The following is a 72089-nucleotide window of genomic DNA, read 5'->3' on the forward strand; positions in this document are numbered from 1 at the left end:
TCTCTCTGATTCTGTTCTACGGTAACACGCCCTTTTCCCTTTTAATGTGGATAAATGAAAGGGACGAGGATCACAACGATTCAAATAAATGTTTCTCGAGTTTTTGTCTCGTTCGTTTTTTTTTTTTTTATTAATTTTTTAGTCAAACGCGAAAGTTGTGTATAGAAAAAAAAATAGAAGGAATTAAATTTAAAAATCTTTCTCCTCGCTTTTTTCGGTCTCCTTGTTTTTGTTGCGATTTTTGTTTTTGAATTTGATTATAATAACATCATTATTTACGTTAGAGGATACTATTATTTATTATATTTATTATTATAGTGAATTATTATTTATATAATTTATTATATTATATTATTTATTATATTTATTATTATAGTGAATAAATAACTGGAACGGACAGAATGACATTCGTGACATAAAAAAGAGAGAAACGCGCGCGCGTTTACGAATTCAATTTAATCGAAATGCATTTTTCGCAATGAATTCGGAGAAAATCATCGCAATTGCACAATCATCTGTTATGTTAAAAACGGTTGGACAGTTTTAAACAGTTACAATTAAAGTCAAAAAGCTAAGCGTAACGCGGTCCTCGAAATTCATGATTATGCAAAAATATATTACGTCAATGAGAAGTTTTTAAATGGGGAAACCAAAGGAAAAAAAAAAAAAAAAAAAAAACAAGAAAGATCGAGGCGACACGATTAAGAAATCGCACATATTTTTTACATCGAGATTATTACCAAACAGGAATATGCATTCTTTCGCTCGATTTTCGAATTTGAATACGAAATGAAGTAGATATTTAGATAAATTATTGAATATCTATTTGTCTCGTTAAAAATATATATACGATCGAATCTTGAATGATCGATTATTTATTATTGCAAATCTTGTAATAACATCATTTTTAATAGAATTCATCTAAACTTTCTATCTTTTTTTATCATTTATCATTTTGACGAATTATCATTGAACGAATTTTTTATATGGACGACACTCGCGATGAAACTATCATCGGGTAACGTGAAAGAAGAAGAGAAAAAAAGAAAAAGGAAAACAGCGAAACTTTAGATAAAAAAAAAAAAATTAAAATTCTACGAAGAAAAATTCGATAAATTTTAGTAGAAAATATCGAGAAAAAAGAAAAAGATAAAAAAGAGAGAGAGAGGAAGACAGAGAGAGAAAGAGAGAGAAAGAGAGAAAGAGAGAGAGAGAGAAAGATAGTTCTTGTTCGCGAAACCATTTCGGTGGGAGAGAAAAGTGGTCGCCATGGTTGGGCGTAGTCGATCAACCACTCGAGCTTTCTCATTGGCTGGGGAGTTCCGTTAAGCTCGAAGCGTACTCGCTCGAACATTTCTCGCGCATCCTCGTTCGAAGGTTCACTCGTCGAAGATCGTATCGTGATTCAAACCCGTTGGTGGGGGGGAAAGAATCGATGCAACGAGCTCAACCCTTTACCTCGAAGAAAAACGATCCTATCAGAATAAAAAGATCGGCAAATACTTAAATACTTGCTCCAAGAAATCCAAAAGAAATATCATTCGTATGATTCTCGTTTGATTATATTCAAAAGTAATCGAATAAATAATTTGATATTACATTTGTTTTATTTCTTTTTCAAAATTCTTCTACGTAAATTCGATGTATCATTTAAAACGATGAAATTTCGAGAAAACTCGAACGCGATTATACGAAAAATCAAAATGGCGGATAGTAATCGCGATTACTCACATCAAATATCGATTGATAAATAAAATGAAAATTAAAAAATCACGCGAAAGGTTATACGATATATATAAAAGTATATAATTGACGAATGATTATTGTAGCGATATCTCGAAGGAATATTTTTCAACATCGGTGTCGACTATGCGAATCGAGTTGTTGATCGAAAGTGCGGTCTTTAACGAACGTCAGTGTTTCCAATATGGCGGCGTATTGTTGAAATAAGCACAATGACCGTGTTTAACGATACGTTAAGCCGATCCTACGATTGTTTTTCTTGTAAAATTATGACCAAGTGATAAGAAGAGAGAGAGCACGTGCTTTAGACCTGTACTTTATAAGCGTTGACTATTTTGTATTCGCAAAAAATGAATAGAAAGACAAAGAGAGAGAAAAAAAGTGAAAAAGAAAGAAAGAGGAAGAGAAACAGGAGAAGAACTCGGTAGACAGGGAATAAGAAAAAGAAAGAAAAGAAGAGAAAAAAAAAAACACTGTTTTGATTAGTCAGTGTCAAAGCAAACTAAGCCCTAAAACTTAGGAATTTTTCTTTTTCTTTTCCCTCTTCGTCTTTACCTTGAAGTCGCTCTCCCTGTTAGTTTTTACTACCGTTTTATGGCCGTTGCCTTTTTACAGTGGGGCGAGACAGAAGCGATTACCACGCGGTCATATTTCATGAAAGATTTTTTTCTATACATTCATGAACTTATAATACGTAATACACATACAATATATATATTTAATCTCTTAAATGAGGAGTTAAAAGGTTTAACTACCATTTATGCATATACATAAAGATAAAAAAAAAAAAATATATATATATATATATATATATAATCTTTTTCCTCTTTTCTTTATCTCTCCTTTGTTCTATATCAATTAAGATCACGATCGGAGCAAAATATGATAAGTAAAAAATGCGAGGCTTGCAAATAAAAAACGGTGTTTCGATAAAGCACGCTCGACGTTAGCACACGCTAATACGTGAAGTATAATGCGGAGTCGAAGGAAAGAGGAGAACATTATAACAGTCGTGGCTTGGAAGGGAGTCATAAATTATGGCGCACGCCAACGTTCAAGCTTTCGTCTTAAACCCGACAGCTTTATGCTTCGCTGCCTACGAGGAATAAATGTTTAGGTTAAAGTGATCGACTGTCGAACAATATTGCCTTTCATATGAACGATATCGATCTGGAAGCGTCGATTTATTGGAAATACGAAGTCCCTTAAATAGAATCTCTCTTAAAAGGGGACAAAATTAATACAAGGACTTTTTCATTCTTTATAATTATCTTTATTTATTTATTCATCGAGATTAGAAGAACTTTGATTACTCACTCGTTACTCAGACTCACTGAAATTAGAATCAACTTTATTTTATTCAATATTTTTTTATTTATCGTTAATTAGTTGAAAAGAACTGAGAAAAACAACAAATAATCTAGTCTTTTTTTACAATCGCAAAATACCCAAGCACAAAAAGTTGATGGTTGTGTTATTTAAAATAAACTGTGAGCCCTAACTGATTAACACCTTTTTATTCACTTTATTTTTTATGAATATCTTCTTCAGAAGGAATATGCAACTGTCGCGATATAATAATGATAAAATATAATAGAGGTTAATGTGCGAAGTTTACTATTAAACAGTTACCTTATATAAAAGTAATACTTTACTATCTAAACGTTTTCAAATTATCAGTCGTATCTAAAAAACGTTCGTATGTTTTACGTAAAGATTCCTTAATGATTAAATTATAATTTGTCTTAAAAATATATTGTACACGCTTAAACTTTCGCAAAAGCCACTATAGTGGCAGGCCGGCTAAGCATATCGGTAATAATAGTGCTCTACCTTTATCTTATTTACCGTCAGTAATGGTAGTTTTCTACTTTTAAGATATCAACCGTCGGTGTATATGAAATGGATAAATGGAAACAAGGGAAGGGGAGTTAAGGAATATGATATTAATTAGGGATTTAAAAGAAACTAATTACAATTATAATGTTTATGGTAAGCGGTCTTTGGCTAGTTTTTACTTGCAATGGAATGTTTAGCATATAAAATATGTTAAACATTATACTGAAAGTAAAATACCATTGTCCAGGTCTAACCACGAGGAGGTAACCGCTTCCGAAGACCCGGGATGTTCATCCTGAAGATGTCCCCATCCGAATTAAATGAAAACCAAAGAAAATGAAAACCCCGACTACGTTTTTAATGAGCCCCACTCTTAGGCCCCACCCTAAGAGTTTTATTCGGAAAATCCTTACAATTACTATCGAGAATTAAGAGAAAAGTTTTAATACCATATAAAAAATGATAAACGAGGAGTGAAACATGAATAGATTCGAAATAACATGGAACCTATGAACAAATAAAACACAAGTAAAATACATTAAAATACATTAAAAATACATGAAAAATAATTATCACACGCGTGCGATGCTAAAGGGAGAAGAATAAATAGATAAAAATCCTCCTCCTATTAAACCTGAAACAAAAAAAAAACAATGGGATAGGGAAGAATAAGAAAAGTTACCCTGAAAACGAACCTGAAAAAGAAAAAAAAAATTATTTTAGATTTGCAAAGATACAATGAATGATCATCCATGGTACCTGTAAAAACGTGAAAGTGCATTGATAATGATTTTTCTCACGAGTGCGATGCAATATTAAAGTATAATAAGCATATTAAAATACTACCGTTTACCATAACTCAGTCCACTTCTGATCCCTCTTTCGCCTCTTCTTGAAAAGAATTTTGCCTCATCTTCTTAATTCATCCTGCCAATAAAATATTAAGAAAAGGACCGTTTGGTGTGAGTGGAATTTTAGGTAAGGACATGATTCTATCCTTGGGAGTAAGATAGAATCAAGGCTCGCGTGGGCAGGGTCGCATCCCTGAAGTAGACCTTTCTTCGAAAGAAAGAATCTACCCGCTACCCATTTAAAAAAATACTGGAAACGAACCTGAAACAGAAAACAGAAAGATTAGTATAGATTTGCGAAGATCCAATGAATGCATCGAAAGCATATTCCTTTTCTAGATCAAAATCCAATACTTACAAATGCATTGGAATTAATCATATCCTGAAACAAAATAAAATGAAAATTAATTTAATATATAATATAATAATTGATTCAATATTAATACCTAAAAAAATAAAAGACATTAAAAAACATTATAAGATAATTAGTTTCTACGAATGAAATGAAGAATGAAAAGTGGGGAAACTGTGTGTAATAGGAAATTAGAAAATGATATGATATTGGAGCGGGAATTCGGGAATGGTATTGTACTCTATCATGATTTTAAATATGTTCTATCTTTTAATGAAATATCATTTATAAATCAAATTTTCTTAATACTCGATTTATTTTAAGGAAAAATTATGTTTGGTCTTTGGTGGGTGGCATGGCAAATCCAACGATGGTCACCTGTAACAAAAAGAAAACTATTTTAATTATTACCATTCTTAATAACCATTATAAATTATTGACGAGCAAAACAAAAAAATAAAACAATAAAAATATCAAATGACCAACGAGCTATTCTCAAAAATTCAACCATGCTGTTGAATTTGAAAATAACTCATTAAGTCTGTAGTTGCCCTCTTGAGCCACAATTAAGTGGGGGCCTCTTCGGCTTTTAGCCTCTTCTTTCTTCAAGCCTACTGTCGGACATTCCTACGTGCGAGCACGAAAAGAATCTTTGACCAAAAACGTCAATCGTTCCAAAAAGTATTCGCATAATTTGGCATATTACAACGATTAATGATATAGAATTAGAATCGTCCCTGATTCTATATATAAAAAAAACCTAACCGACCCTAACAACCCTGAAAAAGAAAAATGTGATTAGTAAAACATCCTGAGCTTTTTACATTGAAAATAATTATTACCTTTTGGTCGAGAGATATCTCATCGCCGAAAGGAATATTATTAACTATGTAAAGTATCGATTCTATTCTAATACCAAACCGTTATAATATGCCAAATTATGGTCGTACAATTTAGAAACGACTTCAAGACATTTTCACCCAATTATCTCAACTGCTTATAACACTAATATAAATGAAATACATTTCACATTACAATATATATATGAAATAATTCCATTTATTTTCTTTCATCATACATCTTATGCAAATAATTCCGATGTTCGTTAGGGGGTGACTCTATTTATTAATTATTACAAAATGCATTCGCGTTTCCCGTTAGCTATCCTAGCTCGTGGACAATCAACGAACTTAAAAGTTCATCGACTGTGCACATATTACACGAGCACATTTAATCGAATGTCCGAGCAGTTAATTATGCTAATCGATGACCTAATAACACTTCGCACTTTTACTATCGAGTAATATAATCGAATTGAAATAAAAATAATACTAAAAATGCAATGCATTTCTTTGCAATATTTTTATTTAATTTATTCTTTATATTAAATTATATGAAACATTTCAAAGATTAAATCGCGATAGTGCGAAGTGCTAGTTATAATACTTAAAACTAAGTATCAATTCATCAAAGGTTTTGCGGATTTGATTTCGACTCTATCTCGTTCGAGACAGAATCGAAATAGAAATGAATTTCTTAAATGGTTGCAAATCCCTTTGAATCATGATACATAATGCATATTACAGAATTGTCACAAAAAAGATTTACAAGTCAAGCAAGATAGAATAAAAAGATAGAATTTTGTGACAATTCCGTATAAAACCCGGAGGTGGGGACTCGCACTGAAAAGTGCAAGTATGCCACGTGCCATTCCGGGGTCCTACCTACTTATAATTAAAGTTTCACATTCTCTCAAAAAAATACACATGCATACCCACCCACACACTCCACGGTTCTCACACATACCACCAGGGTGCAAAAGCCTAAACTAGAGAGCATGCCCCGGGGCACCTCCGACACCCTAGTTCAAACGCGTTTTCTAAATTTATGGGAGTACGTACCAATTGCTGTAATCGTCTGTCAAGGCTAGTGATTATTGCATAAATGACTAATGCAAAAATACAAGTATAAACTAGTATATATTGCATACTAGTTATATACGAGTATATCATAGTTTCCACAAATAAATGCGGTAACTCTACTATGCAAAACGATTGTTAAAAAAAAAATTTCGTATCGTACGCGTGACTCTACAAGTTATTTTTATTCAATAACTTTAAAAAATAATAAGCGCGGTATTACGTATCGCGAAACGATGTACAATGCACATTCCTAACCGCACACACATGTGCAATGTACACCGTGCAATCACTAGCACAATGACAGACGCCAAATGGGGGGGAAAAACTTAAAACTAAACCCATACTAACCGTTTCTCACCCATACGTGTAACACCTGGGCACACGCATAAATGAGAACGCAGAAAGTATAGGGGGAGAAACGGGGATTAGTATATTAGTTGCTGAAAATCCTAATCTAAATTTGATTAATATAAAAATGTTCTCTCATATAATCTAAGCGGGCTATGACTCTACAAGTCATTTATAATGACTTTTAAAAAGATTTTAAGAATTTAAAAAAAATAATAAAAATCTCGGACGACTCTTTCGTTAAATGGCTGTTCTAATGAAAGAACTGGGCTTTGAGCCACCATATAACAGCCAGAGTCTATCCGTCGCGAATGGGTTTGTCTTCTTGCTCATTTTTTATTATATCGAAAAATAAAATCGCGATTAAATAAACTAAGTACGAAGCAATGCATGTAAGACATTTATTACATGCTTTATTGGACGAAATCGAGTAAATTAATACTCGATTTCACCACTACTAAACGCGAACGAAACACGTAATAAAAAAGAAAAGTGCATTAATTAATTGCACTGTTAATTAAATGAATTTAACCGATGAGACAAGAAGACCTATCCTGAACTAATAATATAACATACAATAAAATATACAATTTTCATGAGCAATTTCAAAAAAGGACTAATCCTTTTTTGGAATCACATGTGCTCGTCAATAATTTTTTGGAATAATTACAACCAGTAACTCGTGCCGATTGGGACCTTTCATCCTCGGCATGATTGAGCACCGGAGGGACTTTAAATTTTAACTCACGACTGCTAAATGTTATATTACATATATGTGGCATTTTAAAATAAAATGACGCATGTATGCAATATGAACAATTAGCATTAGAAGTTCTGCGGTGGCTCCAAAACACTCCTACTTCGTAGCAAATGGTCCAGCTGCATCCCTCGTCCATCAGATCCATCGGAGAATTCCTCGATGCACTTTTCCCGCACTCCCGTGACTCTAATATCGCGGTAAACGAATATAAGAAACTATAAAAGAGTTTCTTATCGCGAAACCGAAATTTTTCTTAAACGGCGAAAACACTGATCTACATACGCGATACGATTTGAATTTAATTTACGCCCGGTCACTGACTCTACTTCGCGATTAAAATGTTACTTTAATTATTCGTACAAACACTGATTCTACAATCTAATTCAAAGACTGCATTGCACGCAGTCAATGCAAAGAAAAATTTCACTCCCGATAGGCGGTCACTTCACTGATGCACTTCACTGACTCTACTTCGCGAACAGTCTGTACGACTGTTTTCAAATTAAAAAACTATAATTTTATACGACAAACTCTAATGCAATTAACTGCATTGCTCGCAGTTAATTTAATATATAAATCTCAAAAATAACGTGAACGCGAACGCGAACACGAACGCGAAACGCGACCGAATTTATTATTAACGAGCGACGTGCTTCTAATCCGTGATTTAATTATATTAAAACGATCAAACACTCCCGTTACATTGCTTCGCGCACGAATTGCAATGACGTTCTCTGAAACAGAAAATGAAAAAGAACGATTAATATCGTCGTCGTAATCAAAAACTATTGAAAATTTATCATAGAAAATGTTTCATAGAAAAATATACTTACTTCTAATCTTCATTGATGAATGCACGATAGGTCTCCTATCCTTAGGGTGACGATGACCGAATGCACTGACTCTACTTCGCGATAAAAATTTTATTTTAATTATTCGAACAAACATGACTCTATTTCACGATCAAAATTTTATTTTAATTATCGTACAAACATGACTTACTTCGCGATAAAAATTTTATTTTAATTATTCGTACAAACACTGACTCTACTTCGCGATAAAAATTGTATTTTAATTATTCGTACAAACACTGACTCTACTTTGCGATAAAAATTTTATTTTAATTATTCGAACAAACACTGATCTACTTCGCGATAAAAATTGTATTTTTTAATTACTCGCACAAACACTGACTCTAATTTTTTGCAACTGCATTGCGCGCAGTTCAAAAATCAAACACCAACACTTGCTTACCTTTCTGAAAAAAAGAAAATAAGAAAACTATTAGTATCATTGTTACCATTTAAAAATTACAAGTAATTATTAAAGAAATGTTTAATAGAAAAATGAATTTACCTTCTATCTTGATTGATGAATGCCCGATGGGTCTCCTACCCTTAAGATGACGATGCCGTAGACGGTTCCAACGAAAATCAGAAACTTACGTGTTTCTTATCGCGGCCACGACACTGATTCTAATTTTTACAACTGCATTGCACGCAGTTCAAATATCAAACACTAACACAAACACTTAGCCTTCTGTAAAAAGAAAAAGAAAAATAAAACGATTAGAATCATTGTTATCGTTTAAAAATTACAAGTAATTATTAAAGAAATATTTAATAGAAAAATTAATTTACCTTTTATCTTCAGTGATGAATGCCCGATGGGTCTCCTACCCTTAGGATGACGATGGCACACGTATAAACCGAATAAAAGAAACTTTCGGAGTTTTTTTACCCGAAAAATTTCCGATTTTTGTTTAACGATGCAAACACTCGAGTACCTCATTGCCTACGCGCTCGATTGCAATGATGTTCTGAAACAGAAAATGAAAAAGAACGATTAATATCTTCGTCGTAATCGAAAACTATTGAAAATTTATCATAGAAAATGTTTCATAGAAAAATTATACTTACTTTTAATCTTCAGTGATGAATGCCCGATGGGTCTCCTACCCTTAGGATGACGATGGGTGGATGGTAACGAAAATAAAAAACTAAAAAGGTTTTTTATCGCGAACGCGAACGCGACCGAGACGTGCTTTTCCGACCGCACTGCACGTCAAGAACGTCTGAAAGAATGCACAAGATTAGTGTTCCTATAAAATAAATCGAGTATTTTAATGTGGGATATAATATGAAGGTAGTATTAAAGGGATAGCAATGTAATAAATTGTAATATGATAATTATTAGGAAAATGAAAGAAACTAATTATCATTACAATGTTTATGGTAAGCGGTCTTTAGCTGGATTTTACTTGCAATGGAATGTTTAGCATGTAAAACATGTTAAACATTATACTGAAAGTAAAATACCATTGCCCGGGTCTAACCACGAGGAGGTAACCGCTTCCGAAGACCCAAAAATTAATTAAAAAACAATATAAGTAAATTTTATGTTTATGTATTGGCTCAGTAACGAAATTAAGTTTAAAAAATTCATCTAAAGAAACATCAAATAAAAATATATTAAAATTATTTCTATTGAAAGTACGTTAATATGTATGTAATGTTTAAACCAGTAGATATGTAGTTAAAAAATCTGAAACATAAAGAGAGTGCATTAAAATATTTAAATAATTGTTAATTAATCGATAGAAGTGTCTATTGTTGTTAAAAAGTTCGTAATATATGTTCGGAGCTTTGTCCTCTTCGAAATTCCCCTTCAGACTGGGCCTTGTCCTCTATGTAAATTACTTTTATTGAAAGTTGTTTATATGACTTTTACGAACGTCGCGCATGTGTATAAAAGAAAATCAATAAAATTAATCAATAAAATTTAACATTATAACGCTCTTATTTTAATATTCTTTTATTTTTTGTATAATTGTTTAAACTAATGTACATTTGTTGTTACGTTCTTGCGCAGTGATAACTTCGAGAGTAAAATTTTTATCGAATTAAATATAAGATCAAAATTAATTAATATTTAAAATAGAATAATAGATATGTAATATTTTAAAGTTGGATAATTGAAATATCAAATTTTAAAGAATATATTACGAATTCGTAAGCAACATTATCAATGATGTATAAAGTAATATCTTATTAACGATTATTTAGAAAGAGAGAGCATACTATCTATCCATTGCAGCTATGATTTAAAAAAGAACCCTGCAAACAAAAAATGTTATTCTAGGACTGCAAAGATGCAATGAATGAATCGAATGTAATCTCTTTTATAGATTACAATTTAAATTTCAATAATTTTGGACTACTCCCTGGTATCTGCAAATACATAAAAGTTATTAAAAACATCATAAAGTAATTAGTTTTGGTATATGAAATGAATAAAATGAAACAAAGGGAAGGAATAGGGATATGATATTAATTAGGGATTCAAAAGAAACTAATTACAATTATAATGTATATGGTAAGCGGTCTTTGGCTAGATTTTACTTGCAATGGAATGTATAACATATAAAATATGTTAAACATTATACTGAAAGTAAAATACCATTGCCCAGGTCTAACCACGAGGAGGTAACCGCTTCTGAAGACCCGGGATGTGCATCCTGAAGATGTCCCCATCCGAATTAAATTGAAACCAAAGAAAATGAAATGAAAATGATCACCCCGTGAATGATTTTAATGGGCCCCACTCTTATGCCCCACCCTAAGAGTTTTATTCGGAAAATCTTTACAATTACTATCGATAATGAAGAGAAAAATGGGAAACCAAATAAAAAAATGATAAAAGAGGAGTAAAACATGAATGGAATCGAAGTAACATGGAACCTGTGAATAAAATACATTAAATATAAATGTTACACGCGTGTAATGTGCTTAGTGGAGAAGAATAAATAGAATAAAATTATACATGTAATTATTAATTAAATTATACATTTAATTATACTAATAATTATCTTACACTATCCTTTATTATAACTAAGTCTTCGTGCTGTCCTGGTGTGGTCCTCGTGCTGTCCTGGTGTGGTCCTCGTGCTGTCCTGGTCTGGTCATCCTCCTATGTAACCTGCAACAAAAAAGCAAAGGGATCGGGAAGAAGTTGAAAAGTAGGCTTTTTAAAGTGAAACATTTTACGTTTTTTTTTTAAGTGGTATCCCACCGGTTGGACTAATCCACTGACTCTAATCTATATTACGAGGAACTTACGCTGCACGTACAGTTTGTCCACCAACACTATATTTACTGCAAGCTTGAGGAACTGAATCCCTGGGTCCGTTTTACTAATAGCGCTGGTAGACATCCCTTCTAATGCATTTTCAGTTCCTATGCTACGTGCACATCTATGCTTGCAAAATCGCGAGTTAAAAAAAGCAAAGTAAAATTAAAAAAAATAAAAAAAAAAGGATAGGGAGTTTCACTTTAAAAAGCTAAGGGTAGGACATGATTCTATCCTTGGGAGAAAGATAGAATCAAGGCTCGCGTGGGCAGGGTCGCATCCCTGAAGTAAATTTCTTCTTAACAAATGGCGCCCTTTGCGAAGAAGAAATCCACCCGCTACCCATTGAATTGTTTCCAAAAAAATAATAAAATTTTATTAAACGTTTGATATTAAATTTTATGTAACAATGATTGAAAAACAATCTAAGTAATTGGTATAGTTTATAATTATGTTACAATCCAAGAACGCAATCAAGCTGAAGAAACAGTCATCTAAAGTTATAAAAATAAATTCATATTAAATTTATTTTCTATTCAAAATACGTTAATAGAAGAGTATATAACATTTAAAATAATGTATGTATATGTTTAAGCAATTACATATAATAGCAGAGAACAATACTTTGTTCTATACACCATAAATAATTGTTAATTAATAGATAAAAATGTCTATTGTAATCTAAAAATGAAGATGTACTTTCATCTGTACCTTCCTCGTCAAAATCTTCTGTTAGACTGATACATTGTCACATAAAAAAAGTTCTTTTTATTGAATGTTGTTTACATGGCTTTCCGAAAGTTTCTTATGTATGTAACGAGAAAATTAATTGTAATAAATAGAAATTAAAATTATAACGTTCTCATTTTAATATTCTTTTAATTTTTATGTAATTGTTTAAACTAATGTACATTTTTTTAAACTTTCCTGTGCAGTGGTGACTTTGGTGGGGGAAATTTTCATCGAAAAGAATATTAAATTAATATTGTTTAATATTCAAAAATATGTTAATAAGTATGTAATGCCTATACTATTACATATATGTGTTTAAACAATCTTAATTATAATAAAAATTCATTAAAATATTAAAATAATTGTTGATTAATCGATGCAAGCGTCTATTGTTGTCTAAAATCTCGGAGTATATGTTCTGTGATCCCTTCTCCTCAAAATCCACCGTTGATCTGAGTTATTATCCTCTGTCAAAGTTCTTTTGGTGAAAGTTGTTTACAGGACCTTCCGAACGTTAAGCATGTGTATAAAAAGAATAATAAACCTATTTAATAAAATTTAAGATTAAAACGTTATGATTTTCGTTTTTTTATCTATTTTACGTAATTATTTTAATGCTTCTGCGCAGTGATGACTTCGAGGGTAAAATTCTGATGTAACAAAAAGAGAGTGCATTAGTGCATTAAAATAATTCTTAATTAATTGATGCAAGTATCTATTGTTGCTTAAATACTCGGAGTATACGATCTTTGAACCGTCCTTCTCGAAATTCGTCGTTAGAGTGAGTCATTGTTCTCTATAAAATTTGTTTTATTAAATTTTATTTATATGACTTTCCTAACGTTGCGTATGTGTGTAACGAGAATTTTATTTGTAATAAAAAGAGAATTTAAGATTAAAACGCTCTGATTTTAGCAATTTTTCATTTTTATGTAATTGCCTAAACAAATATACATTTTTTTTTTAATGTTCCTGTGCAATGCAATGAATGAATCGAATGCAATCTGTTTTATACATCGCAACTTTAATTTTAATTATTTTGGACTATTCTCTGGTATCTGTAAATGCATAAAAGTTATTAAAAACATCATAAAGTAATTAGTTTCGGTATATGAAATGAATAAAATGAAACAAAGGGAAGGAATAGGGATATGATATTAATTAAGGATTTAAAAGAAACTAATTACAATTATAATGTTTATGGTAAGCGGTCTTTAGCTGGATTTTATTTGCAATGGAATGTTTAGCATGTAAAACATGTTAAACATTATACTGAAAGTAAAATACCATTGCCCGGGTCTAACCACGAGGAGGTAACCGCTTCCGAAGACCCAAAAATTAATTAAAAAACAATATAAGTAAATTTTATGTTTATGTATTGGCTCAGTAACGAAATTAAGTTTAAAAAATTCATCTAAAGAAACATAAAATAAAAATATATTAAAATTATTTCTATTGAAAGTACGTTAATATGTATGTAATGTTTAAACTAGTAGATATGTATTTAAAAAACCTGAAATATAAAGAGAGTGCATTAAAATATTAAAATAATTGTTAATTAATCGATAGAAATGTCTATTGTTGTTAAAAAATTCGGAATAAATGTTCTGTCAACCGTCTTCCTCGAAATTCACCTTGAGACTGGCACTTTCTCTTTTATGAAAATTCTTGTATTAAATGTTGTTTATATGACTTTCCGAACGTTGCGCATGTGTATAAAAGAAAATAATCTACTTAATCAATAAAATTTAAGATTATAACGTTCTAATTGTATTATTCTTTTATTATTTATGTAATTGTTTAAACTAATGTACATTTTTGTAACGTTTGGAAATGTTCATCGAAAAGAATATCACGTAGAAATAATTTAATATTTAAAGTATACTAATAAATAAGTAATTTTTAAACCAGTACACATGTGTTTCAATGAATTGACATAAAAAAGAGTTTATTAGAATATTAAAATAATCGTTAATAATCGATAAAAGTGTCTATTGTCGCTTAAATGTTCGTAGCATATGTATGCGCATATAATATTCGAAATAAATCAAAATTATGATTATATTATAGCAGTCTTTTAATTTTTGTCCAATTGTTTAAACAAACGTCCTATAAAAATATTTTATTATAGGAGAATATTAACATTAATAAACAATAGTAAATAGCTTGGAAAAATATTAATGAATGTATTTATCGATATATATAATAAATCTATATATATTGTGAAAGGCATTTAAATGCCACCCTCGAATAAAAATGTTGACGTTTTTATAATTTTCAATAAGAATCCATATGTTCCGGTAGTAAAAATCGTTTTCCTCCCGTCGCAAAAATGAAAGATTTGTAACAAGAGCGTATGTGACGATACAAGAGGTATCAGGAGGTAACGTTACTTACCGACCGAAAAGATCTGATGGTAACTTACCATCAATACTTACCGACCGTCTTCACCGTCGGTAAGTTGCCATCGATTTTAATATTTTTCTATCAAAATTTTTCGGTTTAAAATTTTGCTATCAATGGATATAATCAGTAAATACGTTAGTTAGATGGTTAGACGTGGTTAGACGTGGTTAGGTTACGTGCTTGCGTGGTAATCAAAAGTCGTTCATATTTTTTGTTAGTTTTTTTCCTTTTTTAATAAAGGAAGCAAATAAAAAGATGACATCTGAAAATACAAAAGAACTTGATTCTGAAAGTGATTCAGAAGAAAGTAATGATATAGATGAATTATATGGTGTTCGAGATTGTACACTTTTTTTGATTGATACATCTCCTGAAATGTTCAATACAAATGAGGAAGGAATACCACATTTTGTATCTTGTATAGAGGTATTGTGTCATCCTATAATTTCACTTATGCAATTAATAACTTATTTACATACCCTTGGCAAGAATCTATGTTTAAAACAATGTTTATCTGCTCCTTCCCTCGTATAGGACTATATTTATATTTTAAAACAAAAATTAGTTTGGAACAGACAAGATTGGATGGGTTTAGTACTTTTTGGTATAGAAAAATTGGATAAGAATTCAGAAATAGAAAACATTTCAACTTTACAGGAACTTTCTGTCATCGATATAAAAAAATTAGAAGAAGTTGAGAAAATACGTGAGTAATAGTAAAGCTCTTAACACTAAATATATCAATGCTTCGTTAACAAACTATATTCACAATTTTCTATTCAATATATATATATATATACATTTTTTCATTTTAATTATTTATATTTTATGTAGGAAATTCTACGTGGAAGGATTATGAAAGTATGAGCTCCTCTACGAGTTATCCTCTTCTAGATGTATTACGCTGCGCAATTTTAAAATTTTCTTCAGTAAACATAACAATGTCTGCGCGTAGAGTTATATTATATACATGTCATGATGTTCCACCGTTGACTAATGAGCATGAAAAACACAGTATCAGAATTGAAGTAGCTAAGTATAGTAATTTGGATATACTGCTTTATGTTGTTGCTAGAGGAAAACAGTGGAATGTTGAGCTCTTTTATAAAGATCTCGAGATGTTATCTAGAAATATTAGTAAAGAAGATTACCAAAGGATTTCTTACAAAGATTTATTGCAACAAGTAAAACGACCATCTAGACATATGGCAAAGTTGCCTTGGAGACTTGGAAAAAATGTCATAATAAATGTAGATATATCTAATCTTTGTGTGTAGGTTTGACTGATATTTTTTGTTGAGATTGTTCATTTACATTTAATCATAATAACTTTCCATTTTCAATAATATTGTATTGCTGATAATGTTGCAGTAAATCACAAAATATAAAAAGCATAGTAATGAATTCTGAAACTAATGCACCTCTGGTTGTAAATACATATCTCCGAAAAAAGGAAGATTCTGATTCCCAAAAGGTTTGTTTCATGCAGATTTAGTTGCTTTTATAAAAGATACGCAATACTTTCTAAATTTTATTTTACTTCATATTTTCAGAATGAAGAAGACGAAGACGAAATTATTATGCCCTTACTTCAAGCAGATGTGAGAAAAATGAAAAAGTTAGGCGATAAAGAAATATATTTTACATTAGATGAGGTTAAAAGTTTTGAAAATATTTATGAAATGGGAATAGATTTACTTGGCGTAGAACCTTTGTTTTGTGATCCGATGTATCATCTCCATGCACCTTATTTTGTTTCCTGTAATAAAAATTGTAGCGAAGGTAATACTATTAATAATACTTTATTTAAAGAAAAACGAATAATAATAATAATATTTCTAATTTCACTTATTAGGTGAAAAATTATTATTTGCCGCTTTATTAAATAAATGTGACCAAAGGAAGCTTAAAATAACATGTAGAGTAACTATAAGAAAGAATTCTGGATCCTATTTATACAACATGATACCAATGCCCGATGAAGGAGGATTTTATTTATACAAAATGCCATATAATGGTTCGTTTTAAATCCAAGCATAACTTATTATAAGAATTAAATAATTGTTTACTTTGCTTGTTTAGAAGAAGTAAATGATTTTACCGAAGAAATGTATGAATATGCGTATGACGATCAGGATAACAAAGTTCCAATTAATCATGAAGCGGTTGAATTGTTCGAAAAAATTATTAAAAAATCTACTCAAATTTATGATCCAGAAAAATATCCAAATCCTGCCTTACAAGTTAAATTACAAAGCATAGAAACATTAGCTTTGAATCTGGATGTACGAGATCCCCCAGAGGACCTCACACGTGAGCATTATAATAGTAATTAACTATAGATAAAAGAACAAATGTTTGAAACGTCATTTTCAGTTCCTGCAGAAGATTTGCTTCAGGAAAGGATAGGAGATTTAACGAAACAAATTAATGAAATATTTATGAAAGAGAAAGAGGAATATCAACCGCCAAAGAAAAAACATAAAAACTCTGAAAATTCTGCTAACACATCATTTCCAAATATTCAAGACGAAGATGTTCTTAAACTTATAAAAGAAAATCAGGTATTTTAAATTATTATCTACATTACAATATAATAAAACAAAATACTAATTGTAAGTTTGCTTATTTTAGTTGGATAGTCGTAACGTATCAGATCTACGAAAATGGTTGCGCCATGCTAAATTATCCACAGCTGGACGTAAATCAGACCTCATAGCACGACTTACATCACATTATACATAAGAATATAGAAAAATATTTATATTACAGCATAATCAGAAAATACGGGTTTTTATCTGTATCGATAATTTAACCAAATCATTCAATTTTTTGATGTTTGTTTTAACAAACACTTTTTCACAGAAAAACTTACAATTCAGTGCAACAATGGCATTTTATTATTTGTTATATTCTTATTGATTTATTGAAAATAATGTTTTTATTTTTTAAGTTATATTTTCATAATTATTATTCTTTTACGTTATGTTCTTATAATAAAATTACATAACAAAATTACATTTGTTGTAAAACAAATGCATACCGATGCTACTAATCCGATGCATCGGATGCATAAGATCTTATCAAACGTGAATCGCTGCAAGATGCATGCTACCATCAAAGGATATAATAGGAGATACTGAAAAGCACCAATTCAACGTATATCAATATTAATACTCTAATCCATACTATTATTATGAGAAGACCTACAAGTTTATACACGTTTATACTTCTATTTTAGATAAAAGACGAACAATGTTATAAATTTGATATTTTAATATAATTTTTGTAAGATAGAAGGTAATAAAATATATAGGATATAACATTTACATTCGTTTGCTATTAAAATGAATGAAAGCTGAAAAACAAACATCGAATATAAATAACGATTTTGTATTACGAGTACAACTATTGTATTGTAAATTTGCAATGCCAAACCATACTCTATAAAATTATAAATCGTGCATAATTTGAGAATTAATCACATAAAGATGAAAAGAGGAAGATTCGAATAAAATTCTAATACATATTATATTGTAATAGGAAATTTCGAAGATATTTAAATTTTTGCGCGTACTCGTCATTGGTCCCTTCGATTATGTTTCGCTAATAATATTTGTCCAAAGATTGCCAATCAAAAAGAAGATCGCTATTGAAACGTAGAGAAGATTACTATAAAACCGATTGGCTAGGGAAAATCAAGTTGAAGGATTGATAACGCAGGCAGGCAGACGGATTGTCACACAAAGGGAGAAAGCGAGTTAATAGTGTATTGGTAGTAGAAGGAAAAAGAGAGAAAGAGAGAAAGAAAGAGTTTCGGTTCTTACTCATTTCTTATTCTACCTAGTTCGGTTCAGTACAGTCCAGCTGTTCGTCGTTTTTGATAGTCTGACGAATGAATTGTTCGGGACAGTCGCAGTTCTTGTCGTAGCAGAGGGGGTATTAGCGCTGGCGCGGCTTCATTGCTCGCTCGGGAACGATGAAAAATTAACGCTTCGCCTATGTGCATATAATATAACGATAAGCCGAATCAAGTATTCATTCCAAAGTCTTTAAAAAAAGAACTAATTTTGAACGACCTATAACGGTATTATACCGAAGGAAGGGTGGCCTTCGGTGTGACAAAAGGCTTGGAGTGCAAGAGAGAGACAGAGACGCCGTACGCAGTACAGGAGAAGAACAACAGTCGATTTTTGTTGCGAGCGACGAGATTGTAAAAAGAAAGAAGACGAAGAGAAGAGGGGAAGGTAGACGAAGTTGAAGTCGTAGAATCGAATCGGGTGGCGTGTTCAATTTCTTTCTCCGAATCCCTACGTTTTTTTTTTTTTAATCTCATTCCCGTTCCACGATAAATTTGCATAAAACGAGAGAGAGAGAGAAGAGATCAAGAATTAATTCGTTTCGACGATTTTGGAGCGACCAACCCGTTCGTGAGGGATGTCTACCCCTGCAAGAAGAAGGCTAATGAGAGATTTCAAGAGGTACTTTTATATATATGTCATTATTTTTCTGACATTTAACTACTTTGCCTTTTTTATCCTTAGAACATTTATCTTTAGTTATTGGATTATCGAAAACTAACGAATCTTCGAACGGAATAACCTGTATACGTGTGTATTTATCTATGTATGTTCTGTTCTCGCGGGAGAGGATGAATTCGAGTAATCCGAGCATACGCAACGTGCTAACGTCATTGTGAAGACCAAGTTATTATTAGGAACTTTTCCTTGTGAAGTGCACCTTGTTTAATGCTCATCTTTTGCCAAGCGAAACTTTTATGAATAAAAAAGCCTGTTTGTTTTTCCATAATGTTTTTATACAATTTTCTTTGTCTCTTACTTTTTATTGGTTTTTCTTATATTCAAGATTTTTCTTTAAAAATTTATCTTTGTATATAAGTTGAAGGTAATTTATTTAGTTTCAATCTGATTTGTTTTATTAAAATGGAATATGTCAAGATCTTTTATACCTTTTGAACATATTGGGATAATTTAATAATTAAATTTGTAACATATTTTTGAACAATCATTTTTAATGGCTATAAATAACTAAGAATGAGAGAGGCTTTAAATGGAATGGTAGCTTTTAAATTTTGGCACAATTTTTCATCGATATATCTAATACCTTTCAAGTTGTAATTTTGTAATGTACATGTACATTTGTTATTATGTAAGTTTGCTAAAATTATGTTTATTGATTTTATTGATCTAGCGCGCAAGTAGAAGTGGCATTCATTGCGAAAGAGTAATTATTCCAGTAATGATATAATATTAAGATCTAATAGAAAATACTTAAATATGTAAGATAAAAGCAAGTAAATGATATTAATAAAATATATTTTGTTTAAACAGACTACAAGAAGATCCACCTACTGGAGTATCTGGTGCACCTACGGACAATAATATTATGATATGGAATGCGGTTATATTTGGGTAAGAATATTGCATTTGATTCGCTCTCACAACATGCGATTATTAATTTAGAGATTAGCTTTGTTCAAGTATTATAAAGAAAAATTGTATAATTTTAATTTTTAAATATCCTCTTTTGTATTATTCATTTAATCTTAATATAATTATTAATGATTGGTATTACAATTTGAATTTGATTTAGGCCACATGACACTCCATTCGAAGATGGTACATTTAAACTCACAATAGAGTTCACAGAAGAATATCCAAACAAGCCGCCTACAGTAAGATTTGTCAGCAAGATGTTTCATCCTAATGTATATGCCGATGGGGGTATTTGCCTTGATATTCTACAAAATCGTTGGAGTCCTACATATGATGTTTCTGCTATTTTAACATCTATACAGGTAGATACAAATTTATTAACAGATATCTTTCAAAATTATTTGATCATATTTTTAAGTTTATACAGAAATATATTTTGCATATTATACTATTACATAGTTTGATTCGTATTAAAAAAAAAATTAATTAAATGAACAAAATTTAATTTATTAGATGATTAACAAAACTGAATGCATCTGAATAACAGTACAAATGTTTACATGTGTACATAAAAAAAAGTATCTATGTAAAAGTATCTAATGTAAAATTATATAATATACATAAATGCAGCTTTAGATTTGATTACACTAGATGGACTGCACTATATATTATATCTCTTCTTAAATATCTGAGATAGAACAGCTTCAAAAGATACTCTGCGTGACATCACATACAAAATCATTAGGGTGGAAGTATCCTAGGATTATTAAGTGGATAATAAAAAATAATTAATTATTCCTTTTCGTTATCGGACACTCTTCATAAATCATATCAATGTTTTGATTTGAGATCAAAATTGTATATATGGACTGTCAGACTTCATTTTTTTTTTCATTTTTTCTGATTTTCCAAGCAATTATTTCTTAAAATAGCGAATTGTTCGTTTTTCTCTTAACAGCGGTTGCAATTCAACAAAGTCTAGTTCATTCGATAAAGAGAATGACATGCACTAAAAATTATTACATTCTTACACTATGCATAAGATTTCCCATTCTTCGCAAACAAATAGTACTTCACTGGTGCTAAGCTACATTAACAATTTTGTTAATAAAATAATAAGCAATGCATTATAAAGGAAACGTTTGAATTGTCTTGTAAGGAATACGACTTATGTGGTTGCAGTCGCTGTTAAGTGACCCGAACCCGAATTCACCTGCCAACTCAATGGCAGCACAACTGTACAAAGAGAATCGACGCGAGTACGAGAAACGAGTGAAGGCTTGTGTGGAGCAGAGTTTTGTGGATTAGTCACAGACGTTTTCATGATGCTGTCGCAGCATTGTTCAACAACCTACAGCCATTAGATATGGAGGAGAATGTGTGCAGCCTTACCAAGGAGCTTGCGCTGAATCTTAGCATGTTTCTTCCAAAAGCTCTATTGAATTACAACAATGTGCAACATTAGATCGAATTTTTACAATGTTGAATAATAAATTATTATAAAATTGTGTAATTTATTTATTTCGATATCTGATAAATAACATGAAAAATCAGTAATATTAAATAAGATATATATATGTGTATATATATATATATTATTATATACATATATATATTCATATATATATTCATATATGTATTCGACTTTTTGTTTCTGTGCAAAAAATTAATACCTTTAAAAAGCGCAGATTTAGTTTTATTTTTTAAATTAGATTTTAGTACTGTATACAATACGCGTAAATTCATATATATATATATATATATATATACATATCTATATATATATATATATATATATACGCGCGATCGTATACAGACGTGGACGCGCGGACACACATACACATACATACACGCATACACACTTAATAATAAATGCATAATTTCACTTTTATAGTCTTATAACTTTTTTGGAACCTTTTGTTTCTTTTTATGTTTTGTCCTGTTCTTTTCATTTCAGCTTGAACATTGAATCTTTAATAATCCCATAGTACAAATAACTATAGTATGTATTTGTACAGTTGTTCATTATTTTCATTTGTAACGTTTTGCAACATTCAACGAGATTACTATTTTTCATTTATTTGTTACAGTCATTACTGGATGAACCAAATCCAAATTCACCGGCTAATTCTTTAGCAGCACAATTGTACCAAGAGAATAAACGAGAATACGAAAAGAGAGTAGCTACAGTTGTTGAACAATCTTGGTTAAATTTTCAAGAAAGTCATACGGAAGATCCTCGCTGACATTAAGTATGCCTTTTCTGTATTTTTCAATCGTACTTGTCATTAAAAGAAATGTTTATGTTACGGTCAATGTTAGAATCCGGTCATTGTAGAAGCATACAGGAGGGTGGGGTGAAATGGTCTTAGGAGGAAGAACAGTTTTAATTCTTATATATTACAAATATATAAATATGTATATATGCAGATATATAAGAGAGAGAAAGAGCTCATACCAGGTATTGATACCTTGATAAGTAGATACTACTAAGAAGATTTAAAGATACAAAACATTTACGGTGTTATGATAAAATATTTGATAAATTTCAGTGTTATAGCGATAGTAAAGAATCATTCATTTTCATACTTTTAATTCATATTTCTCAGAGAAAGACAAGAATAGTATGAATCACAATATTATCAGTTAATTATTATAATCATCAATAATACATCACTTCACGAAGATTTATTTTACAATATTTTTATAAATAATTTCGCTAAGTATTCCAAGACGTTATAGATTAATTTCTATAAAATATTAAATTTTATTTCAGATTTAAAGTCCTGGAATGACATGGAAACTGCACTGAGAAACTTATGTGATCTATATTTATAAGTATAAATACAATATGTGTATGGTTTTTGTTCATAATAATTACACTTTAGGTGCTTTAACATAAATAACAAAACAATAAAAAAAACATATGTACAAATACTCTTTTTTGTATTATCACAACGTGGCATTAATAAGAATTATATTGCAAATGTAAAATGATTTTCTCTACACATAAAATAATTTGTTTTATAGAAAAACGAAACGTATAACTTGATAATATAGAATTTATGTTATAGATCAAGGGCATTTGTACGTATATTCCTGTTTTGTGTCTTCGATATAACAATTAAAAATTGAAATTTGTTAAGTTTCCATTTACTTTATATACTATACTTTATTATTTATTTCAATGGCTTCAAGCGCAATAATAGTTTAATTTCATTTTGATAAGTATATGTTATTGTTTTAAAATATAAATTGAAGATTTTATTTCCAATGAAATTTTGTTTAAACATTGTAATTAAATATAATGCTTGAAGTCATTGAAAAACAGATACATCTTTTCACATATTTAATTTTGGTTTTATATATACTTGACTTTTGTTTTCTTTTCTTGTGGAAAATATTTGAATCCAACTTAATAAAATTAAAAATGAATATAGTATAAATTTTAAATAGAATTATAAGAAACCTAATTTCTATAATTTATCATATGCAATTTAACAACAATGTAATCAACTTTTATATAACATAATCTTGTTTTCTCCAATAAATTCTGAAATATATTACGTTACTTGTACTTGATCTTATATTTTACATAGACTTATATATTAATTAATTAAAAACAAATATATATATATATAATTAACATAAAAATAATGAGACTACAGCTCATTCTATTTATGTTTTAATATACATAGTGTTATTATTATTATTATTACATATTTTTATTTATTCATATACAAGAAGAAGATATAACGTATTTTCGATAAATTAATATAAATACAAAGATACATGAGAAGTTTAAAATAACAAAAATTCTGAATTATATTACAATTCTCGAAAAAATCTATTGAGAACATCCCTTCCATGTCATTAAAGCTATTAAATTATAAGTTGCCATTTTTATACTACTAATATGGAGATAGTTTGCTTAGACGATTGTTTTTATGCGATATATCTTCTATATCTATGAATATATTATTAAGAAATAACTTGAAAACTTCACCAAGAATTTTTGTCTCGTCGTTTATAATCATTTAAGAATTGCTAAATTAAGTATGTGTTATATTACTTATGCAAATATTACATAGAATTATATTACGAAAATGTTCTCTATACGTTTTTTATTCAGACTGCGATTTAGATTTCGATCTTTGGATTTCAACCAATTTCAATGGTATAGTCAAATTATAAAGTATTATTATACAGAGTGAATTAACTAAGGACCAGTCACCTCAACAACTTTTACAATTTGTGGCAGTACGTTATGCTGTAGATGTTCAGAATAGCGATTGCCAATACAAGACACTGTTTAAAACATTCATCCACAGACAGTGTTACACGTTTATAAGTATGTTCTGATTTATTGATTGCAACATAAGCTTCTCGTATTCATTGTCTCGTGTTCTCTTTAATAGTTTTTACATCACGATAGACATTTTCTTTCAATCTACTTCATAAAATGATTTCAAAACGTTAAGTGAAGCTTTTGTAGAATCATCGTGAAGATTATTAGATATCTAAGGCAGATACAACAAATGATTTAGAGAAAACAATAATAATGAGTGTAGAAAATTTAGAAACCAAATTTAAAAAATATGAATATCATTATAATAAAAATAAAGGCAACAAAAGCTTTTCTCAGAGAGATAAAAAAGAATTGATTTAATTTATTCAAAAGAATTAGAAAGAAATTTGAAAAACTGCGAGAAAGAGAAAATAAAAAGTGCCAAGATGAAGAATACGATCTAAAAGGGAAATATAGAAGGTGTGAGAATACACGAGAATGCAATTAGGCAAAAAAAAATCAGACTTTCAATTATCTACGTATGAGTTATATAATTACGCAACTACAATGAAAGTGATGTTACTGTTATAACATTAGTTATATGATAAAACTTTGAAATATTTTTTCCTGTCACTAAAATTGTAAAAGTTATTCAGGTGGACGGCCTTAGTTGACTCATCCTGTATATAATAATCATTTTTATTATCAATATCAAAATTAAATGTAATTCAATAGATTTAATAAGCCTAAAGTTTCAGAATTATAAATAAACATTCCTAAAAATTAAATTGAATTCTAATTACATTAAATATTGTTTTTCACCCAATTATTTTTGATTCTTAAAACCTTCAAGCATACTTTGTCTGCTACGATTTCTCTTCTTTTTCTTTATTGTACCTTTCAAGTTCTTTCAAAAATTGTGCTTTTGGTTTCATGACGTTTGGACGATCTCCTCGACACTTTGGGCAAAACCATTTTCCTTTTGGTTTAGTACTGAGTGACACACAAGAGAAGTGGAACCACTCTATCGGACATAAATCGTTATCACAAAGTATCATTTCTCCATAGGAAATCTGGTCGCAAAGACAATACGTTGGTTCATCTGGATCTATCGCAAGATCATCTTCCAATGGTGGTGGAGTATCCTCCCTATGTTGATTATGTTGATTGCCTTGCCTAGATTTCCTTTTCTTCTTTTTACCTGTATTAGTTGTCGTAGTCTTCTTTTGATTGCCATTACTTGCATTGGTCAAAGTATTGGATCTTGTTTCAGATACTACGATCATATCCATGGTATGTCCTGATTCGACCAGTGTCTCCGTTCTTGTTCTTCTAGCTCGCTTTGGTAAACGTTCAGCATTATTTGCATTGGTCGAAGAGTTGGAATTAATATTAGCATTTGATTCACGATTGGATTCACAGTTCTCTTGTTCTTTGCCAAAATCTACAAAATATATAACATTATTATTGACTAAATATTGTGTCGAATACTTGTAGAAAAGGTTATACAAAAAGTATACGACATACCTAAATTACGATAATCTACATCAAGCTGTCTAGATTTACTGTCTATTAAATCTTGAACCTGTTGTACAATTTGTAATTTCTCATCTCCAATTTCTTGAGCAGCAATAAGTGCTTGTTGAACCCTTGCAAGTGCTTTTCTCCTCACAGTCGAGTCTATATCATTTCTTAATGTATCCTGTTGTTGGTCTACTTCTCTTAAATACGCTAATTTAGATTATAAAAAAGAAATAATTATAAATATAGACTGTAAATATTTAGTACATATAGTATATATATATATATATAGAGTAATAAAATGTTCTTTTAGAAAAAAGAAATTAAAAGAAAGATTTACTACGAAATTTGAATCAACATTGATTTAAAACTTACTTTGACAAGTAGCATCTAATTCTCGAAGACGCGAAACATGTCTCTGCAAATCGTTTGGTAGATTTTCGACACAATCCAAGTAATTTTCGATATAAGTTGCTGAATATAGGGCCTCGACGACCGCTTGATTTAACATTTTTCAGTTTTTCGTATCACTTTAAAAGAAAAAATATTATATGTATATATAGATATCTCTATGCACGTAAACAGCATCCACCAACGATGATTGCACACCACTAAAATAAAGTTTTTTTAAACGTTTCTTATATATTCTTTTTTTTATTACGTTTTTAACATTAAGTTTCAATGAATATCGTTTGGATTAATCTATTGCTGTCTACGTATGCGGCTAATTTGCGGAAAATCACATACATGCATTCTACACGCGTGCGTCACATATAAACTCCTAACTATTTCTTTTTTCTTCCTGACTGTTTTTATCTCCACCTCTTTCCTTTCTTTTCTTTTTTTTTTATATCTTTTTCTTCTTTTTTTTCCACATAAACAGACGTTTCGAAAGTCGTCACACCGGTTCTTTTTTCTTCCTCTTTATTTTCTTTTTTCTTTTTGCATGCCAATATGTTCCACCTACGTTTATAACCTGTTCACATTAAAAAACATAAAACATATCTCGTTGAATATCACTTTTTTCACCATTAATTAAACGATGCTATCTATTTTTTTGTTTTCATTATCGGATAATACTATTATTTAAAAACATAGGTTGCAACTTGTTAAGAACGATAGTTAGACGCACAATTAAGTTTGTAATCCGCATTCCGACGACTCCTACATATTCCCCTAAACACGTATATTTTGAAGCAAAGCTACATAAGTCATGCTTTAACAAACCAATGAAATAACTCGATTAACTCGAATATGATCGATCGTGAACTCGATTAAAGTTACAAAACGCCATCTTGTGTCGTCGATAATCACAATTCATGGAAAACTTGTTTCGATTTATTTTCAATGTATTGAACTAGAAACTTAGCATTATTAGATAAATATTTCCTACTGCATTACAAAGAACTACTTTTTTAGAAAGTAAACATTTTGTTTTTGTTTTTTAAGATTAACCAGTAGCACAACGTTTATTTTCATAGACGCGTTTTCATTGGTGCGTTTTAAAAGCAGAGATTACGTAAATTTACTTTTTATTATTCTTGTAATGTTAATTGTATTCATTAAAATAAAGAGACGAAGCTTGAATTTTAATTTTAATTTTTGTTAGAAAATATCTTTGAAACATCTTCGAAAAGAAATATTTTTATTAGGGACAGAGAGAGAGAAAGAGAGAGAGAAAGAGAGAGAAAGAGAGAAACTCGCATTGCACGATGCGTAACATAGCGACATCGTTACTCGACGGTTGTAGAATGAACTACGTACGAAATTTACGGAAGAGTCGATAATGTAGATACCTCAGTAGGAAAGTTAAATAGTTACCGACGGAGCTTCGAGATCGCAACATTTGACGTCACATTTAGAGACAAAAGATCAATTTTTGTAGAAAATGATTCTTTATTTACAAGCCACAAAAAGGGAATTAAGAAATTCGTCAGATATACCAATTTATATTCATTTTACTTTAATAAACGTATACGAATTATATTGTATTCTATTTAGTTTGCTACAGAGTCAAATTTTTTCTTTTGACTCAATTTAGCACCTCTTCAAAAAGAGGAAGAAAAAATATTACTTTTTAATGAATTTAATATTTTATCCAATATTGGTTTAAATGGATTTAATCGAGTAATTTCTATTTTCAGATATTACTAAATTACGAGGGCGCTAAAGAGGCAAGCTCATCCATCATTCCTTGTCGCGATGCATCATGTTCCTCAAACACTTAAATCTGTTTGAAGTAAGGCAGTCGTCGATAGGACGAATTCAAATATTTTCGCCCATCGATCGTCATTTTTCGAAATTGTTCTTTCGACGAGCATCGTTCCCACAATTTTCTTGCTAGATAAGAATTACCTTCAGCTATTTTATTTATTATTTTTCCTTGACTCTCGAGTATACAGTGCAACATCGTACTGAGCTCTTTACGCATAGTCTTCTTGTTTCTTCGTTGCAATGAGTAATCTGTCGGACAAAAAAGAGAAAGAAAAAAGAAGAAAAATAGAGAGAGAGAGAGAGAAAAAGTTGAGAACGGAAATTAAAATCTTTCGCACACGATGAATTATTATAGTTTAACAAATAATTATAATAGAAAGTTATTTCACTTAGTTTTTCAACGAGATTTTTATTTTTCATTGAAATGGATTTAAATTTATAGATTGCACGTATATCAATATTTATAGATTCAACAACGTCATTGATTATACGTAATGAATTTTTCAAATTGTCCGTTTAAATCTTTACAAAACTTGAATGTTATTTAAACAATTGTTCCGTACAGACAATTGAGAAAAGTCTTTAAGTAAATGTGCAATATCCTATATACCAAATGCGAACTTCAATTAGCAACAAGTTTGTACACTCTATCACTCTCATGCAAACTTATTTCTCATTTGCGATTCTCAAAGCATGACCCTCGACTTTTAGAGAGAGGAAAAAAGTATAAGGGAGAAAAAGAAAATAAAAGTACGAAGAGGGTGTTTTTCTTTACCCTTGCAACGGAAGGGGGTGCAAGCTGAATATCTAATACGTCTAGCTTATGTTTATCGCGTATGTACTTACGTAAGCATTAATAATACTACTCATGACGGTATTACAGTATTAACGGGATCGTTAGAGGAATCCATCAGATTGATATATCTTTGAAAAAAAAGTGCGTTATTCTGTTGCAAACGAAAACCGTAAAAGAGAAAGAGAAAGAGAAAGAGAAGGAAGAAAATGTACCCCCTCGTCGCCATCTTGTGATACTCTTGTGATACTCTTGTAAAGTGCCACAGGCAGTCGAGCAGAGAGAAACGGAAGGGTTTTACAGGAAACCTACGACGCGGCAAAAAAATAGCAGTAATTTCTGTCCCTTAGGCGCACGTGCGCCAGCCGAAAATCTCGGATATATTCCCGTTCGTCGAGCCGAGTTGAGTAGGATTTCCCTCATTGCGGGGCCTGTTTAAACAAGGGGAAGCAGAGTCATTGTACCTATAGCTTCTCTCTCTTTCTCATTCTATAGAACAAAGAGAGAGGGAGAGAGAGAGAGAGAGAGAGAGATAGAAAGAGAAATTCTTCTTCCCTTGTCTTGCAAATGCAGCTGCGTGTATTACACATACGTAATATGGAACACTGGCCACGTTTATGAAAAGGTATGAGGGTAATCGCCACGATAGAAATATAGTTCTTCCTTTTGAATAAACTCTGACTGAAAAAGGAGCAGCAAATTGCTTTCTTTTCGGGGTGTCTTCTATTCGTTTTGTAAAGCAACGTTTGGGTTCGAGGAAGTCGTCCTTGACAAAAGTTCATCTTTTTGTAAATATTTGTTATAGAGTTAGTTTTGTTAGAGATATGTGTGTTCTGAGATATATAACATATATATATAATATAATATATGTGTATGTGACACAACGCATTGATAATATCATTCAATTATGTTTTTGACACAATAACGGACACGAAACTTATATTGGCACGACATTTGGTAGCGATTCTGTTATCGTTTTTTTTTTAATTTTTTTTTTAACGAAATTTCTAATCAAGTTCCTATGCTATTTCTATTCGAGTATAATTGTAACTATTTGATAAAAGAACCCAAATGCGAAAAGTTAATACCCGATGAGTCGTTGCTTTGATTAATTTCATTTATTATTATTTTTCGCAGCAGACGGAAAAACATTTAAGAACTTTTAACGTTTCAACGATAGGAAAAAGGGGGGGGGGGAAATCCAGTAATAGTTAATAGAATTGTTAAATAGAGAGAGAGAGAGAGACTAACGGAAAAATATCGAGCTCGAGTTTGGCAACGGTTTTCCGAGGGGGAACATTTTTTATTTATAAAACCGAAAAAGACGGCAAACGTTGTCGACGTTTGCTTCGGACAGAACTGTCCGTAATGTCGACGAACGAAAAAGAAAAAAAAGAAAAAACGAAAAAAAAAATAAGAAAAAGAAAAAACGAACGAACTTCGAGGTCGAGTTTTTTTTTTCTTTATTATTATTATTATTTTTTTCCGTCGATTAGGATAGCTAAGGATAAAAGAGGAGATTGGGATCACATAATTATTTCAAATTTTATAGATAGCGTGAAAACTTATTTCTTTATTTTAAGGTTCACACAACTGGTAAATATAATCCGTGCCGTATGTGCAGTGGTACATGAAACAACGGCTTATACTTATGCTTACAAGAATGAGGATTATTACACATATGTTAAGTCGTATTGGTAGAGGTGTTTGAAAGTTTTGGTTGAGGGGGGGGCGGGGAAGGGTACAGTACTGTCGTGAATCGACTGTATAGAAATTAGATACAACAAATTAAACACGATTTTAACATGGATTATTAAAGATCGAGTCAAGAACACATAAACTATTTATCACGACATTCTCGCAACATTTGACGAGATAAATCGTGTATATTGAGATATATAGAAGCAAGGAATGATAAACGCACGAGAACGAAAAATACACACGGAAAATAAGTAATGCAATAATGAACAAAGAAAAGAAACAAAAACAAACAATTATTAATTAGTCAAAACGAGAAACAGAATAGGGATGTGTGTGCTAAAACGGTAAATGTAGTTGTAGTAGAGGTGGTGTTGGTGGTGGTAGTAATAGTAGTAGTAGTTTAGTAGTAAAATAGTAGTGGTTGGTGGAACGACCGATGACGGAATAATGCGAAAAAGAAATTAAATTCGGCTGATTCGACATGGAACTCTCGATCTCCCTGATAAACTTTCGGAGAGCCGATAAACGCGAAAGAAAAGCTGCACGTTGAGACGCAAGCATTACGTGTCACAGAATGTGTTAAATATTCAAAGATTCATAAAGCCTGATACGTTGGTATATATACATATATATGTTATTATGTGAAGGATAATATGTACGTGCGTATATATATATATATATATTTAATGAACGTGTATTTATAGTAAATACGTGCGATGGATCCAATTGTTCCTCCTCCTCCTCCTCCTCCTTCTCCTCCTCCTCTTCCTCCCTAGATGCGACACTCCAGTTCGTTAATTTTGAAAATCCCGCGATTTTTCCCTTCGTCGATAAAGGGCAACGAAACGATACTTCCGATTATTCAGCCAGGATTATATTTTACTTTATGCTCTCCTCAAAAGCAATTATGTTTTAAAAGGAAGAATAAAAACATATGAAACAACAACGATAAACATTCCGATGATAATCCTTTCGATCTTAGGAGCAGTTTGAATGGTTCTTGAGTTCTAATCCTTCGAAGATTAATCAGGATTATTTTAGACGGATGGACAGGTTGATGTTAAGTCGAAGTAAAAGTTCGATGAATTCGACGGGCTGGGGGCGGGGTATTGGCGGTGGTATTGCACGATGATTGGATTAATTTTCATGATTGGTCGACAAAATATATTGTTGTTGGTGGTCACAATTCGCGCGAAGGAAACGCGTTAACAATATATATCGACTATACTGAGAGATATAATCTCGTTGTTTTACGAGAAACACCAATGGTAATGTACGTAATTATGTAAAATACAATTGTTCAAGGAAATTTCTGCGTCTTGGGGTTGGAACAAAAGAGGAAGGAAGAGAGAAAGAGAGAGAGAGAGTTAGATAGAGAGAGATAAAGAGAGATAGAGATAGAGAGAGAGAGACTAATTTGGGTAGGATCGCGACGCGAGTAGAAACACAGAAGAGCAAACGGTGCGGGGGGCTGGGAGAGAGACGTGGTCGTGTCGTCGAGCAAAGCCGAGTCGAACGAAGAGATATCGGGGGGTCTAATGAACCTTCACGACACCACCGGCGCCATAAGCACCCGCTAGAAGAGCTTGCGTACCATACAGAGATCCTGCCCTGAGTCCAAGTCCAAGTCCAAGATTCGTAGCCAATAAGTTAGGCGCTGTCAAGGCAGAGCCAGCAACTAGAGAGGGTCGAAGTAAAGATCCACCAATAGCGAGCTACGAATCAATAATCATTATTGTTATTACTTTAATAGCTTGTCAATAGAAACCTTAATCTGTGTCGTTTAGAGATTTGATATTTGATAAATTAGTTAATCGGAATATAAATAAGATTAGTTGTCGAGTATAAAAAGTTAGGTAAAGAATAGATATTTTAATTAAGTATAGATTACTTGAGGACGTAGAGCTACCGCGGCTGGTGCTGTAGCAGCTGTAAGGACTTGACCAGGACGAGCAAGAAGTTGAGGTCCTGCTGCAACTGCCACGGCAGGTCGAGCAGCGGCTACAGCAGCGACCTGTCCAACTGGTGCAGCAACTGGTACAGCCGTTTTCGTTACGGTTACGCTAGGATCCTTCTGTACGACGGCATTGAATCCGTTGATCGGATCAGCGGCGTACGAAACAATTCGTCGAGAACCATCTGGTTCGATAAGACTGTAGCTACCTTGAACTACATCACCGCTGCGTGTTTCTTCTTGAGCCTTGTTGTCACCTGCGATGTGAGACAAGTTATACGATAACAAATTAAAATAGGATTGTAATCAAATACAAAATTGAATCTAGAAAAAGAAAAAAGAAAAGAAAAGAAAAGAAAAGAAAAGAGAATACTTACCAGTAAGTCCGTCGGCGACGCTGTAGCTAAAACTGTATTGAGGATTGGGATCGTAATTTTCTGTTCTAATAACCGCGGCTGGTGCCGCGGCAAGTCCAACTGTGGCTGCTCCCGGCAGAATGCCTCCGTGACAGGCTGCCAGGAGAGTCGTAAAAAAACCAAGAGTCTGCGAATACAAAAAATCTCAGATATAGATTAAATATGGCGTATGATATATATTATTGTAAGATTATATTAACTTTTATCTGATATAAAAATATAATATAATCTTATTATTTTGTTTTTCTTCTTTTCTTTTTTTTTTTTTTTAATTTTACTGGACGCGCGCACAAATTCGTGCAGGGGCTGCTCTCGCATTCGTCAGAATGATTTCAAGTTACGGAATGGGGAAAAAAGAAATGGATTAATCAGTAACGCTGGATTACTTTGAAATCCATGGTAATTGGAGTCTGGACGTTTGCTGGTTGCTGCCCCGAAGACTGCTTGCTAAGAAGGACCGAGCAAGCTGACTTTATACCAATCGGCATCGGTTGTCCCCGCTCTCGATATTCTATTCGTCATACGTATTTTCTTTGTGTTTGCCGCGTGTGTAGACGCACACAAAGTGATTGCACTCGTACTTCGGTGATTTCGTAGGACTCTCTTGTACGCGATCGTGCGTGGGATATTCGTCCTATGTATTCCGTATTCGTACGATTCGTCTCGGAAGGAAATCCGTGATTTAATCTTGACAAAGAATTTCAAGAAACTTCGACAATACTTTGATTTTCCGCTTTTCCGTTTCCTTTTTTATCTTCTTTCTACCATACTTTCAAGCATTATTTCTTACAATTTACGATGATTCGTACGAGTTCAATCGGTTATCGTTTGGATCCGTTGTAATAAAAAGGATGCAAAGTTTATACGCATATATATATTATTTTCTTTTTCGTTTCTTTTCTCGTTCATTTTTCGAAGCATACTTTGTTTTTTTAAACCTACGTAAATTTTATTTTTATTTCAGATTATTATTCTTTTTCTTTTTTTATTGTTATTTAGTAACAACCTGACGTTGATTCATGATGAAAAATGTAGACATTTATCAAGGTAATATTTTGCGAATAGGCAAATATTTATAAGAGGTAACTTATGCGCATACTGGATCATAATACAAAATCTTATTCTTGATCTAGGTCGCTGTCAAAAAGTTTGAAAAACGTTATCTTGTAAAGAACGTTCTAAATTTGTAGGAAAACGACCTACTTCGTAGTGTTAGATGGATTTGTTGAAAATTAAATTCGAGAAAGAGAGAGAGGGAGAGAGAGAGAGAGAGAATTGGGTTGTCAGAGAAAGAATACGTAAAAAGGGCAAGTCCATTTTGTTAATAGTTAAGACATTAAAATCTACTATATAAGTTCTAGGTCTTCCTTACATTTTCCACTAAAAACGAGGGGATGATTTTTAATTTTGTCTAACCTAGTTTAGCCCAGTACGATCGACCCAGTCCGATTTTACTACTTACCAGAATCTTGATAATATCGCATTAATTTGGAAAAGTGCACTAGTTTTTCTGTTAATATTAGAATCCCAACACTTTTTTTCCATTTATTTCCATTTGAATCAGATACAAATTCACGACCTAGATCTCGGATGTAACAGGTGTAGATATATATCATAAATAAAATGATATATAGTATATAAACGAGATGAAAAAAACGTAAATATGTCGAATTGAAAAAAAAGGTCACGAGATTTGAATGTGTCAAGCTTCTTTATCATTTACATTTTCTTCAGTTAAGAATTTATCATGAATACGATCCGCAATGGTGACAAATTTTCAATTAAACTACATAATATTATATATATTTTGAAACCCATTATCCATTTCTCGTTTATCCGAATATTATAATATTAAATTTGTAGAAATCCTCTATCAATTTTCTAATCAACCTAACGACGATAAAACTATGATCGATTATTGTAAAAAAGTAACGTAAATAAAGTTAATTAAGTAAAATAACATAATGAAAATTCGTGTATGATTGAACATTAAAACGAAGGTTACGACAACTCGGTAACCTAATTAACGTTGCATATAGTAAAGAACAAGAGACATGGTGAGACGTTTATCGTAAGAGGATGATTAGGAGGGATCAAGTGATGACGATGTGTAAAGTAATAATCGATATCATTGCAACATTTGGTAATAAAATCTTTGGTTGGTTGGCGAGGACGTTTGGCATAGTGTTATACGTTGAAATCAGGATCGAGATCAAGATGAAGAAAGAAAGAAAGAAAGAAAGAAAGAAAGAAATACAGAAAGAAAGAATGAAAGAAAGAAAGAAACGGAGAGGGAGAGGGAGAGAAGAAGGGTGGTTAGTAGCTAGCACGACCGATACATGTAGGTCAAGTAATTCGAGTGGTAATTTAAGGAGCACCAACCAACGTAGTTGCTAAGAACGTTCTTCGTAATTCTAGATCGGCTGGTTTCACAAACACTCGGATGATATCTCAGGTAAAAGCACTAAAAGACATAGGTAGACTGTATACGCACACGTACACGTGCATGTATATCTATGTATAACCATTGCAGAAAGTATTGGTGGGTGGGGAGAACGATACCAAAGTTATAGGGGGAGAAAAAGTAGGAGGTGGAGAAGGTGGAGGACCGATTTCTGCGATAAAAGCCACGTCGGCTGGCACCGTATGTCCATTTCCGAAGCAGGAAAGCGATTGAGAACGCAAACGGGGAACGACTACGAGACACCTTGCAACGAGGAAGATTTCTCTTCTTCTTCTTCTTCTTCTTCTTCTTCTTCTTCTTCTTCTTCTCGACTTCTTTATTTCTTCGTTGACTCAAGTTGGCGCGTGCTAACCGAACGACGGAACGGATAGAGTAACCTTTGTTCTTCTTCTAAACTCTTCGCCAATCGCGAGGATTTTTCTATCCTTATCTTTCTCTCTTTAGTTTTTATAAAATATTGTGTAATCTTCTTAGGGATTTTTTCACGTTGACCCCACGTTCGTTTGTATACGAAATGATTTAAAAAATGTGATATGTATATCCTTAAAAAAGAATATATAAGACAAATTTGCTATACTTTTCTTTTGAAAGTCTTTACAAATATAAGGTCTTTTTTCATTTTATTTTTAAGTTTTATATTCAAAAGAAATTACTTTGGTTTTTCTCTTTTTGTTTGTTACAGGAAAATGTTAATAATGTATATAATTATTGGGAGATTGATACAGATTTAGAGAAAAATCGTATGTATATTATATATTAGGTTGGCAATTATAAATTCTCGTCGTTTTCTTATTAAATTTGAATAAGGGAGAATACATTATTAATTATAAATTTCACGTATACCTATTCCTACTTGATTATTTACATAGAATAAGATTTTAACCAATCCTACGAGGAACAAAATATATTTTCTTTTTATTTAATAAATGAAATAATATGTTATTTTGTATGACTTTTTCTAACATTATATATATAAGTATTTTTTGTATGGGAAAAATAAAAATAAAAAATTAAATTAGTTTAGAAGCAAGGTTCGTTTTTGTCTCGTTTTTGTCTCGTTTCTCTTTAAACCTATGAGGAACAAAATATATTTTCTTTTTATTTAATAAATGAAATAATATAATATACATTTTGTATGACTTTTTCTAACATTATATATATAAGTATTTTTTGTATGGGAAAATAAAAATAAAATATTAAATTAGTTTAGAAGCAACGTTCGTTTTTGTCTCGTTTTTGTCTCGTTTTTGTCTCGTTTTTGTCTCGTTTTTGTCTCGTTTTGTCTCGTTTTTGTCTCGTTTCTCTCTAAATCTATGAGGAACAAAATATACTTTCTTTTTATTTAATAAATGAAATAATATAATATACACTTTGTATGACTTTTTCTAACATTATGTATATAAGTATTTTTTGTATGGGAAAAATAAAAATAAAAAATTAAATTAGTTTAGAAGCAACGTTCGTTTTTGTCTCGTTTCTCTCTAAACCTATGAGGAACAAAATATATTTTCTTTTTATGTAATAAATGAAATAATATAATATACATTTTGTATGACTTTTTCTAGCATTATATATATATATATAAGTATTTTTTGTATGGGAAAAATAAAAATAAAAAATTAAATTAGTTTAGAAGCAAGGTTCGTTTTTGTCTCGTTTTTGTCTCGTTTCTCTTTAAACCTATGAGGAACAAAATATATTTTCTTTTTATTTAATAAATGAAATAATATAATATACATTTTGTATGACTTTTTCTAACATTATATATAAGTATTTTTTGTATGGGAAAAATAAAAATAAAATATTAAATTAGTTTAGAAGCAACGTTCGTTTTTGTCTCGTTTTTGTCTCGTTTCTCTCTAAATCTATGAGGAACAAAATATACTTTCTTTTTATTTAATAAATGAAATAATATAATATACACTTTGTATGACTTTTTCTAACATTATGTATATAAGTATTTTTGTATGGGAAAAATAAAAATAAAAAATTAAATTAGTTTAGAAGCAACGTTCGTTTTTGTCTCGTTATTGATTATAAATTTCACGTATACCTATTCCTACTTGATTAATTAACATAGAATAAGATTTTAACCAATCCTACGAGGAACAAAATATTTTCTTTTTATTTAATAAATGAAATAATATAATATACATTTTGTATGACTTTTTCTAGCATTATATATATATATAAGTATTTTTTGTATGGGAAAAATAAAAATAAAAAATTAAATTAGTTTAGAAGCAACGTTCGTTTTTGTCTCGTTTCTCTCTAAACCTATGAGGAACAAAATATATTTTCTTTTTATGTAATAAATGAAATAATATAATATACATTTTGTATGACTTTTTCTAGCATTATATATAAGTATTTTTTGTATGGAAAAATAAAAATAAAAAATTCAATTAGTTTAGAAGCAAGGTTAGTTTTTGTCTCGTTTTTGTCTCGTTTCTCTCTAAACCAGGTTTAGTATGATTTTAGAAACTAGCAAGACTCAAAGTGGCGTTAAGGAGTCGTTGAGAGTAGTAGTAAGTCGGTTGCACTTCTCTTCTACGGTAACTGCAACGACCGCACTGACCGCGAACGTTTAATAGTCAGTCCCTTCCCTCGTGTTTCAACGCACTCGCCCGTGTAACACGTTGCGGAACGTTGCGTTCCCCATCACTCTAAATGAACGATTCTTTATAATTACCTTAATCTTATTTTAATCGTCGTGTATCATTTATTGCATTAAACGATCATTCGTTATCGGCTACGATACTCGTTCGTTCATTCGTTCGTTCGTTCGTTCGTTCGTTCGTTCTGATTTGACGACGATCCTTTTTGCTTCCGTCGAGAACGTGATAAATGATAGGAAAAGTCGAGTAAAGAAATAAAAATGCTTTATATGTATGTATTATATATACACTTATATATATATCTTCGATAAATTTATTCTTCTTCGTTGTTACAATCGATGCGGAAAATTGAATCGTTAATTATACGTAGGTATGTGTATTACATTTTATTCTACGAATCGATCCTTCGTACACATCTATTTATGTATATATATGTATATGTATTATATAGAGAAATTACGTTTGTATCATTCCACTATTAATGATGATCAAATTATAATCACGAAGTGGATCGGATTAGTAAATGTCAGTCTTTTATGATAAATATTTAACAAATTGTATAACTAGTATAACTTATAATTCATCTTTATGTAATTAATGTAGCATATTGTCCGGCAAATAATTGCAATGATATTATTCACCGGTTTAATCAATTTAATTGCGTTTTGTTATCTTTAGTAAACAAGGATTCGTAACGAAATGAATCATCATCGTTCGTCCGTGTTAATCGCGTTAATAAAAGATCCAAGCAAAATTCGTTGTTGCGCGTTATTGGGATAATTATTACCTAATAGAAAAAGTCGTTATTGTGTTTGAATAATAAAATTCGCGGTATATATAATGAGGATAATATTTTTTTATTAATCCAATCATTGTGAGATAATGATATTTAGTAAGAACGTTATAGACGAATGGAAATCACCGGAGTTATTATTCACAATTAAGTAATACGGTTTTATTAATGATGATGATGATCATGAACGATGAATGAAAAAACACGATATACGTTGCGGATTATTTTACAAAACAAGAATAACAACACTTCTTAACTTCCGCATTTTCCTCGTCAACAGGAATAGATTTGGATTTAAAAAAAGAACACCTACGAATACTATTCTTAATGGAATTTTTCGGCAGGATAACGATCAGCATCAAGATCGGTTGAATCATACGAAAAAACTTGAGCAACCATAGTTCGGTGTAAATGGCGCCAAGAGCACTGGTAATCCATGGTGCATCCATCAGAAAGTAAAGTTTGAGAAACATAAAATAGGATTCGTTTGCCTTCGTCGTGGTATTGCTAGCGATAGCAGTTGACTTTCTTATGGTGATTATCTTGTAAGTGGTATAAACGAATAGCATGCTGTTCATAATGCAAATAATAATAGGTATAGAAGCGACGTAAACAATGACAGCAATATTTGGACCGTTAGAAAAGTTATAAAAATTCGGTTTGAATGGTGAACTGTTTGGTACTAGCGGTGACAGTTCAATAATAGAAGCAATAGCCGTGGGTACGAAGGAAATACCACAAACCCAAGCAGAGTATATCAAGAACTTTCGTCTTTCTTGAGTCCTGTAGTGTTTGGGATCGGATGGTGGCGTCCAACGGAATCTGGTGATGACCAGGGTCATGTCGATGCAAATGACGAAGAGCCAAACTGTGGAAGATATCGATAGAAACATCAGGGCCAAGCAGGACAGGGTATACACCGAGAAATGCAGGCTGACGCGACAGAGTAAGGACAACCCTATGGCGATCAGTATAGAGTTTAAGACGATTTGGACAATGTTGTAACAGAGTACAGCCCTGTCGTAAGCCCGTTTACGTAGCCCGGATATCGTAGAATAAATCAAGACAACGATAAGATACGGTACGATGTAGATCACGTTAGCGAATACAACGATGTTGGCACCCCAGAAACTCAAAGGTGTTAAAATACTTTGACAGGTATTTCCGGTATCGTTATCATCGGTATCGTTTCGTTTATTTTCATCGTTCATGTTAATGACTTGGCATAGATGTTCATTATTGTTTTCGGTTATTCCTGGTATCATCGAACTAACGTTAAAAGATTCGTTGCGATTGGGAAACCTTTGGAGAATGACAAAACTATTGTTTGGCCGATACTCGAAACAAGCATCGAAGCATACCCATGAGTCCACCGTGGTACTCGTCGTTTCGGAATTATCTGAAAACATAAAATACATGCTGGTGGTAGAGAGAGAAAGAGAGAGAGAGAGAGAGTAAGTTGGATGGTTAAATAGCAGTGTGTGTAGGAGCGCGCGCGCGCACGGTATCGATCCCAAAGGGTGAGCCGCGCGCTCTCTGTTTGGATAATTTGGCCGGGACTCCCTGCGTTCCTCTTTCTCATATACACATACACACACACAAACATACATACATATATATATATATATATATCAAGAACACAAGGAACGATTGTTTTGTCCGATCCTCGTGTTCCAGCCGATTGAAATTCCATATGGGAACGTTTAATCGTTCGTTCGTTCGTTCCAACGTTCGTTCCAACGTTCGTTCGTTCCAACGTTCGTTGGTTCGGTCGTGATTTCGCTCGATCGAAACTGCCGTTTTCGAAGTTTCCTCCAACACTCCCGTGGTGGAACGCAACCCGTCGATGCTTCGATGGTGTATACTGTACTACTTCACTTGGTGGTGCACCCCCGTTGTTCGTGCTTCGTGCTCGTTAGAAAAATCCCAACGCGAGAAAATCAACCGTTCGAGATGTAAACCCTAACGGTCGATTGAGATTCTATTCCGGCGTTGAAATCGAACGTGAAATGGATGTTAGCTTGAGTAACTGACGGAAAGGAAATTAGAAACTTGTCTATCATTTCTATACAAATTACACGTCATTATTATTGCTTTCTATTTTCTTTTTTTTTTCTTTCTTTCTTTTTTTTTTATCGATCGATTCTCGTTTCAAAGTATCAGGTATCAGGTACTGGACAAGTAATTGTACCCATTTGACCCCACTCGCGATATGATTCTTATTTTTGATCCTATTTATTTTAAACATCAAAATATAAATCCGACGAAATTTGTACGGACGGTTGTAAAGAAAAAAAAGGAAATAGGAAAAGGTGTAATGTTATTTAAATATTCAATGGCAATGAGAGAGAGAGAGAGAGAGAGGATTTTACGTCGAGTTTTAATTTATTTTTATACCCGGTTCATTTGCAGCCCAGCATTTCCTTTTATAAGCTTTTATTATGTCTCGCGAGAAAGATTAAATAAAGACAATGAATACAAAACAAAAAGGTGGATTTTTTTAAATCTCATTAATTTTTCGAGAATGTTTTTTTTTCTTTGTTCGGATGATTGGGTACAAAGAAATATTTTTACACGATTATGTAGTTGTTTGAGTACATATTACGTGTCAATGATATGTTTATTTTATTTGAAAAAAAAATGAAGAAATATTATTCATGTAAATTTGTGTAAATTTCAAGAAAACATAAGAGTTTTGAGTGTATCGAAAGCATTATTTTTCCTCGAATACGTTTACCGACTATTAAAAATAACCAATTACGTAAGAATTATCATGGAATATTTCTGGTTTTATCACAATACTTTTTTTACACATCATACCTATCGTCATACTTTTTTATGAGCTCGTAAAAATTTAATTAGTCGTTCCCCTATGTACCGAGAGATTCCTGTTGAAAAAAAAAATTATATCGTCTGGGGTATCATTGTATTTGATGGATACGAATTAATCAATTTTTATTCGCTTAAATTTGTCCTTATAATTAATAATACTAATTAATCGACGTTAAAAATTTACAAGATAAATCATGGAAAATAAGAAAAAAAAAAAAGAAATAAATTTCGTGTACACATTTATTAATATAAAAAGTATCGATTTTTGATAAATATGCGTAGTATAAAAATTCTTTGAATATGATCAAACTAGATCTATGATTATTATTTATTGTTCTCGATAATGTTAGATCTCGTAAGCATAAAATACAAAAAATATATATATATATAGTTTACTTAAAAGATACCCCCATTAGCACACTTTTACATCTAGATCAAATTTGATAGCGTTTTAACTAACATACATGATTTTCTGTCTGTAGTTTTAATATGTCAAGAAGAAGAAGAAGATGATGATGAAGAAAAAAAAGAAAAATACGAGCAGAAATATTATATACATATACATACATATATATATATGGAGTAATAAAAAAGATATAAATTAAATTAGAAGGAGCTATAAAAGTGTTAACAACCGTAAGATGTTTTCAGAATAAATTGGTCGTTTTCGTAGTGAGTCAAAGGCCGTTTTCTCGGTTCTCGAAGAAGAATAAGAAGAATAAGAAGAAGAAGAAGAAGTTTTTCGATGAAAATAGAAATCACGAAGAAAAACAAGAAAGAAAAGAGAAACTCCGTGGGGTTTTGTGGGATAGATGTAATAATAATATAAAGGAATAAAGAAGTTGTCAGAGAGTAAGAATGAAAAATAAAAGACAGAATTGACGTATATAGGTACCTTCGATAAACGAGAGAGTGCGATTTGCATTGTCGTCGTCGTTGTCGTCGTAGTAGTCGTGTGAAGTGGTACACCATCTCGTATCCCTTTCTCCATGTTCTTTTTCTTTCGATTCTAGAACGCAGCATCTTCCACGATTTACTTCGATCGTAGCAGTAGCTTCGCTTACAAGAATCGTGAAACTTAGGATGGTTTCGACTAAGACGAAGGACGTCAAGAGGATCGAGTCTAGTTTACCTATCATCATCTTCCTTTTCATCTACTTCTTCTTCTTCTTCTTCTTCTTCTTCTTTTTCTCCTGCCTTTAGAGTTCGATCAGTTCCTTAAACCGAGAACAAGAGAAAGATCTTCGTAAGGTGACAAACAATTTGTCTGTTGTCTTCCATAAATCTCTTCTCTTCATCGGAGATTCTTCTTCGAGTATTATATTTCTTTCTCGAGGAAATAGGTTAAACGAGTTCGTTTTGAAAATCGAATGAAACGACAACTCTATGCGATAAGAAAATGAAAAAGCGAATTTCTATTTAAACGATAGTTACGAAGTATAACGCGATTTCAATAGAAAAATCAATGCACTCGCGACGACAGCAGCAGCAGCAGGCACGCGTTACTTCTGTATCTTCTCAAAGTAACATTTACTCTCGTCATTTTTGCACAGTGAAGTTAAGTTACGCATACACACATAGATACACGCGTATTTATGCGAAGATGTTTGATATATTAGATGGTAACAAGAACGGGTCGGTGAGTCTTTCGAACCACGAGTAAAAATATTTCGAAGTTGTTCACAGTCTCTATAGTATTTCCCCTCTCTTTCAATCGTTATAACACATATACACGCTTCTATATATATATTAGTATTTATGTTATCGTATATACGATTGGGTAAGTAATGGTGCGTGTAACCTTATAGTATATATATATATATGATTAGATATGTGACTATGTATGAGATTGTATGTATTATCATACATACGATTGTGAAGGTAACGGTGCGTGTAATCGTATATATGATTGGGTATGTGTTTATGTATATGTGCGATTATATGTGTGGCCATTTCTCTTCTCGTGTCCTCCAACACATTCGCTCTACCTTTGAGACCATGTCGCGTGCTGCTGCTGCTTCTTCCTCTTCTCCTTCCTTTCCACCACCCATTCCTGTGTTACATCGGTCGTAAAGAAGAAGAAGAAAGAGAGAAAGAGAGAGAGAGAGAGAGAGAGAAAGGGATAGGACGTGCGACGGAATAATTATCCTTCCTCGTGACATCAGAATATTTCCCGCGCTCTTGCTTCATGCCAAGCCGTTGTAAATACCAGGAAACGTCCACGAGGAATGGGAAATATTTTGTAACGTTGCGAGCATGCATCACTGGCTCTCGACTCGGACTCTCTTATCTTTCTATTTTTTTTCTTTTTTTTCTCTTTTTTTTAATGCTTTTTTTTCTTTTTAATATTGGTCAATTTGTCAATCCGTTTGTCTGACTGTTTCTGCTTTTTTCTTTCTTTTTCTTTTTCTTCTTATTATTATTATCTTTATTTTTGGTTCTACTATAATCGCGAATTATTTGTCAATTTAGAGACACATTTACCGTTAGCCATTGCTTTTTCATCCATATCTTTCGATTCCTAGCGGATTTTTTTCTCTTCTTTTTCTTCTTCTTCTTCTAGCAAACAGGATTATAGTACGTAGAGAAGGAGACAATTTTCAGGATTTACCGGCAGTTCGAGTAGATGAAAAATGTTTGTTTCGTATGTGGCGGCTTTAGAGAAGTCTTCGAGTGGAGGAAACCATTTCCTGCCGGCTGTCTTAACGGTTCAGAAAGGTTCAAAGTGTCTACAGAAAACCGAAAAGAGAGAAAAACTCGAAGAGAAAGAGAGAGAGAGAGAGAGAAAAAACGCACACAAACGCTCACATACTCGCTCACATAAATCGATATCTTTTTATGTCTTTGCTTTCGACGCGTTACATTGCTAGATCTTATACTTTGGATGCGTTATTTTCATTTTGAAATTTTATTTCGATTAAATAATTCGTTCAAATTGATTATTAAATGAACGAACATCGATGAACGACGAGTGACCTCTTTAAAATAAATTTATTTATATATATATATAATAAAAATATAATAAATATATATATTTATAATATTATTGGGTTGGCAACTAATGTAAGTGAGCATGATTACTTTTAACAAAATCCTATTGAAAATACAGGTCTCGGAGCCTTCACTTGCCAACCCAATAATAAAATCAGTGATAGTGAGTTATTAAACGTGTAAATCTTTTACAAAAGTTCGTAACGGTTTATATGTGTCAAGGAAAAAATCATAAAAAAAGAAAAAACAATTAAATAATGTTATACATACTCGTACTTTGAATTTACAATTAGATAAATGTATTCTAGTTCATTATACAAACTTCTACGAAGGCAAATGCTTGACCAATAGAGAAAATAACCCAATGATGTAAGCAATGATAACATTAACATCGATAAAAATGCAATGGTATAATAATTATGTGTATGTTCCAAAAAAAAAAAAGAAGAAAAAGATTAATTCAATTGGAACGGGTGAAATTAATAAAAGAGGTGTCATGAACGATTATATGGATTATAATTTTTTGTATATACACATTTTCTTTCTTGAATGACTAATACTAAGACAAATAATAAGTTTTATTTTTAATCAAGAATGTTGCGAGAAGAATAAAAACGAATAATAGCAGGAAAATGTTCTTCAAGGAGTTCCTCTAACCACACGATATATATATATATACGTATATGTATATGCATTTATAACACTTACACCTGCACTTGTATATACAAGTATAGAAACGAGCAGTATAATACACACTATTGGTTAAAAATCTGAGAATATGGAATGATTCATATATGTACTATGAAACTATTCTCGTTAATTATTGTCGTCAGTGCCGGTTAATGTATCGAAGAAGATGCACGTACGTCATATGATCAGGTTCATTCTTACGAGTTTTTTCATTTTTGTTGCAAGAACAAGAGCAATACCAGTACAACGTTTAATGAAATGGAACGACTATAATCAGATAGATCTTCCAAGAAAATGTTGCACAGAGGATTATCTTTTTGACGATGAGCTGACCTGCGTGAAGGTCATCGAGGATAATGATTTTTCGGAAGAAATGGAAACGGAAATACGTGCTTATGGGCTTTCCTGCAAGATGGTCGCCGTTATGTGGATAGAAAACGGAGCCAACAATTCGTGGACTTATACGACGGTCGATTACCCAAACGACTACTGTCTCGGAACTACGATGAATGGTACGCAAGTGTTGGCCAGGTGTCCGGGGTTGTCCAAAATGAATGAAAACATTTCGATTGTTTCAATGACGAAAACGTATAACGGAACAGCTAAGATATGTAACGAGGATGATATTAAAAAATGGGATCTAGTTTTTTTTGGTGCTCGAGGGTATATGGCAACGAACCTTGCTCATATGATAATCTGCATCATCGTAGTAGCAATATATTTGTTCATACCTGAGTTACGTAAAGGTATCTACAACTATTCCGTTCTTCAACACAACATATCCTTATTGGGATTGGGCTGTATACTATCGTACTTGTGTTATCGCAAGTACCCAATAGCCGATAACCTGGTAATCATACTCTGGCTTTCCCTACAATATTTCACCGTGGCGACGTTCTTTTGGTTGAACGTGATATGTTTCGACATGACCCTGTGTATCACGAGATTCCGTTGGACCGTAGGATTCGACGCTAACAAAGAAAGAGACAAATACAAGAAATTGTTAATCTACAGTGTTTTCGCATGGGGCGGTGCATTATTACCTACGGCAGTTGCTGCCATCTTCGAATACACACCGGGAATACCAAAGAACTTTCCGATGAAGCCCAATTACGTTAGATATTGTTTGGGACCTAATCCAACGGTGAATCTATATTTCTTCGCTTTACCGCTCATAACTTTATTGTGCAACAACGTATTATTCCTTTTCACGACGTACAAAATCGTACGGATTCAACGTAGCACCGAGATCGCTACGAAAAATCAAAGCAGCGCACTGACAAAGAAATATTTCTTATTCCTAAGACTTTATCTCTTGATGGGTGCACCGTGGTTCTTTGGATCACTTCTAGCGTGTCTCAACATGCTGGTCATTATCAAGATGTGTCGTCTAATTCAGCCGATACTTTGGCTCCTCATGTTGTTAGCGCGAAAGGATGTCAGACGAAAAATCGCTGACAAATTCTGTTGTTGCATTAAATCCAGGGATAACAAAGGAATTACTTCAGCTGGTACGGATTAGTTAGATTCAAGATGATCTCACCGATAATATTCTAATTAGGCTTTTTCAAGAGTCTCAAGGTTATAATGTTCTTCGTCTGTTCGCGTAGTCGTGTGTATGATTTCGCATTCGTGATGCACTTCGACTATATTTATTTTTCTGTGTCTTTCTTACTCTTTTACATTCGTGTTTGTTCTCGTGAAATTCATTAACATTTACGTTGTGTAATACATCTTGTGAAATCGTTATTAACGTTACAGGAAAAAACTCAACGGCTCGGTGATTTTTTTCTCCTTCTTTTTCCACCTTTTATGTTTATTTTACGCAGGAGTAAGTGAGAGGTAAAAGACTCCAGTTACGAAATCGAGATAGTATTTAGTGACTACAAATGGAAAAAGGTGAATCTTCTCCTTCCAGCCCCCCCCCAGCCAAAAAGAAAAAAAGAAAACTAGATGAATAAAAGAAAAGAAATGGAATAGTATGACGGATGTTAAGACGGAGAGAATCAATTTTATCGTAGTATTTTTATTGCACGACTATTGCGGAAAAACGTACGGAAAATTATTTCTCAAAGTATTTGAATTCGACTTCGTCTTCTTCTTCTCCTTCTTCTTCTTCTTTTTTCTTTTTATTATCCCAACGTACGGTACGTCTCGCGAGAAAATCGTTCGATCTCGATTTTATTCCATGGTTTTCTAGATTTTTACTTGCTTGTTCCGTAGGAACGAGGATTACGGTATCGAAGTGGGAGAACAGAATTGCCATAGAAAATGCTATGAAAGGATGAAATGTATGGGAAATAAATTCACGAACAGAGGAGCATTTGACCGTTGGGTCCGTTGGTCCGAAGGACGTCGAAATTTCGTCCATCGAAATTGGAGTAGCGAGAAATTCGCCGTTTTCTTTTTTGCATATTTCTTCGGTATTCATTTTTTTTCTTTCTTTCTTTCTTTCTTTCTTTAGATGAAAAAGAAGAAGAAAAGAAAAACGGGGGAAACTGATTTGATCTCAATTATTAAATATTCTTTTTTTCCTTATTTTACATTTCAAGGAAATATTTAATCGTATTGTACAAATGTATTATTTATAAATGACATTTTTAAGTATTAATTTAATCGTATCTCTTTTCCTATAGTATTATAGACAATATATAATTTGTAGTTTTAAATATATAAAGTATAATATAATTAACGTTTCTGACAGAAATAATATTTAATAGATATTAGTTGGTATTAAGAAATATTACTTGTAAACAAAAAACATAGCAAAAAAAATAGATCGAAATAGTATTAATAATAATAAAAAAATAAGTCTTTAGATCTAATTAAGATATTGTTAAAGAAACTGATATAAAATAAATAATTGTTATTACGTTGGTATTAAGAAATATTATTTGTAAACAAAAAACATAGAAAAAAAATAGATCAAAGTAGTATTAATAATAATAATAAAAAAATAAGTCTTTAGATCTAATTAAGATATTGTTAAAAAAACTGATATAAAATAAATAATTATTATTACGTTGGTATTAAGAAATATTACTTGTAAACAAAAAACATAGACAAAAAATAGATCAAAGTAGTATTAATAATAATAATAAAAAAATAAGTCTTTAGATCTAATTAAGATATTGTTAAAGAAACTGATATAAAATAAATAATTGTTATTACGTTGGTATTAAGAAATATTACTTGTAAACAAAAAAATAGACAAAAAATTGATCAAAATAATATTAATAATAATAAAAAATAAGTCTTTAAATCTAATTAAGATATTGTTAAAGAAACTGATATAAAATAAATAATTGTTATTACGTTTAAAATAATCACGATATTACGAGATTTCGTAAAATAAAAAATAAAACGTAAAAAACTAAAACGTAGAAACATTTTTTCCTAAATTGCATCGAGATAATGAAGAGTTTAACGAACGAAAATAGGGTTTTATTAGAATGCGAAGGGTGCTCGTATAAAGTTGCGCGAACGTTCCAGTCCCTTTTGTGTGAATTCTCGCAGTTGGTTTAACGATGCCCGCAAAATCCTGTATTCTCGTGTATTGGCCTTAACGAGACGACGGATGTATTATTTAATGATGACGGTTGATCAATTGACCGATATATCGACAATTAATTTACCGAAAACGCTCGGACATTGAGCTTATGATTTTCGCTTACATTCAATTTTCCAGTAGAATTTACAACTGTTCGGTTTTCAAACGTTACAACCGAATGATTTGTCATTGTGTAAATCATTTATTAACGATATTAATGCAAATATATAATCCATTATATATTGTTTGAATTATTTTACATGAAAATTTTTATAAATTAATTACTTAGACGAATATTAATTACATGATTAACGTATAGACGAAAAAGTAACACCTTTGATTGCCGAAAATCAACGAAGAAAATAACGCGAACGTTTAGATCGTTGCAAAATTTTGCGAAGATCATTTTCTATTCGTTAGAATTTTGTTTTCACTTCGCTAAAAGGATGTGTATATCACGTTTAATAGATATCCAATTGAAAGGGAATAACGAATCGAACTGTAGAAAAAACTGAAACCTATCTCATCCCGATATACAAGTTTTCGCGTGCGTGTACGTTCCATTTATCAAAGGAAGAAGATTTTTGTTCGCGAAAATGGATTGGTTCGTACGTAAAAGAAATAAAGAAAGAAAGGTAGAGAGAAAGAAAGAAAGAAAAAAAGAAAAAAAAAGAAAAAAGAAAGAGTAAGCTTTTTCGGGGGAGGTGATGGGGGGAAGGGGCGTATCTATTCTTAAGAAATACTTTGAGAAGTGGCAGTAGTAAAAATACCCGAAAAGTTTGTTTAAACGATTTCGTTTGAAAATACAATATTTTTCATTGCGACTCGTCCACGTATGATACGTATCATAACGGAATTATAGTATTACATCTCTAGTAGTTATATATAAGAACGTAAATCGATAGACTTATTGTTCTATTAATAATTATTCGTTAAATTGATTAATTTAACAATGGAATAATTTTCAATGAAACGTTTTAATATTGAATAGCTAATCAAATTTTAGTTAACTCGTATCACCCACAGTGTAGTAACACATTGTATATACAAAAAAAATTATTATTTTATAATATAAGTAAATAAAGTATGCCTTTGTACATAGCAATAGTTGCCTTAGACATCTTGTATGTATTTGTATATATGTATGTATATATTATATACTCTAATAGTTCCCTTCTTGAATAATGCATCGGTCGGTGTATTTGCATCGAACTTGAGGCGGTCGCTAGTCTGCCTTTTCCTCTTCTTCCTCCCCCCTCCCCCCATCCCACTTCACAACCTCCTCCTCCTCCTCCTTCTCCAGCATTTCTCTTTTCCTCTCTTCTTCTTCTTCTTCTTCTCATCTTTCTTCATCTCAAACAACTTCCCACGGCATCGTCGCAACACTCTTCTTTATCCAACTTTCGAAACCCCCACGCTCGAGCCCTTGTGCCCTTTCTTCCTTCCTTCCTTCCTTTCTTTATGTCTTTTTTCTTTCCTTACTTGTCTGCCTTAGGTCTGTTGCAGCTTTCAGCTTGGCCACGCACAAATAAACGATATCCACATAATTACGTTAACGGGTTTATTTTGAAGACAACACGAGATAAGTATCATAATTGTTGGATTATGCGAGGCGTAAATTACAGCTATAATTTAATATAATGTAATATATATATAATATATACATTTATTGTATATAAGTTTATATCCTTTATGATAGATTTTTTAATGATTTATATATAACAATGGTATTACAATCGATTTGTATATTTTTATTATTTATATTTAATATCGTGTGTGCGTGTGTGTGTGTGAATTAAGTACACAAATGGACTTATATTTCTATTTAATAAAAATAGTTTAATCGTGGTTTAATGGTACGTTTAGTGGTTGAATCCTGAAAATTCTCTTAAATATCACCCCAATTCTATCGATCACGATGAACAGTGTGGTTTAATTTGTTTCTCTCGCATGTCACGAGAAAGTGGCCAAACTTTTCACGCTCGCGTCGTTTACAAACAATGTCCGCGTACATTTGTCCGAAACACAAAACGAGTATATAACCGCAACTATTTGCTACGCGGGAGGAAATTTTTTGCGAAGGCATCCACAGTGTGCCCAACTTTTACGTGTTTCCTGTAAAAAGAAAAAAAAAAAAGAAAAAGAAAAAGAAGAGAAGAAAATAAAAAAAAAAGAATCAAATCAACGCGGAAAACAAAAGCAGATTACTTTGATAGTTTTTATGTGTATGAGTTTATTCACGTTGGTATAACGATTGTATGTACTTGACATTTATAAGACAGATTACTGAAAATCTCGAGTTTTGAATTTCGAAAATTTGGATTAACTTTTCGTGGTTGTACTATGGAAACGACAATACGTATAGCTATTACCAACGGCTTCCCACGCATTTTGCCATTCTCTGCATCATCGTAAGAAGATTACGTCGTCGTGGAACAAGAATGAGAGAGAGAAAGAGAGAGTGGCACATTAACCCTGACGCACCCTCGGGAAATGCATTTTCACGAAGAGCTTTGCCATTGAACGAACAGACGCTTTACTTATACCATCCAATATTTTAATACATTTTCTCTCTATATATTTATCATTATGCTTAAAGTAAATCTTGAAAAATCTACAAATGGATTTATCGATGTTTTTTTAACATTAAACCTATCCACCAAGCGTATGTGTCCTGTAATTGGTAAAAGTGCTTGTAATTTATAAAAAAGAAAAAAGAAGCATGAGATTTACAAATATCACACACACACACACATTATTCATTTATAAATAAAAGAAAATTATTTTTTCTTCGCTATGGGCTAAATATTTTATTCCGTCTTAAGCTATATTTGTTTTTATTTTTGTTTCTTTTTAAAGCTGTCGGAACGTATAAAATGTATTTAGATTGCTCGTTTGTAAAATAAAAGAAACTATATCCGATTGGTTAAAATTTCATTTTATATTAATATATAAGTATATGAAAATCTGATTTTGATTAGGATACAATAACGTTTTTTTTTCTTTTTCGAGTTTGAAAACGCGAGTATAATATTTCTACATGATCTAACTAGAAATACTTTCAATTCTAGGAAAAATACTATTCAAATTTTGGAAAAGTTCCAAATCTGTTTGCGATGTTACGAATATTTCACTTTATTACTTTTCTCTATTTTTTTAATATTATATTTTATTTTTATTATCCCTTTTTATAATATCTTTCTATACAGCGACATAAACAATATTTTATTAAAAGATATCATTTACTTGTTAAAACTATGAACTATGCATTATATAATTCGTATAGGACGTTTAAACCTACGGAGTTTCCTAACTTCGATCTACGAAGATTCTATTAGAAAGTTTGAAAGTACGAAAATTTCGAAGCTTTGTAAGTTTGACCTTCGAAAATGTCATTCCCCAAAGTTCTTAATTTCTTTGAAGCGCGGCGAATTTTTGAATCTTTCACTCCAAATGATAGCCTTGCTACTAAGCTATAGTCAAAATTCATTATACATTCGAAACTTTGAATGAATACAATTTTCGACAAATTATTATATTTTATACCTTCAACGTGTAAAATTGTCGTTTATTTTTTTATCCCTTTTTCAAATAAATAATAGTATTGTTTTTTATCAAAAAAGAACAAAAAAAAAATACGACGAATAAATAATTTCGTCGTCGAAGATTATGTAAGAGAGAAGAAAAAAAAACCACTGAACTGTAAAAACAGTTCAGTCAAAGTATCAGAATAATATAAGTATTAAAAATACAAAATCAGAATTTTGATGAAAAATACGATCGATAGATTTATCTCGCGTTTAACTTCGTGTCTGTTTAGTCAATTTACAGGAACACATCGAGGAGAGAAAAATTAACAAATAAATTAGGATGCCGAGAAAGAATCATTGTGAAATCCATGGAAAACTATTATCGAGAAACAACTAGGAAAACAAGGGAGGATACAAGCAAACGGTTAGAAAGAGATAGACAGATAAATAGATAAAGATAGAAGAGCATGGATCGATCCGAGAAAGTTCAAGGCCAACATCCCTTTCACACAACCGATTCGCTATACGTTGAGAGAAACTACGATATCGGTTCGCTATCGAGAAAACAGAGAGAGTGGTTGCTCCGTCGAAGATTATTACGACAGAGGGAAAACGAGCTTTATTTGAAAAATCATCCTGAAATCAAAGCTTTCATAGGTATTCTACTCAGGTAAGAGAGTTTGAATAATCAATCAATTACAACCCCCGTTTCTTCGATTTATAGGGGTATACTTTTTATACTTGGGGAAATATTTTCAATTTACGCGATCTCATTTCATGCGGTTAGAAAATTGATTTTTTACATTAATCTTATTGAAAACATTCAAAACGAGAATTATGTTATATTATTTATATATATATAATTTTTTTATTACACTTTATTATTATCTTCATTATCGTAGTTTTATTTTTATTTCTTTATTTTTGTTTTTCCATCAGAAATCTATTGAGAACACAACCTGTGGACAACGTTAAAGAATTTGTCGGTGCGTATTTTAATCAACCTCGTTACCGAATAGTGGCAGATCTGAAGGAATATCTGCTAGAGATGGGTCAGCCTGTATCCTCGATGGAAACTTTCGAAGGGAAAGATTCCGAGGATGAAACGACGGAGATGACGAATACCGATGTTAATAGTAGTAGATCCTCCAACTCTGACGAGGAATCCATTCAACGATACAACATGCCACATTTTTAAAGCAACGTACGTCTTTTATCGCACAATCCTCTTTTTCTATCTCTTATATATTTCCCCTCTCACCCATCCCCCCGCCCACCTCCATCTCACCCTCTTCCTTTCGTATTTGCGTTCGTTCGTTTGCCATGAAAAAGCTCACTTATGTTACGAATTATTTCCAAGAGTGTATCTGTAACTTGTTATATCATTTAGATGTAACCCCTTATATAGTAATAAGATAGTTAAACGAATATTTATTCAAAAAAAAGAAAACGTAAAGTTGCTTTGTGATACATTTCGTTTCATGAAAAATATGTTTTTCTCCTCTATCCCATAGACTTGCATAAAAGTACTTGTAATATTCTCAAGAAAAGATGAAAAAAGTATCTCCAGCATTGTAGTATTTTTTTAATCATTTTATCTTTGTACAGGATTACAAAACGACGAGAGACCGTATTTAAATGTAAACGAGAAGTTTGACCAGCAGATTCGGAAGGATAATAGCCTAGATCCAAAGTATTTCGTAAAGATTATACGTGTACGTAAGTACGTAGAGACATTCGTGCATTAAAATGAAGTATTTTAATTTGTTGAATCTAAAAGGATAAATATCTTTCAAAAATTCGTCAATGCAATACAATTATATCTAACCACCTATTTTATTAATTGTATAATAATATAATATAATATAATATATTATACATATAATTATTATCTACATTATATGTATTATATAGAATTATTTTATTATATATAATTATTATCTACATTATGTGTATAATATATTATACATATAATTATATATCTACCATATATATATATATAATTATATGGTAAAATATTAATATTATTACAAAAGTATCTTATTTTACGATCGTTTAGTGAATTGTCCTTTGTCCTTCATCATTTTTCTTTAGAAATATTATTAATATTCCAAATAATGTGTGTGTGTGTGTGTGTGTATTAACAAACTTTAAATTGGAAGGCAAAAATAAGAAAAATTAATGTAAAGTAACGAAATAAAATAAGAATATATGTTTTAAAAGCAGCCACGATTTCTCGATTTCAGTGTGCATCGTTGAAGGGTTGTACACCCAGCCCTTACGGAATGGTCGACTCGATAGGGACTTTTCAAGCTAATCGTGGACGACGTCGTACCGATTTTTGTATTAACGCGAACGATGAACGAGTCGGATAAGCGGCTATGTGTACGGAAGGAGGGGATCGATCGTATACGGGGGTGCAACAACCCTCTGCTCACGCCTCAAACCCCCCTTCCCTTACGATTAACAACATCGACGAGCAAAGAACTAACGTCGTTACGATCGCAAGCTTTTTCTTTTTTTTCTTTCTTATTTTTAGTTTGCATTATAAGTTTAAACTGTCGTTACGATTTGTTTTCTATTTTGCTTTAGTTTGCTTTTTTTTTTTTTTGCGAACGGGGTTGGGTGGGTTTTATTTTTTGTATCATTAATAAAACAATTTATCGTCATTTTGTTACCATCTCGATCGAAGAAATATTTCTGTCGAGGATGTTTAAAGATTGAATGATATTTTAATAAGTAATTAATTTTAATTGACGAGATGAGAAACGAGATTGGTGTTTATATCGTGGTCGTGATTATTCATGATAAACAAATGACAGATATAAGGGTAGGTAGATATAGTTGTGGTTAAGCTCACCCTAAATGTAATTCATTGTGGAATACCTAACTTCTTGAATTCGTTCTGTATGATATAAGTGATAGATTCAAACGTTGGTTCATTCTTATATGGTATCTAATTTTTGTTTCAACATTAATGAGTTACATTAATTAGAAAAATTAAACGTACTATTTTATTATTTCAATTAAAAATAATATTAAATAATTTTATATTATATAATTATATTATATATATAATATAATATATATTTAATAATATTATATAATTTAATATTATTAAATAATTTTTTATTTTATTTTAGGCACACATGCACAAATTATATATATATATATATGGAATTTTGTATACGGTATTAAGAATTAAGTTTAGTGTACGTCATTTAACAAAATAAATATATTCAATCGATCGTGAATTTTTGCATGATCGAAAATATCGAGAATGTGATCATTAATATGAAATATGTCGTGATATTAAATGTGCACATATGTTGCGGAAAAAGAAAATGAAAGGAAGAGGATGCACACGCTCATGAATAGGCCGATTAGATATAAGTCAAAGGTCATTTCCAGGAGCGTGTGGCATAGAAGCATTCATGGAAGAAGACTGGAAAAGGGACGACGGTCCCCTTCGCCCTTTTCTCGTCGTTTAACTTATTTTCCGAACATTTGAACGATACAATTTTTCATTTCACATATTATGTTACAATAATTTATGCACGTGTTTATATGATAGACAACATTATCATAAATGTAATAAATTTCATACATTTATTTTTTTATTCTTAAAATATTCCTTTTAACGTATCCAATGTCGATCGTACATTTACATAACTAGTTAATATAATTTATTACCTATAATAAAAATCATTTTATTAATGCGATATCGATCGAATATTTATTTCAATCACATTAATTTGCATTATTTGTATGCGTAAAAATATGAAAAATGCAAAATTAATGACTGCCTATCTAAATAAATTAGTTTATTTTTGTTTAAATTGACGTTTGATATTTAATGACACATTTTTCTTTGCCAAGTATAGTGAATTTTATTAAAGTAAGGGCACGATTATACGAAAAAAAAACCAAGAAAAAATAAGAAAAGAAAAAAGATCGTTTTCATCGTTTAGCGTGTAAGATTAGAAATATATTAAGGTTAAAAAAATCGTGCTAGTTATCTATATGCAACCCGTTGGCAAGGATTTGAAGATATAGAATGGGCAAGTTTGAAATAGAAAATCTGTGGACGGGACACAGGGAGGGCTTTTTAGTACGGATTCGCGTCATTTCGCTTTAATACGGTCCATTACGCGTCGCGGCATGTTGTCGAGAGGAAGATCGCGCGCATTCAACTCCGTCGAATTAATCGAACGAGAGCACAAAAGCATCGCGTAACGCAACCAGCCTAGGTACAAGTTAGTATACGTGTGTTCATGTATATATAGCACGGGACTACGACTACGACGACGACGACGACGACGAGAAATAGAGTGAGAAAGAGATAGAGAGTAGTATTCCGCAGCCGCACGGTATATATCCGTCGTGTTTCCGGTTATTTACAGAGGGAAGTTTGCAATTGTTTGCCCAGTCGGTCCATTTCCGGTTCCAGTAACGTACCACAACGTTTCCCTTTGTACCTCACCTCCACGATTGTGGCAACATTAACGAACGTGATCAACCCCCTCACCCCTCACCCCCGCCCCCACCTCCCACCCACCGACCCACCATTGATCGGTCAAAATGATCGAGCATTTGATTTCTCTTTCTCTCTCTTCTTTCGAGTATTTCTTACGATTTCTCGTGCTTGTTTATAATACCGTCGATCGTGATAGATGTGTGTATATCTAATCTTTGTAAAATGATTTTTTAAGATTGTAAATCGAAAGCATGAAATGTTCAGTTCAATCTTATGGTTACAGATTAGATAATTTATCATAAATATCGATAGGTCTCACTTTCTTAGTATTCAAAAGTTAAGTAACACTGAATAATTAAATAATTCATATCCGGCAAGGTTTATATGGTAGGATACATTTTAATAATAATATCGTTCAAAAATATATGTATTAAGGCACGTTACTCTTGGGATATTAAAAAAACAGGATCAAATTTAAATTAGGGGAAATAACCTGCGTAGCAACTAATGGATTATCTTAATAAATATATATATTCTAGCAAATGTATACGTATATATGAATAGATAATTTGTCTAAATATATAATTTTTGTGTCTCATAAGAAGAGAGAGAGAGAGAGAGAGAAAGTATAAGGAAGTGATTTTTTAAAATATAATTCGCCCAAATCCTCGATAAAATCTGACACGTTAAACTCGTTTAGGATCAAACACAAATGATGTTTCCTCGAACAACAAGCTTGACTAACAATCTCGGTGGTCCAAACTCGTACACGAGTTTCTGATTCACGTTTAAACACGCGACAAAAGGAGAAGACTCGGCGTGGTGCTCGTAGTCGTTTAAAGAAGAAGAAGAAGCTCTTTTACCGTCCGAAAAAGAAACAGACCAAGATCGACAAGAGCAAATAAAAAAAGAAAAAAAAGACAAGAAAAAAATAAGTGATCCTAACCCGAAATAAACGTTTGGTTCTCGTAGTCGAGCATTAACTTTTATCGCATTTATTACATGACAATAGAACTTGAACGAGAATGGAACGCCAAAAATGCATCCTCTTCCTTTGAGTTTAAAGGAAAAGAAAAAAAATAATATAAGCTTCTGCCGTTCGAGCAAGAAAGAAACCGGTCTAAATATCACTTTTTATACAATCTTTCAGGACACTGTAGCGAATATTTGAGGAACCGGTATAGCGCCGCCCAAACCGGTACGACCGACGTATGATCACATTAGCAAGGCAAAGAGAGTGAAAGAAAGAAAAAGATAGAACAAGACTGTGACTGACTGACTGACTGACTTTTTCTGCTTGCCTTTCTTAGTCGATTCGTCACACTCTTTCTTTTGAGAGGACAATAAAGTCTCTGAGTGAATATGAATATCGCGTGTCTATGTATGTGTCTGTATAACTCATTTTTGCTAACTTATATAATAACAATAAATTATTATAAATACTGACAATTTTTCTATAAATTTCTATGCAATACCGACAAATTATATTACATAATATATTAATATTTCGTTATAAAAATATTGATTATTTGTTTAAAATCCAAATAAATAACATGTGTGAGTGAATATGAATATCGCGTGTATATCTATGTGTCTGAGTAACTCATTTTTGCTAACTTATATAATATCAATAATTTATTATAAATACTGACAATTTTTCTATAAATTTCTATGCAATATACCAACAAATTATATTACATAATATATTAATATTTCGTTATAAATATTGATCATTTATTTAAAATCCAAATAAATAACATGTGTGAGTGAATATGAATATCGCGTGTCTATGTATGTGTCTGTATAACTCATTTTTGCTAACTTATATAATATCAATAATTTATTATAAATACTGACAATTTTTCTATAAATTTCTATGCAATATACCGACAAATTATATTACATAATATATTAATATTTCGTTATAAATATTGATCATTTATTTAAAATCCAAATAAATAACATGTGTGAGTGAATATGAATATCACGTGTCTATGTATGTGTCTGTATAACTCATTTTTGCTAACTTATATAATATCAATAATTTATTATAAGTACTGACAATTTTTCTATAAATTTCTATGGAATATACCGACAAATTATATTACATAATATATTAATATTTCGTTATAAATATTGATCATTTATTTAAAATCCAAATAAATAACATGTGTGAGTGAATATGAATATCGCGTGTCCATGTATGTGTCTGTATAACTCATTTTTGCTAACTTATATAATATCAATAATTTATTATAAATACTGACAATTTTTCTATAAATTTCTATGCAATATACCGACAAATTATATTACATAATATATTAATATTTCGTTATAAATATCGATCATTTATTTAAAATCCAAATAAATAACATGTGTGAGTGAATATGAATATCGCGTGTCTATGTATGTGTCTGTATAACTCATTTTTGCTAACTTATATAATAACAATAATTTATTATAAATACTGACAATTTTTCTATAAATTTCTATGCAATATACCGACAAATTATATTACATAATATATTAATAATTCGTAATAAATATTGATCATTTATTTAAAATCCAAATAAATAACATGTGTGAGTGAATATGAATATCGCGTGTCTATGTATGTGTCTGTATAACTCATTTTTGCTAACTTATATAATAACAATAATTTATTATAAATACTGACAATTTTTCTATAAATTTCTATGGAATACCGACAAATTATATTACATAATATATTAATATTTCGTTATAAATATCGATCATTTATTTAAAATCCAAATAAATAACATGTGTGAGTGAATATGAATATCGCGTGTCTATGTATGTGTCTGTATAACTCATTTTTGCTAACTTATATAATAACAATAATTTATTTTAAATACTGACAATTTTTCTATAAATTTCTATGCAATATACCGACAAATTATATTACATAATATATTAATATTTCGTTATAAAAATATTGATTATTTATTTAAAATCCAAATAAATAACATCAAATAATCTAGTAATATTTTAATAAGTTATTCTTCTTATTTTCTTATTCCGAGCTTAAATATAAATTTCTATCTAGGAGAGAGACATACGACGTACATATGTATGTACGTAAGTATTTACATAACAGCAAGGAGAATATTCTCATAAGTAAAGTAATACTCGACACTCATTCACTCTCTTTCTTCTCTCTCTTTCCTTCCTTCCTTCCTTCCTTCCTTTCTCTAAAGGACTATTTTAAAAGCTTCGACGAGGGGTCGTATTCAAAGTTAAGGACACGCTTTTCCAGTTCTCTCATTAATAGCTCAACTTTGGATATGTCCTTTTAGGTAAAGAGAAATCATGTTCTTTTTCTATTTTTTTTCTTTCTCTTAATTTTTCCTAGTGAAATTAGTACGAACGTGTCCAGGATATATATCCAACTCGCTTCCTCTCTCTTTCTCGGTTACGACAAATGCGATGCGTGTGTGGCGGCATTAGAGAAGATTAGACGACGCACCACGCCGTACTAGATGGAAGGCGGACTACGGTTAGTATGCCTCTGAATATTGCACTTTACGACGAGCTCTGGAATAACTCCTTCCTCTTGGAACACCTATCTCTATCTCTCTTTCTTGCTCGGTTATATATATATATATATATATATAGAGAGAGAGAGAATTCACCCTCTATTCTATATTCTATCTTTCTCCCTCGTACTGGGCCCTCTCGCGACGTGGTTATCGCGGTGTACGCGAAATTGGCCTCGCACCTTCGGAAGTTAATCTCGTTGAAAATTCTACTACATTGTACTCTACGACTATATATATATATGTATATATATATTGTATTATATAATATACGTATGTGTTTAGATATGTATATACCCATTGGTATATACATACATGCCAGTGAAGCGAAGAAAGCATGAGGGTGACAAACTTGCCGTTTACTCAAACGGCCGAATAAAATTAAAGGGATAACCGACGAAACAAGCCAATTCGTTCGTTTCACTGAAATCATGCTTGTGTATCCATATATATATATATACATATATAGATATATTTCTGTGTTCGCTAGTATGGGTTTAAAAGTATCATCGTACGAAACGAGACGGGAATTAATGTCGAGATACGAAACCACAGCGAAGGGAGAAACAAAAAAATAATCCTATCTTCATACTTTTTCTCTCTCTTTCTCTCTCTCTCTCTGTCGAATGAGAATAATCGATATTTCATAATCAAATTAATGCTTTGTGATTTTTACCGTTATGTCGAATGTGTAGATATTACGTATATATATATCTATCAAATGTTAACTTACCTACCAACTATTTTCTATATATGTATATCTATATATATAAATATATACGCACGCACATATATATATATATATATCATACGTAGAGAGAGATAAATACGCTGATCCTTCTGTATTTTCATCGAACGGATCAATGTGCGGTTTTAAAATTTCACCAACGCGATATAATGCCGGTGACATTTCAATCAAATTTATTATGTGCTGCTCTTCGCACAATGAGAGAGAGAGAGAGAGAGAGAGAGGAAGAGAAAGGGAGAGAGAAATGGAAGGATATAGAGAATCGACAAGAGAACGGTACTTGTTTCGATTAAATTATAATGCTCTATCCATTATTTCGATTGTTTCGAGAATCAAATTAAAGCAACACGGAAATCATCGTCCGTAGCGTGTTTACGTATTTTATATATATATATATATATATATATATTTACGTATAGGTAATAGAAATGATTGTAGAAGTTTGCTAGTAGCTTAACATCGTGTACAGTCGTCGTGAATCCTCAGTTAGGCTTGCTCAGGCGATCTTTAGCTGCGGGCTTTAACCTTAGGAGCCATGGTTCACGTTCTTAGCATACGTCGCGAGATAGTCTAGAAGGATGTTTCGAAGATATCGAGACTCGTAAACGCATGCGCATTAATACGCAGGATATTCCTCAACTGGCAAATCTATGGGGTGTTCTTTCAACTGGAAATTCGAATCCTTTGAGAATCCTCGGAGTTCATTTAGGGATTAATGTTTAAATCTCTCTACAGTAGTAGTTCATCGAAGTTTCGATTATTCGTTCGAATCGTTATAAAATATTATATCTACTTATCGTCAGATTAACATATTACGTCTAATATTATTTTTTATAGACACGGTATATAAGATATGGTTTACAATTGTTCATTCTTTTTTTTCTTTTTTTTGGGGGGAGGGGGTTACATTTTTGTTAATCTTTTAATTAGTAAGGAATATCGTTTCGAGAATAAAGTACGAGATTATTGAATAAATGATTTGCGTTTATATAAAATTGTCCCGGTTTGAAAGAAATCACCCTGTATAGTATCCGGTAGGAGCTTATCTCGATTGCACAGAAGCCGAGAAAACATTTAGGAAAATCTAAGATTGTTTCAGACTCCTCGAAAGAGTAAATTACGATCGTAGAAAGCATATCTATACGATAGCGTTGGTTGGGTACTTACTTACATACATACATTGCGATGAATCACGATTCGTGTAATGCTTTAGCTCGTCGTTTACAGAGAAACCAATAATAATCTCTCGCTTCTTCGTACCGTTTAAGCTTTAGAACGAGAACATCGAGAGGATTCGTCGATCTCGAATTGTAATTTACGGAAATAAGCACGTTACCAGACTCGCTCGGATCTTCTCCTAGCCTGGATGTGCATTCCTCTCTTCATTAACTTCTGTTCAAGGAATTTTCGTCGTTTAACAAGATTATCCGATTCCCGATCAATATCGTTTCGTATCTACAATTTCGATTAATGTCTAGCGAAATTATTGAACGTGCAATTCTATAAGAGGCATGTCTATTACTCGAAAAGGTATTTGCTGCCGGTTAAATTAGTATTGTTCCAGTACAAACTGCTTGCCCTACTTGATTTATCGAATAGTCCAAAATCAGTTTATCATAATAACGATTGAATCGTGACTTGGTTGGATTAATCTGCTGGCTCTGTGTTGCCCCATTTCAAAAGAATAAATAAATAACTAGTATAATCGACAAATATAGGGTACATGTGTAGCTACTGTAAACTTGAGTTAAATTAATTGTAAATAAAATGAAATAGCAATTGATTTAAATGAATTAATAAAGAAATCATAATTTCGTTAAAAAAAGCGTTAAAAAAGAAGAATATAAAACATTGTATCTAATGTATGTATATTTAATCTTATCGTTTTCATACTTCTATTAAGAATCTCGTCGAACTTGTAAACACGTAGACCCTCGTTTTCGTTAAAAAAAATCGTTTTGCATCCGTTCGATGCATTGCGTAGTTGTTTTTGTAACTTCGAACACTAGAAGATGTAAAAACGATATTGAAAAAGTATACAATTTATTTCTCGTATACGTGTACGTGTACGTGTTTTGTTGCTATGCAAATGATATGCATATGTGCGCGAGAATGTACACTGCTGGCGGGTAATATACATACATATATGCGCATACGTGTATATGTCAACGTTAAATTGTATAATTAAGTTACATTGTGGAAACCATAGGTTTGAACCGATATAATTAAACGTTTAAAAAAATATATATAAAAATAATGTTATTATACACTAATATTAATATTTTTAAAAAATAACGAGGTTAAATAAGTATGTAATTTTGTCTTCTTATATACTTCAACTGGTCAATTTAGTTGTTTCATATAACAATTAGTTATTTCATAAATTAACGACAACATATACATAGGTATCCGTTGTTATGAGCCATGTCAAGTGTTATTTAGAAGTCTCATACGAAAAGCATATAACTAAAGTCGGAGATTAAAAAATCCGACGCGTGTGGCCGGTGGATAGCGAGGAGGAAAAAAATAGTTTCGAAGGGTTGATTTAAAAAGAGAGGTATTTATTTACATACATACGTGTATGAAAAAAAAAAAAGGAATGAGAAAGAGATGGAAAACAGGAGGGATGAGAAAAACTGATACAGTGGCCGTGTATAGATATTGAGAGAACGAACGAGTATCGCGTTTCTGCAAGCGCATTTAAAACCAGTATTTGAAGCGTGTGACAGGGGTCAACTCACGAATTTCAATGGAAAGACTGTATCGCGAATGGACAGACGTTTGCTGCGAATAAATGTATACATATATATATATATGTATATAAATGTGTATATATATATATATTGTATATACATATATGTGTATATCGTTTGCATAAAATAATATTGAGAGAATCGGGTCATAAACAAGAATTTTCTTTTCTTGTTTATTCTTCGATAAAATCATGATAATGAAAACATTTGACGATTCTTCGTAATAACTTATTGATATTAATCGGTATATTATTATATGTAGCTATATTTGGTTGATATCATTATTTTTTCAAAACTCTTGAAATTATTTTAATCGAACAGTTTTGCTTGGTATCTCCTAGTCTTTAATATATATTTCATTTTACCGTCTCGACGTTTGACGGAATAATTCGACGTAGGACGTGCGATGTCGAGTTCAATATGACGCGTAGGATTGCGACAAGTTAACGTGGAATTCAAAAGAGAAAGAGAGAGAGAGAGAAAGATTAGTATGTGTACAGTATTAATAGCTGTGCTTGAAATGGACATAAAGGAAAACCAGGATTATTGTTAAAACGACGAAATCCTGAATTTATAATAATATACAACCATATCTTTCCCATATATAGTGATACTTCTGTCAAAAAAATAAAAATACAATCTTCTTTTTCTCTTCTTCTTTAGAGTTATATTTGTTAAAGAATTTTAAATAATTAAAAATCATATGTAGTATTTATGTGTGTGCCTTCAGAAATGCATTTATATAGGTATATATTTTAAAATAAAGCAATTTAAGACATTCAAATAAAAAAGAATCCAGAAGGTTTGATGATAAAGCCAACGATGATCACCTGTAACAAAAAAAGCAAACTATATTAGTCATACAGTCAAGTGATACAATAGCCTGACATATAAGTGGTCCAATTCCCAGATGCACTTTTCATTTGAATTCCCTATTTATTTTTATCCAATCTCTATTTACCGTTTGTAAAATAAAATTAAATTTAAGCCCGTGATTTTACATTAAAAAATATAATTAATTAAGAAACAGGAAATGTACAAATATTATAATAAGTTACTGATCAAAATAATATCTATTAATTACTATAAAATACTTTTAAATTATACGTTATATGCAAAATAAAAATTGCACATTTAATAAAACACGATCAAAGTAAAAAATCTTAAAAACGAAACAAGAAAAAAGAAATGACTGTAATATTTACTGAACGTTAATCAAACTTCAACATTTAATAATACAAGAATATTAATATTTTTAATTCCAACTAGCTAAAAATTTATGCACCTTTTGGACGATATGGCACACAGATTTGGTGTGCAAGGAGATGGAATGATCCATTATCTCCAATTACAATTACAAATTAATGACGAGCATAAAAATACAATAGAATGTAAAATATAACTAAAGAGCTATTTTCGAAAAGTTCGAACTTATTGTTGAACCTTTGAAAATAACTCAATAGCTCAATAGTAGTTGCCCTCTTCAGCCACATTTAAGTAGGGGCCTCTTCGGCAATTAGCCTCTTCTTTCTTCATCCCTGAAAACTGCATTGGACAATTTCTACGTTCGAGCAAGATAAGATATCTCGTACTTTTTTTGCGAATTAATTGGTATTTTGTAAGATAATTCTAATTCTCGATTATTAAAAAATTAATTTACATATTCCGTTAGTTATTCAAGCTCGTGGACCATCAATGAACTTAGAGTTTATTGACATATACACGAGCACAATTAAACAAATGTCCAAAGCAGATAATTATCGATGACCTAATAACACGTCGCACTTTTAATATCAAAAAATAAAATAGAACTGAAATAAATAATGCAATAAATGTTATGCATTTTCTTGCAATATTTTAATTTCATTCATTCGTTTTATTTCTAATTGAGAAAATCGCGATTGTGCGAAGTGCTAGTATCACAATACTTAAAACTAAGTATCAAATAGATCAAAGTATTTGCGAATTTGTTCGACTCTATCTCGTTCGAGATAGAATCGAAATAGAAATAAATCTTTCCAATCGTTGCAAATTCCTTTGAATCTCATGATACATAATAAAGATACAGAAAAGTCACAAAATAAATTTACAAAACCGACATAATAAAATGAATAAAAAAATAATTTTTGTAACAATTCTGTATGAACCCGGAGGCCGAATTTCCACTCCGGAGTGGAAACAAACCTAATGCCTTTTCCGGGCCCTACCTGCTTAAAATTAAAGTGTGCACATTCGATCAGAGAAATATGCTACCTGCCCGCCAATTACCCGTATTTAAAAAGTGCAAACATACATGCATACCCACCCACTCACTCCACGATTCTCTCACATACCACCAGGGTGCAAAAGCCTAAACTAGAGAGCATGCCCCGGGGCACCTCCGACACCCTAGTTCAAACGCGTGTTTTCTAAACTTATGGGAGTACGTACCAATGCTGTAATCGACTGCCAAGGCTAATGATTATTGCAATGATGACTAAAGCAAAAATACTGGTACATACTAGTATATATGCATACTAGTAATGTACAAGTATATCAAAGTTTCCACAAATAAATGCGGTAACTCTACTATTCAAAACGATTTTATATATTACAAAAAAAAAGAAAAATTTAATATAAATAGAAAATATACAACCATGTATATTTTTTATATCACAGCTAATTCTGGGAGTGCTATACTAAGTAATATTCTAAGTGATAAATAATGCAATAATTAAAAACTCGCGAAACGATGTACAAAACACTCTACCTAATACGCACACACAGGTGTAAAGTACATCGTGCAATCACTAGCACAATGACAGCCGCCAATAGGGGAAAAACTTAAAACTAAACCTATACTAACCGTTTCTCACCCATACGAGTAGCACCTGGGCACACGTATAGATGAGAACGCAGAAAGTATAGGGGGGAGAAACGGGAGATTAGTACATTAGAAGCTGAAAATCCTGATCTAAAAAATATGATTAAAGACACATATATACATAACATATAAATACACATTTTTATAAAAATTCATCTAAGCGACTAAGGACTCTACAATTTATTTAATAAAAAATGACTTTGAATATCTTTTAATATCTTTTAATATATTTTAATATATTTAAAAACCTCGGACGACTCCTTTCATTAAGTTGGCTGTTCTAATAAAAGAACTGGGCTTTGAGCCACCACTTAACTGCTAGAATCTTTCCGTCGCGAATAAGCTTGTCTTCTTGCTCATTTATTTATAATATCGAAGTATCGATATATCAAAATTAATTGCGATTAGATACACTAAGTACGAAGCAATGCATGTAAGATATTTACTACATGCTTTTATGGATGAAAACGAGTAAATTAATGCTCGGTTTCACCACTACTAACCACGAACAAAACACGTAATAAAAAAGAAAGTGCATTGATTAATTGCACTGTTAATTAAATGATTTTAACCGGTGAGACAAGAAAACCTATCCTGAACTAATATAAAACATACAATACAATACAATATAATATACAATTTTCATGAGTAACTCCTAGAAAGGAATTACTCATGTGCTCGTCACTAATTTATTGGAATAATTACAACCAGTAACTCGTGCCGATTAGGACCTTTCATCCTCGACATGATTGAGCACCGGAGGAACTTTGAATTTTAACTCACGGCATAAGAAATTCTACGATGGCTCCAAAACACTCCTACTTCGTAGCAAGTATTGTGGTCTGGCGATCGAAGGATTCCTCGATTTGGTATTGAAGGAGATCCACCGAAGATCCATCGAAGATCCATCGAAAATCCACCGAAGATCCATCGAAGATCTATCGATGATCCACCGAAGATCCATCGAAGATCCATCGAAGATCCATCGAAAATTCATTCCACATGTTTGCAAAGTAAGGAAATCCATCGTCTTATCTGTAACATAAAATAGAACATAACGATAAGTTATCTGCAATATAATCCAAAATCATATAAAATAAAATCGAATAAAATGTAAATAAAAATAGATACTTACAATGCATTCCAATGGGATGAAATTCAATTGCACCATGGCGATGCACCTCGCGTGAATCTAAAAACGCGGTATAAACGAAAATAAGAAACTATAGATGAGTTTCTTATCGCGAAACTGAAATTTTGTTATACGGCGAACAACACTGATTCTAATTCGCGTTTGATTTTAATTTGTTTTACGCCCGATCACTGATTCTACACAACTAATTCAAAGACTGCTTTGCACACAGTCAATGCAAGTAGAAAAATCTTCATTGATGCACTGATTCTAATACGCGAACAGTCTGTGCGACTGTTTAAAGATATAAATACAACTTTACTCGAACAAACTCTAATGCAATTACTGCATTGGTGGCAGTTAATTTAATATATACATTTCAAAAATAGTTCGCGAACGCGACGGAATCGGAATGAAAACGAACGAACGTGCTTCTAATCCGTGATTTTAATTATATTTAACGATACAACACTCCCGTATATTGCTTCGCGCACGATTGCAATCTGAAACAGAAATAAAAAACAATACTATTAATATCATTACTATTACTGAAAACAATTAAAATGTTTGTTGAATTATTAAATACAAAAATATACTCACTTTGTATCTCCATCGATGAATGTACGATGGGTCTCCTACCCTTAGGATGACGATGACAATGCACTAACACTGATTCTAAAACTGTATTACATGCAGTTAATTCAATTAACACTAGATTAATGGACTAACAATAAACCAATTTGACTCTCCATTTCAAATTTCTTTGCTACATATGCTACATATATAAAATATTAATATTATTTTTTTAAAATATACGTTGATTTTTAATACAATAATGAAATATATGTAAATATTAATTCCTCCCCTCTACCCATTTCTTCATGCAAATAATTTTTATAAGTTTTTAAAAAATAGTAAATGAAACAATAATGAATAAATCTAGTGTTAAACGAATTTCCAAATGAATTTAATTAATAAATTGTAACACTATTCCAACAATGATCTGAAACAAAAATAAAAACAAGATTATATAGGCCATTGATATAAAAACATTATTATAATTATTGAGAAAATGTTTAATATAAAAATTGACTTACGTTTATTCTTCAGTGATGAATGCACGATGGGTATCCTACCCTTAGGATGACGATGAGCACATGTTTAAACCGAATAAAAGAAACTTACGGAGTTTCTTAACCGAGCAAACGAAACTTTTACATACGGCGTACAACACTGACTTTACTTTCCGATTCTTTTATATTTTATTTTTACGATGCAACACACGAGTACCTCATTGCCTACGCGCTCGATTGCAATGATGTTCTGCAACAGAAAAAGAAAAAGAACAATTAATATCATCGTTATAATAAAAAACCATTAAAGTTATCATAGAAACGTTTAATAGGAAAATATACTTACTTTTAGTCTTCATTGATGACTGCAGGATGGGTATCCTACCCTTAGGATGACGATGAATAAAATAAAATTAAATAAAACTCTGAAAAGCTGAAACATACTAAAAATTATATTACATACAATTAAATATTACAATATTTCTTGAAATCATTCCTGAAGGCATTGCACACTTTCAAAGATATTTTATCATAAAGAATCAATATAAATTCAAGCAATATTAATTGCCTTAATCTCACTACTTGTATAATATTACATACAAAGTATGTAATTTTATTTAAAATATTAATTGAAAATTTTTTAAGTTATAATATATAACTCAATAAAGAGTAATCTAAAAAATAAAACTTTTTTATACTATTCTATCTAGTGAGAAACTTATTAAAGTATTCATTATTAGAATGTAGAAGTATTAAACGTTAGATATCATTAGAAAGAAAATCAATAAATAGTTTAATACGTCACGTTCGTTAGATCATTACTCGTTGAAGGACGGAAGGGGAATGAAGATCTCTCTGCGTATTCTCGTAGAGGTATCGAATGCTCGGTGCTCGACTGTTTACGTTTCGTTTCGACGGTTATTCTTCTGTTTTCACCTCGAGAAATTCCTACAAATATACATACACATTCATAGTTGCTTGTAGGTGAATGTTTTGTTTTCTTTCTCTCTCTCTCTCTCTCTCTCACTCTCGTTCTCACTCTTTCTATACATTTCTATATGGCTTAAAAAAAGAATAACACTTACCTCAATGAATATGAAGATAAAAAAAGAGTAAACACAATTGTTAGACTGAGTATATGTATTCATGCTGGACTCTCCTAATGCTCGGTACCTAAAAAAGGAAAAAAAAAGATTACATTAGTATAATATAAAGAAAATCAAATACATGAGTGTATGTGTACGAGTGGTTAACCAATACTTATGTATATATGCCTGTATGTGTGTGTATGTGACAGGAATCGAATTTAATACGAAATACGATCTTTGAATACATAATTATGAAAAATAATTAATTAGAGCATCATTAGAGATGGTAGTAAGTATCGATACCATGAAAAAAGCTGGAAATTAGGAGAAATATTGTTAAGTAACATTGGTGAAATTGGCGGGACGACGAGATATATCGATGTTATATTCTCACATATATCTATCGAACTTTCCAATTTTCGTTTTGAAAACACTCACGTATGAAAATCTTGCTTATAGCTATCGTTTGATATATAATAGAAAGGTGTAAAATACTTTTCAATTACCTAAGTTAAACGGGATGACGCAGTACGTTGGAACATATACAGCTGACAGAAAATGGCGTTTCCTCTACCTTTCCCCTCCGAACCCATTTCCGTTGCCACTGCGTTGCCTCTGCTGCGCATCTGCTGCGCGCGGTAGTATGCGCGGTAGTCCACTTTCGAAAAAAGTAGCGAAATCCGTTGACCAATGGCTACTTGAGATTTTGCATTTTTTCCATCTATTATAGAAAAATATCGAATAGTTAAAAATAGGATGTAGGAACATAACAATTATCGAAATATATACTTTATTAAGCCAAACAATAAAAATCGATCATTATAACTCGATATCTATAGAAATGATGCCGTAAAATAAGATATATATATATTTGCCTAGAAAAATGCATACCAATGTACATGGAATTTTTTTCTACGCAAATACTTTTTATCCTCGACATTATCGTAATCTTTCGATTATATTATTTGGAAGTCATTTGCTAGAAGAATCTATTAGTATATAGGAATATTATTTACGTTAGAAAATATTTTTTAATTACCTGAGATTAACGGGACGTCGAAGTATCCGTGCGATCTCCAGCACCGACGTCGCGAAAAGAAAGAAGAATGATCAGCAAAGAGCCCTGATTGGCTGATAATTATTGCAGAGATAAGTGACCAATCAAAAATTCTCAATTACCACATAGAATTTTCACGCACACAAGCTTGTGTTACACGTACGTAACTCGGCTTTCTTCATGACCACGCTAGTCAAGCTAGATAAGATAATTTATTTATTAAATAAATAAAAAATTTATTATATTTTACTATTTAATGTACACGTATCTTGTTAATATTTAAAAAATAAGAAATGAATAAAGACAATATGCACTATAAACCTTATCACACCGCACAGAAAAACATACATAATGTATTTATTTAACAAATCAAAAATCCATTTTATATTATTAATAATATATATATGTAATTATCCAATTTATAATTATTATTATAAATATCCAATTAA

At 31.5% G+C, this 72089-nt stretch overlaps 5 protein-coding genes across 8 annotated transcripts; 3 read left to right on the forward strand and 2 right to left on the reverse strand.

Moving 5' to 3' along the window:
* The first annotated feature begins 15229 nt into the window (after positions 1-15229).
* On the forward strand, positions 15230-19305 carry LOC122517403 (X-ray repair cross-complementing protein 6-like). The gene is made up of 9 exons (XM_043635762.1): positions 15230-15507; positions 15616-15787; positions 15916-16354; positions 16453-16555; positions 16635-16863; positions 16937-17098; positions 17164-17394; positions 17458-17645; positions 17716-19305. The coding sequence occupies exons 1-9, from the start codon at positions 15337-15339 to the stop codon at positions 17824-17826; spliced, it is 1806 nt and encodes a 601-aa protein (XP_043491697.1). The 5' UTR covers positions 15230-15336; the 3' UTR covers positions 17827-19305.
* On the forward strand, positions 18799-23472 carry LOC122517404 (ubiquitin-conjugating enzyme E2-17 kDa). Of its 2 annotated transcripts, XM_043635763.1 has the most exons (5): positions 18799-19562; positions 20433-20513; positions 20695-20899; positions 22628-22789; positions 23314-23472. In XM_043635763.1, exons 1-4 carry the CDS (start codon positions 19519-19521, stop codon positions 22781-22783), a joined length of 486 nt encoding a protein of 161 aa, XP_043491698.1. In that variant the 5' UTR covers positions 18799-19518; the 3' UTR covers positions 22784-22789; positions 23314-23472. The 2 variants fall into 2 exon arrangements, with proteins under 2 accessions (XP_043491698.1, XP_043491699.1); XM_043635764.1 differs by lacking the exons at positions 22628-22789; positions 23314-23472 and adding an exon at positions 21720-22045 and having other exon boundaries at positions 18803-19562.
* A 1884-nt stretch (positions 23473-25356) lies between these two features.
* On the reverse strand, positions 25357-27632 carry LOC122517416 (inhibitor of growth protein 1). 3 transcript variants are annotated; one of them, XM_043635785.1, is made up of 4 exons: positions 27479-27632; positions 26722-27322; positions 26353-26556; positions 25357-26269 (listed from the first exon to the last, which is right to left on the reverse strand). In XM_043635785.1, exons 2-4 carry the CDS (start codon positions 26855-26857, stop codon positions 25692-25694), a joined length of 918 nt encoding a protein of 305 aa, XP_043491720.1. In that variant the 5' UTR covers positions 26858-27322; positions 27479-27632; the 3' UTR covers positions 25357-25691. The 3 variants fall into 3 exon arrangements, with proteins under 3 accessions (XP_043491720.1, XP_043491718.1, XP_043491719.1); XM_043635783.1 differs by having other exon boundaries at positions 26722-26957; positions 27094-27618; XM_043635784.1 differs by having other exon boundaries at positions 26722-26876; positions 27094-27617.
* Positions 27633-32271: 4639 nt separating this feature from the next.
* Positions 32272-43704, reverse strand: LOC122517460 (cuticle protein 18.6-like). The gene is made up of 4 exons (XM_043635855.1): positions 43027-43704; positions 33386-33551; positions 32946-33265; positions 32272-32769 (listed from the first exon to the last, which is right to left on the reverse strand). Exons 1-4 carry the CDS (start codon positions 43120-43122, stop codon positions 32590-32592), a joined length of 762 nt encoding a protein of 253 aa, XP_043491790.1. The 5' UTR covers positions 43123-43704; the 3' UTR covers positions 32272-32589.
* A 2270-nt stretch (positions 43705-45974) lies between these two features.
* Positions 45975-47748, forward strand: LOC122517459 (G-protein coupled receptor Mth2-like). Its single transcript, XM_043635854.1, has one exon. It carries the CDS (start codon positions 45979-45981, stop codon positions 47332-47334), a length of 1356 nt encoding a protein of 451 aa, XP_043491789.1. The 5' UTR covers positions 45975-45978; the 3' UTR covers positions 47335-47748.
* Positions 47749-72089: the final 24341 nt, after the last annotated feature.

Source organism: Polistes fuscatus, unplaced genomic scaffold, assembly GCF_010416935.1.
Source record: "Polistes fuscatus isolate 324 unplaced genomic scaffold, CU_Pfus_HIC Scaffold20, whole genome shotgun sequence".
Classification (NCBI taxonomy): domain Eukaryota; kingdom Metazoa; phylum Arthropoda; class Insecta; order Hymenoptera; family Vespidae; genus Polistes; species Polistes fuscatus.

Bases quoted from the DNA above. Each gene is read 5' to 3' on its own strand.
- LOC122517403 (XM_043635762.1), top strand. From the start codon at position 15,337: ATGACATCTGAAAATACAAAAGAACTTGATTCTGAAAGTGATTCAGAA. The intron at 16,556-16,634 runs GTTTGTTTCATG...TCATATTTTCAG, and splicing joins AAGATTCTGATTCCCAAAAG to AATGAAGAAGACGAAGACGA. The intron at 17,099-17,163 runs GTTCGTTTTAAA...TTGCTTGTTTAG, and splicing joins ATACAAAATGCCATATAATG to AAGAAGTAAATGATTTTACC.
- LOC122517404 (XM_043635763.1), top strand. From the start codon at position 19,519: ATGTCTACCCCTGCAAGAAGAAGGCTAATGAGAGATTTCAAGAG. The intron at 19,563-20,432 runs GTACTTTTATAT...TTGTTTAAACAG, and splicing joins CTAATGAGAGATTTCAAGAG to ACTACAAGAAGATCCACCTA. The intron at 20,900-22,627 runs GTAGATACAAAT...TATTTGTTACAG, and splicing joins CTATTTTAACATCTATACAG to TCATTACTGGATGAACCAAA.
- LOC122517416 (XM_043635785.1), bottom strand. From the start codon at position 26,857: ATGTTAAATCAAGCGGTCGTCGAGGCCCTATATTCAGCAACTTATATC. The intron at 26,557-26,721 runs GTAAGTTTTAAA...AATCTAAATTAG, and splicing joins ATTAGATGCTACTTGTCAAA to CGTATTTAAGAGAAGTAGAC. The intron at 26,270-26,352 runs GTATGTCGTATA...TATATTTTGTAG, and splicing joins TGTAGATTATCGTAATTTAG to ATTTTGGCAAAGAACAAGAG.
- LOC122517460 (XM_043635855.1), bottom strand. From the start codon at position 43,122: ATGGAGAAAGGGATACGAGATGGTGTACCACTTCACACGACTACTACG. The intron at 33,552-43,026 runs GTACCTATATAC...TTGTATTCGCAG, and splicing joins CACTCTCTCGTTTATCGAAG to ACTCTTGGTTTTTTTACGAC. The intron at 32,770-32,945 runs GTAATCTATACT...ATTGATTCGTAG, and splicing joins CGGTAGCTCTACGTCCTCAA to CTCGCTATTGGTGGATCTTT.
- LOC122517459 (XM_043635854.1), top strand. From the start codon at position 45,979: ATGCACGTACGTCATATGATCAGGTTCATTCTTACGAGTTTTTTCATT.